Raw genomic sequence first — 72,089 nt, 5'->3', positions numbered from 1 at the left:
TAGCACGCATTCAGGATCAAAGATGCAACTAAACGTTATTAACAATCAAGTCACATAATAATTAGGGTCGACAACTTAGGTCGCACCCTCTATTTACCTTACTGACTCCGGCCCGCTTAAACTGAGCTCAGTGCATAATAAGTTGTCCTCGGCTACCAGTGGCCGAGCCGTGCCTTGTGCGCTAGTGTAACCTTGGCGCTCTTAGGCCATTGGTTTACAGTTTACATGGCATAATACCATCCTTTCAAACCATACATATTAGGGAACCCTTAGTCCCTTTAAAACTACACAACCGGGTGCAGTTTTCTTACCTTTAGTTTCCACGTTCACTGACTACAAACGACGTCCCACGAGCACGATCCATTTCCCGAGCCCTAGCTTAACACCTAGTCGCAACCAAGGTAATGGATTCCATTAATATTCAAATAAAGGTTTTGGGGACAATGCTAGCTTCCGGGACATCGAATTCCACCAAACACGGTGGTGAAATCGATCCCGAGCACCCAGGTTAGGTTCCCGCGCTTAAAATCCCCAAAAGATCAAAGATGCACCTAAGGGTTGCGGCTCCTGAAGCCTAGCCACGGCTCACCCTTGAAACAGAAACCAATCCCCTCAGAGGGCAGACACACGCCGCGGCTCTGCCCTGTGGCGCCGCGGCACTCCCCTTCGGCCGAGCCTCCCTGGCTCCTTTGCTTCGTAGGGTTGCAGCACTCTAGAACAGATTCGCGGCCCAACCTTTCGTGCCCAGAAAAACCTCCATTTTTGGCTCTCAAACCTCACTCAAACTCCTCCAAAACTACCCCAACTCCACAACTCAATTACCCAAAGACTTCCCACACAATTCCAGCAACACAACCCAGCTGAAACCTAGATTGGAAACCCATCAAAAACCTATTTCAATCTCTGAAACTTACTAACTTAAGAACACAAAAACCAGCCATGGAAACACCAAAATCCAGCCATTAAACAATAAATTCGAGCTTACCTTAACTGCAGAATCAATCCTCCAAAAGATTTATGGGCTAACCTTCAAGGTTCTAGCTCCAATTTAATCTTCAAATCCAAAACCCAAAAACCACTTAGAACACAACCAAAATCACATAATCTCAACAATAGAGAGTGGGAATCAATCCTTACCTTAGACCCTGATTGAATCCTCAATTAACCCTTGAGCTAATCCTCTAAATCCCAGCTTTAATCCTCAGAATTCCAACAACAATTTCTAGGTTATGTGTTTTTCCTTTGAGAGAAAAAGAGAGGAAGAGGAAAGTATGGGTCTAATATGTTCTACTGTTTTCTAAAGCTTCTTAAGTCTATCCTTAAGTGATTAAGCTAATCCCAAGGCTCGGGGTACCGAAAACATCCCTGAGGGAAAAATGGTAAAATTCCCCAAAATTCCCGCCTAAGCTTCCTAACCTCAAATATATCTCCATATATTTATTTCCATAACCCGAAAGTCTAAATAACCACCCGATACCTGAAAATACCTCTGACTTGTCCAAAGTCAAATATTAAGCCTTGTTGTGACTTTCCCGCTATCTAGCTCCCTAGGATCGCCTCAAGTCGCACGCTGCAGATCTATCCACATATTAATGTGGTTCTCACAGATATAACATTTAACCACACTTACATTCATATAATCACACAAGCATGCTTATCATATAATCATGCATTATATCAATAAACTCACACATAAACCAATTATGCCCTCCCGACACACTAATCAGGGCCCTTAAGCCATAACAATAATTTTGGGTCGTTACATCACCAATATCAAAGGCAACATCCATTTTGAGTGTTTTTGGAGTAGAAAACCATGGGTAATAAGATTGTTCATTTTATATGTTGGGTATTATTTGTTTACATTTTTTAGGTTATTTTGAACAGATCTGAGCCTATATTGGTGTGTTTTTTGGGTTTTTTTAGTGAGATTTCGTGATCTGCATTTTTCTGGGTTTTCTGCAACTTCTTTTCTCAATAGGAGCTCGATAACGGTTTGATAGGAGCTCGATGGTATGTAGAAGAAGGTTCTTTTATGAGCTCGATGCTGCTTGATATAGTTCAATTATAGCTCGATAGTTTTAGGTTTTGTTGCTCGATTTTTCTCGATGACAACTCGATAGGGGTTCAATTGGACCCTAGAATATTTAGGGTAGTTGTTTTCTTGATATGTGCTCGATAGGAGCTTCATAGGGTTCGATGAAGGATTTGGTTAGGTTTTATGTTCGGTTTAAGAAATGGTAGCTCGATACTAACTCGATAAGAACTCGATTATGGGCTCGATGGTAACTCGATAGCGTTCGATTATAGCTCGATACAACTCGATAATGTTCTTTTTTCATGAATTTATGAAAAATTGACAGTTTTATTAACAATTTCAATTTTTTTTTTCCAACATAGGTTCCATTGTCTACGTTTTTGTATCCTACATTGGTGTTTGGGAATTACAAGGGAATAAGTGGATTTTTAAGGACCCTAAATGCAAGGTGATATCGATGGAGGATACTGTAACGTACTTGCAACTTCTTGACATATTGCACAAGAAACTTAAAGTTGATAAACAGATGTATGGGTTGAAATTTGAGGTTCCTTACACATGCGGTGACCAACCGTTTACATCCGTTAATGTTGAAAGTGATCTTGGTGTCCGTGCATTCTTAGGAGTAACACATAAATAAAGGTTGGCCTTGTGTGTCACTCCTGTTAAAAAGATTGTCATTACAGATCCATATTCCACTCCCGGACCTGAGGGAGCAGCTAGTACTTTAAGATGTTCTATTGGTGACCTGAGGGACAACCAATATGAGTACAACCCCTATGTGAATGACGATCCAGTAGCTGAACATTTGCAAGTAGAACAAGCACAAGAACAGCCAATACGTCCTATTGCACAGGCGAACCCACCAAGTCAAGGACGTCGAACACCTAGCACCAGCTTTAGTCGTCCTGGTGGAACAAAATATAACTATACAGGGAATGCTACAATATGTTCAACAGAAGATCATAGAAAATGGAGTGCACCCATGTTTACAAAAGAAGATATCATGGCTTCTAGTCATTCTGAATCGCCTTATCTGGTGTACCATTGGGAGAATTACACCTTGGGAAGACTTCTGAGAACAAGATGAAATTGAAAACCAAAGTGGCTCTCTTCGCAATGAAGAATAATTTTGAGTTTATGGTTAAGAAGTCTGGTACTGATGTGTTGTATATCACCTGCAAGGATCCTAATTGTGGTTGGAGAATAAGAAGGAAAAGTAGTGCGATCGGAGATGTTTGAGATCACTGTTTATAATAGTGTACATACTTTCTCACTAGAATTGTGACAAAAAGTCCATCGTCAAGCAGCACCTTCGGTCATTGGGCACCTTATCAAGAACAAATATGCTACTGATGGCACTAGCTACCCAGCAAACAACATAAAGGAGGATATGAAGAATAATTTTGGGATCGATATGAGTTATATGAAGGCTTGGAGAAGCAAATGAAAAGGCACTCAGTTATGTTAGGGGGACACCTGAAGAATCGTACTCCAAGTTACCTTCTTACTTGTACATGCTGCAGCAAAAGAATCCAGGCACAATAACTGATTTTGTCACAGATGACAGTTGCTTTCTTTACTGTTTCTTCCCACTTGGAGTTTGTAGAAGGGGATTTACATCATGCCGTTCTGTTATATGTGTGGACAGCACTTTCTTGAAGTCAAGGTACGGTGGCCACATGTTGTGTGCTGTCGCATTGGATGCGAATAACCACATTTATCCAATTGCGTTCGCGATTGTTGACAGTGAAAATCATGCTTCTTGGAAGTATTTCATGATGAAATTGAAGGAAACAATTGGAGTTGTTGATAATTTGTCTTTTGTATCAGATAGGAATGCTAGCATTATTCATGCTCTTGAGTTGGTCTTCCCTGATGCCTACCACGACGCATGCTACCATCACTTAAGTATGAATGTAATCGCTAAGTTCAAGACTGATCACTGTCACAAGGAGATGTGGAATGCGGCATATGCATTTCGGAAGTCAAAATTTCACAGGTTCTTCAACAATATAAAGCAAATGGATCCTGCCATAGCTCAATATCTCGAGGGTATTGGCTTCGATAAGTGGACTCGTGCTTGCTTTCCTAGGAATCAATACAATGTAATGACAAGTAACTACACTAAAAGTTTCAACAACAAAACCAGAGACACAAGAACCTTCCCAGTCACTAATTTTGTGGAATTCATTCGTTTCACAATTCAGTCATGGTTTGTTGCGCGTCGTGAGGAGGTAGAGAAGTGCACATCCAAATTAGCAACAATATATGAGAAAGATGTCTCAGGCATTGCGGATGATGTAAGGTACTTGAAAGTCCATCCTCTTGGATAGTTCGAATTTCATGTGGTAGACCCAGAAGGTGATGGTGAGGTGAATTTGATGACCAAATCATGCTCCTGTAGCCAGTTTCAAATAATGGGTTACCCTTGTGTTCATGTTGTGGCTGCGGCCATCCTGCGCAGTGTCAACATTTATTCACTGTGTTCCCGAAATGTGGAGGGAGTCTTACAAAGAAATAATTTACCCAACTGGCAACAAGGATGATGGGGAAGTTCTCGAGAACATAGAGAAAATGCAAGTTGGAGTTCCCGTTGAAAAACAACCAGTTGGTCGACCGAAGAAGAATAAGGTGGAAAAAAGGAAGATAAACTACTATCCATCGAGTGGCAAAATCATTCACAAAGAGCACAAGTGTAGCATGTGTGGTGGTCTTGGCCATAACAGGGCTACATGCAAAGCTAGGCTATAAACTCTTTTATCCCATTTGGACTTGTTGTATTAATAACCTAGCTTGTTTTCCCTTCTTTTTTATTTGATTTTTCTTAAAAGTTATGTTAAGCTCGATGTAAACTCGATGAGCTCGATTTTAGCTCGACGTGAGCTCGATGGGGCTCAATATAAACTCGATAATATGTATGTTAGCTTCTAAACTGACTTCAAATTGTAGCTCGATATAACTCGATATTAGTTCGATAACAACTATAATGGATATGAAAGTGATATTGCTCGATAACAGTTCGATATAACTCGATAGTAGTTTGATAATGGTTCGATTTGGCTCGATATTAGTTCGATAACAGCTATATAATGGATATGAAAATGATATTGCTCGATTGAAGCTCGATAACAGTTCGATATAGCTTGATATTAGTTCAATAATGTTCGATATAGCTCGATAACAGCCTATGAAAGTTATAAAAAAATGCGAACAAAAAAATTTACATGTAAAGACCCTGTATATATACAATCATCAAGGAAACAAATTTTGATACCACAAGTCTGTGGTCCACTTGTTCCTAAACACCTCTATATTTTCATCGCAGATGGTTTCCAATGGAAGGTTGGCCATGAGATGCTCAATATGCTTGACAACATACACACCACAATCCCCACTGTAAAAAAAATGTAAAAATTAAGTGTACAATACTATAATTTTAGTTAGAAACAAATATAGTATGAAGATGATGTTTGTTACCTTCTCTTTGACTGAGTGAGCTCGTGTTTTTGTTTGCAGCGCCATGTGAACTGATGCGGCCTCTTTCGTACTGTAGGAATCTTCAACATCAAGCTATCAGTGAACAATTTACTCTGCATCAACAGAGAAGGAAGCAAAAAGCACCATGGATTCATAATTTCCTCCAGCATTGCGTCACTAATCACCGAGTTGTCTGAATCATAAACAACGAGAGTCCAACTAGAAATAGAAGCCTCAATGGCAAACCAATGTTGCTGTTCATAGTTCTGGCACCAATATTGTAATGCCCTGGATAGCCAAGACCGTTACATTGTATGTTTACAAATGTGCAAGACTTGCTAATCAAGTCATTTAGTTAAAAACGTGTTATAGAAACTACAGTTGAACTAGGGTTAAAAGATTTCGGTCTCAAAAGTTTCATTTCTTATAATCAAACATTTTTACATGGGATCCCAAAAGTAGTAACGTTAAAAGACTTTTGACAGGATTTCGGGATAAAAGTATAGTTACTAGCCACTCTAAGGGCAAAATAGACAATTAGGCTTTTCTCGTCCTGTACCCCTCCTCGGTCATGGCGGCCGATTAGCTGACTATGTACATTCAGCCCCAAAGCTCTCCATCTCAGGACTGGTCCACTTTGCCCTTGCCTTTACCTGCACTACGTAGCACCCATGAGCCAAGGCCCAGCAAGAAACCAGATAACAAAGCCTAATCATTAAGCAATCAATTTGCAAATCAGCAATCAAGCAACTCATAATGCATAGCCATATACTCCACAATCCATAGTGTTCATATAAATAGATATTCAGCATACCAAACTCATCGCTAAACATTTATAACCAATTCACATAATAAACAGGGTCGACGCCCTTAGGTTGCACCCCCTATTCACCCCACTGACTCTGGCCCACTTAAACCGATCTCAGTGAATATTAAGCTATCCTCAGCTACCAGTGGCTGAGCCACGCCCTATGTGCAAATATTGATTCTGACACCCTTAGGTCGTTTATCACATGTCCCATGGCATAATACCATCTATGACACAATTCATGTATAGGGAGCTCTTAGTCCCATCATTAATACATAACCGGGTGCAGATTCTTACCTTTAGATTTCGATAGTTTTGTTCAATTCAACCCTTAAGCACGATCCTGTCCGAACCCTAGCGTACAACGAGTCACGATCACAAGTTAGAACCATAACAAACTTCAAATCCAAAACCTAGCCTCGGGACTAGTCCCGAGTCTCTGGGAAGCCCTAATTCCACCAAACGGGGTGGTGGAATCAAACCCCGAGCCCCCGGGCAAAAACCCTAAGAAATAACCCAAAAATTCCCTTATGGAAACAGGGTAGCGCTACAGTGCCATAAAGAGGGCGCTATAGCTCTACAAACAGAGCCAACAGGCGCCCAGACCACAAGGCCTAACACTGTAGCACCCAAAGGCTAGCGCTACAGTGCTAGTCACAGCACAGCCAACCCTGTTTTTTCTTCCTTCGATTTTCCCCGACCCAAACCTTTCCAAAATTCTTCCAAACTTAAACCAAACATCAAAACAAGCCTGCCAACATCTCCACCTCACACCAAATGACCTAACCATATGAAATTCAATCACATGCACCCCAAAATAAAGAAATCACCATGGCTGAGCTTAGAGCTCAAAAACTCAATAGAAAACAACAAAACCTCAGGACTTTAGAGCTAGAATTTTGTAATGCCCTGGCTACCCCAGAACAGTTACGGTGAACGGTGGACTGGAAATTTGACTTGTTACCTGAGTCCTTTGGTAAAAAATGTGCTCTAAGTGTAATTAACAGGTTAAGGTATAAAACCATTAAAAAGGAAATGGAGATTTTATTACAAACTGCTCTGCAGAGCTAAGCAAAACATTTACAAGTGGTTCTCAGTACAAAATGGTCACTATAGTTGTAAAGTTACAGTCCCGCCGACCTAAGCGGCAAAAATAGGGTAAATTCCCTAGTTCCTCTGAGAACACCTTGGCCGTGGTGGTCAAGCGGCCGCATATGTACACATCACCACTTCAGCTCTCCACTCAAGGCTAGGTGAGCTTTTCTTTCCCTTTACCTGCACCACATAGCACCCATGAGCCATAGCCCAGCAAGAAAACATAATACTTTTCATAAACATTATCAAGTGATTATCATTATAATCACACTGAACATAAAGCTTCAAACAAGCAAATGAACAACACATAATTTTAGCGGGAGAGTGGCTGCTAGGTATGCCACTAGCCTCCAAGCTCTTCTTTCTAGCGGGAGAGTCGCTGCTAGGTAAGCCACTAGCCTCCAAGCTCTCTTTTTAGCGGGAGAGTGGCTGCTAGGTATACCACTAGCCTCCAAGCTCTGTTTATTCATCGATCCTCAGGGTCGGTCAGGCATTAATGCTCCTTGAGTCATTCAATGCTAGTAGTCGATTAGATCTAATCTCTGTTGGCTTGTGTGATTCATGCTAAGGCCTTTCTGACAAATAAATCAGCGCTACCTGACCTGTGTCCAGTATCACTGCCGAACCTGACAAATAAGTCACAGCTTCACAGCTGATACTAACACTTTTGTCGATTCTGTATTCAATCCATGTCCATATTTATACAATCAACATGCTTCACAAATATCCATGCATGTCAAACTTTGGGTGCAGTTTTCTTACCTTTGATTCGAGCTAGAATGAGCAAAAGAACAACCTTTGAGAACGGTTTAGCTTTTAGTCCTTTAGCGGTTACCTAATCACAACACATATGGGATACCATCAATAATCAAGATAATCAAGGGTTCTCAAACCATTATCTAGCCTCCAAGAGATCAATCCAAACTAATCCAAGTAGTAAGGTCACTCCCAAGGCCTAAAACTAGGTTCCCGGGGTCAAAACGAGCAAACGGGGTGAAAACAGGGCAAGGGCTGCGGCCCTAGCACCTTGGGCCGCGGCCCCCAGGGTTCTCTAAGGCTAGGGCCGCGGCCTAGGCCGCGGCGCCCAGCAAGGCCAAATTCCTGACACTTGCTTCTTCGAACTAGGGCCGCGGCGCTCAAGAACAGGGTCGCGGCCCCCAACCCTGGGCCATTCCCAAATGTGTTTTAGGCACTCCAAATCCTCCAAAACACATACCAAAACATTCCCCAATCATCAAAACAAAGTTCCCAAGCTTCCCCATGCATCAAAACCCTCAAAACCCAAGGCTCGAACGAACCGAAAACTCAACAATTCACAAAATCAATTCAAAGCTTAGAAACTCGGAAAAACTCAAAACTTAAACTTCGATTACCTTCAATTGGGTTGTTTTCCGTCGAAACCTTCGGTTAAGAAGCTTCTAATCTTCCCTAGGATCGCTATGCCTTGATCCTCACTCGATTCGGACTCCTAGAACTCAAGATTTCGTCAAATATGCTCCGGGTGGCGAAAATGAACTAACGAAGGGAAACGAGAGGTTTTCTATCGTATGTTCTATCTGATAAGCTACTTCAACCTTAAGTAACCTCAAATAAAACCTAATACTCGGGGTCCCAAAAACACCCCCGGGGACATTATAGTCAAAACCTCCAAAATTTCACCCTGATCTCAAATATTCCCAATCTATCATCAAATGAACATTTCTATTACCCCAAAATTGACCCCGTTATGGTAAAACCGCTAATCCACTAAAAATAACCGTCCCATGTTGCTTAGCTCGAATATATCTCCATAATAATATAATCCCATTCACAAATCATATCATGCACCCAAATACACAAATTACCCTCAACGGGCCAAATTATCATCACACCCCTATAATTGTAAATATGGACTCATATGCATGCATTTCACATCATATCATAATATAATCAACATATACATGCATTTAATCAATTAATAACATAATTAAGCAAGTATGGCCCTCCCGGCCTACTGTTCACGCCGTTAAACACAACGGAGAATTCGGGGCATTACAAATTTCATACCTTCAATGGAGATTCTCAACCTAGATTATCCCTAGTGTCCTTTCAGCCTCAAGCCCTTCACTTCCTCAAGCTTATCCCCCTTATTTCCATCCAAAACTCAAGTTAGAAAATCATCTCAGCCAAAACCAGAAACACAAGAACAGAACCTAGAAACCTACCTCAGTTGGATGCCTAATCCCTGCTGTACTCTCAAGCTTGATCAAGGTCTCAAGTGCATAGCCTTAGCCAAGAGCTCCTCTGAATTTTAGTTCCAAAAGACCCCAAGAATTGTAAAAGGAACCCCAAACCGTGAGAGAGAGACTTCTATTTCTTTTTCCTTCTTTCCTTTCTTTTCTTTAGACTTCTACTACTTTCTACACATCCCACTAAGGCATAAAGCAGCATGACCCTTATCTCTGATTTTAAACACCAAAAGACCAAATTGCCCTCCCATTTAAAACTAAGCTTTTAAACCTCCTAAGGGCATTTTAGTCATTACACCCAATTATTTACTGCTTACTTCCCGACACCTAACTAATCACTAATTATATTCCTAAATATCAAATAATCTCCGATATATTTCCTAAACTCCCAGAAATACCCCAGGCTCGCCCCGAGCCAGGTATAAATCCCCGCCGTGACTTTTTCGATAAACCGCTCACTAGGATCGCCTCGAGTCACAAGCTACAAATATATCCACATAATAATGTGGTCTCAACAATTTATCATAGATATTTATAGTTATGCCCTCAATGGGCTAAAATTACGAATATGCCCTTCTAACCTAATCAGGGCTTACATGCATACTAATACACATAGTCATGCATCACAGATATCCAAATAATCATATATCATGCTTTTAATCATTTAAATCACATATAATCAAGTTATGCCCTCCCGACACACTAATCAAGGCCCTTAAGCCTTATTAGTAAATTTGGGTTGTTACAAATATACATCCTCAACTCTTCCCCAAGATGCCAGAAACTGCTGCTTGATGCCATTCAACATGGACATATCGTGAAAATCCCACGTGAACTTTGCTTTGTCGGCAATTTTCTTGTACTGATCATATCGGGAAGGTATCACTTGTGAGAAATAAATGTTTATCACAACTGCATTCTGTTGATATGTATTGGGAAAATACTTGCGACGCATACGAAGCATGTGTTCTGCTACATCAATATGCTACAAAGAGAGTACGATATGAAAAGTTAGCAAAGACCATCATAAATGGCTAAAAAATGATGCATAAACGAATAAATTAAGTTCTCATCGAGGAATATCGGGCTTATATCGAACTAAACATCGAGCTCATCGAGTCTATATCGAGCCCCATCGAGCTCATATTGAGCTATTCTCAAACGGTAAACAACACCTTTATCGATCTACTATCGAGCTCCATCATGCTCACATCGAGATAATCTCAAATAGTAAACAACAACCCTAGTTCAACACCCTTATCGATCTACTATCGAGCTCACATCAAGCTAGTCTCAAGCAGTAAACAACAAAACTTGTGTAGCCTATCGTGCTCATATCGAGCTAATCTCAAATAGTAAACAATAGCCCTAGTTCAACACCCCTATCGATCTACTATCGAGCTACATCAAACTCACATCGAGCTAGTCTCAAACAGTAAACAACATAACTTGTGTAGCCTATCGAGCTCATATCGAGCTAATCTCAAACAATAAACAACAGCCTTAGTTCAACACTCTTATCGATCTATAATCAAGCTCCATCGAGCTCACATCGAGCTAATCTCAAACAGTAAACCATAAAACTTATGTAGCCTATCGAGCTCCTATCGAGCTCTCATCGAGCTCATATCGATCTAGGAAACCCCCCATCGAGCTTCTATCGAGTCAATAAAATAGAACTTGTAAAATTGAAAACAAAACATAATTTCTACCAATATCGAGTCATTAGGTATAAATGGCTTACCCCATCATTGAGCCATGGCTGGGGTGTCTTCCATGTTAGAAACCATGTTGGACCATGATTCTTAATCTTTACATCCCTCGCGGTCTTGTTGGGGATGTCTCCAAGCAACCACTTGGACACTGTCCTGTACTGTTTGCGATCTGGCTTCTTGAGAGGGTACAACACCTATGTAGCCTCCTCTTCTGGTGCAGCTGCATCAGTGTGAGGTCTTTCCCTCGTGGGATCGGTGTAGTCCTCAAACCAATCTGGCTTGCGTCTTTGGCGTCTAGTCCTCTGAAACCGAACCTCAGCAACATCCTCAGGGTTGACAATAACGACTCCCGAAGTTGTAGCATCAGATGTCACAATGATGGTAGGAGGCATGATTAGATCATCAACATAGTCCAGAGGAATATCCAGTGACTCTGAGTCTGAATCTTCCTTGGAGCCCCTTGGTTTCTCCTTAATAAACGTCAGGATCTGATTGACTGATTCTTCAGTAGGGTCTCCTGTCGACCCTCGACTCTCTCCAACCGCTCAATCAAGTCGGTGAGCTCAGGGGCTGAGGCTGGGGCTGGGGTTGGGGTTGGGGTTGGGGTTGAGGCTGAGGCTGGTGTTGGGGCTGAGGCTGGTGTTGGGGCATAGGCTGAGGTTTGGGCAACAGGAGGGGTCAGACCTGCAACCTCCTCCTCCGGGGCAACATCATCAAATATCTTGGCTACCTCGACTGCCTGAGAAACTATCTATGCGATTTTCTCAAAAGTTGCATCCTCCTCCTCATCAGCCTCCAAGGGATCCTGGCCAAGCCTAGGATAAAGGGGAAGATCTCCCTCTGTCAACGACAAATAATAGTCTTTTTTTGCTGGTTGAGGCTTCAACATCGAAAGGACGATCAACTGCAAACAACATAAAACATTTGGTTAACTGAAATAATCATAAAAGATAAGCATATAGATAAAAAATAATTGTTGAATGTCAATCAAATATAACTTACATTCTTCTTCGATAACATCAATGAGATGACGGACTTGGTGAAATCCTTGTTCCTCCGATGTGACCAACTAAGCATCCTCGGGACCATGTTTCCCAAGCTCACAACAAACTCCATCGCAAGCTGCTCGATAGCCTCATATGCCTAGTAGTGTAAGGTCGGGGCATGACCATACATACTGTACTTGGACTCTTGCTGCACCTTAACATCCTTCTTGTTGTCATAGTTGGCCTTTTGCTTTACCATGTCCTTCTTACAAGACTGCAATAGCCTCCTATAAGAGTACTTCCCCCATGGATAGATGAAGAAGTACTCTACGTTCTCAACAATTTTTAGAATATCTCACCATATGTGCAACTTTCCCTTTATGGCATTCAAAACCCCCTCAACCAACAAACATAGATCAAGCTTGTACACATCTTCCACAACAGTACAAGTCTTAAAAGCATGGTCCACCTGTGAGAGCTTTACTTTCTCAGCATCGTTGAAATACTCCTTTATGAACTAGTCGCTAAGATTACGCTCTTCCAACTCTTCTAGTGACGGAAAGGTACTGAAATTCAACCTTGTCACCAGGGCAAACTCTCCCATGCCGAATCTACAAGACTTTGACCCCAAAAAGAAATGCACCTCATCTTCGTTGTTGCTGGCAATTTTCCTCAACAGCTATTGATGCACCAAGACTCCGGAGAAATTAAACTTTGAAGCCAAAAGAACTGCTTGAAAGGGGATTCCTTAGCCCTTTCAAGCAACCCAAGCTCCACAAATTTTTTCTTAATATCCTTGAAAGTGCTACCACCCCTATATGTGACTCGACCAGGAAAATGATCTTCAAACGGAACAAGCAACCTCGGCATTTGCATCGACACATGAAAACAATTGGTAAGAAAACATAATGTTAAACAGAATTGGACAAAAATTCAAAAGAAAACTGAAGTAAACACTGTCATTGAGATGCTATCGAGCCATATCAAGTCTAATCGAGCTCTATATCGAGCTTCTATAGAACTGCCATCGAGACACTATTATAACTAATCTTTTTAGGTCACCATTGATTTGCTATCGAGCCATTATCGAGCATATCAAGCCTAACTAGATCAACCCTATCGAGAATTCATCATTGACTCATATCAAGCTATCGAGCCTAACTATATCAACGCCATCGAGAATTCATCAATAACTACTATCGAGCTCATATCGAGCTATCGAGCTAACGTCTAGTTAGGTAACCATCGAGCTTAGATTGAGCTATCGAGCCAAACTATATAAACCCATCGAGAATTGACTCCTATCGAGTTCATCTCGAGCTTCTATCGAACTCCATCGAGTTTAGTTGATTGAGCCCTATCGAGCGGTATCATCTCGAGCCCTATCGAGGGCTATCGAGCTCTATCGATCTCTAATTGAACTGAATGTGAGCCTAAAATGTATATCTAATCGAGCTTACATCAAACCCATCGAGAAAAATCGACAAAACCAGAGAAAAACCCAGACCTTCGAATCTTCATACCTATTCCACAGATCTCGAATACACATGATTTTAACTACAAAAATGGACGAGGGTTCATGCTTTTACCTTAAAATCAAATGTGAGGTGGTTCAATGGAGGCTCTTTGTTTGATTCAACGCAGTGGGTCTCGGTTTTCCCACTCGACAGAGGAGCTTTGCAAGTGGGTTGACGGGGAGATAGGAGAAATGAGTCGACGGGGGTTGGGCTTGACAAGGGTGGGGGCTCGATGGATTTTGGGGTTTTTTTGTGAGAGAGTGAGAGAGAGAGAGAGAAATCGAGAGTGTAGACAGAGAAGTGAGATGTTCAATTTTTTGGGTGTGGAAAAATGAAAGGGGTATTTTGGGTAGATGGGGAATGTTTAGCAGAGTAAATAGTTGTGGTATTTTTTTGTAACTAGAGAGATTATTATGTATAAAAAGTGAAATTTCCCCTATCAAATTAAATATAAAAGGCCTATGGAAAAGGGAAATTTTAGTTTTTATGCTTAATGAAGGGTTATAAATCAAAAAAATGCTAGGCATTTAAATCATTTAAAAAAAATGCTAATTCTTTTAACAATACCCAAAACACCCCTCTCATAATTTTTTTTCATCATTTCCCATTCTCTCTTCCCTCTCTCTCCCTCAACCCATTCCTCTCAACTCCCTCTCTAAAAAAAAATTCATGGGTAAGGTAAAATATCATAGAAATCAATGTAACGATAAATATTCCTCACTTAGGACACTAAAATACTACATTTCGAACAGATATGGGCATGATTTTTGGGTTTTTATTGCGACTTTTTTTTATATCTAAAACTTTGAAATCTGCAAAAAATTGACGTGGTTCGATGGTGCTCGATGCCAGCTCGATGGGGCCTTCAAAATCAAGATTTTCATGAAAAAATTGATGTTACTCGATGGTGTTCGATGTAATTCTTGCAAGATACGTAATTTTTCACTCGGGTGTCCGTTTGGGGTGATTTTTTTTTTTGGGTATTTTTTCAAGATCTACACGTTTGAGATGTGTATATACACATTTGAGAAATGTAAATCTTGAAAAAAATGACAAATGAAAAATATACCTCATGTTCAAGATATGTTTTGGTATGTTTTCAAGTTCTAAACTTTGAAAATGTGTATGTGAATATCTAAAACATGTAGATCTAAAAAACATACCCAAAAAAAAAAAATCATCCCAAACGGACACCCGAGTGAAAAATTATGTCTCTTACAATAATTGCATCGAACCACCATCGAGCAACCATCGAACCACCATCGAGCAATGTCGATTTTTTCATGAAAATATTGATTTTGAAGGCCCCATCGAGCTGGTATCAAGCAACAATCGAGTAAAGTCAATTTTCTACATATTTCAGAGTTTCAAATCTGAAAAATAACTCAAAAATCATGCCTAACTCTATGGTTGCTCGATGGTGTTCAATGCTGCCTCGATGGGGCCTTCAAAATCAATATTTTCATGAAAAAATCGACGTTGCTCGATGGTGGTTCGATGGTTGTTCGATGGTGGTTCAATGCAATTCTTGTAAGAGACATAATTTTTCACTCGGGTGTTCGTTTGGGATGATTTTTTTTTATTTTGGGTATTTTTTTGAGATCTACATGTTTTAGATGTTCACATACACATTTTCAAAGTTTAGAACTTGAAAACATACCAAAACATATCTTGAACATGAGGTATGTTTTGCATTTGTCATTTATTTTCAAGATTTATATTTCCCAAACGTGTATATACACATCTCAAACGTGTAGATCTTGAAAAAATACCCAAAATCAAAAAAAAAAAAAATCACCCCAAACGGACACCCGAGTGAAAAATTACGTATCTTGCAAGAATCGCATCGAACACCATCGAGCAACATCAATTTTTTCATGAAAATCTTGATTTTGAAGGCCCCATTGAGCTGGCATCGAGCACCATCGAACTACTATCGAACCACGTCGATTTTCTGCAGATTTTAAAGTTTCAGATCTGAAAAAAATCGTAAGAAAAACTCAGAAAGCATGCCCAGATATGTTCAGAATGCAGTATTTTAGTGTCCTAAGTAAGAAATACTTGCTATTACATTGAGTTGGGTTGAGGGAGAGAGAGGGAAGAGAGAAGAGAAAGTGCATGGAAAAATTATGGGAGGAGTATTTTGGGTATTGTTAAAAGTAGGAGTGCACACGAGTCGGATTTTCGGGTTTCGGGTTCATCAGGTTCTGGTTTTGCGGGTTTCGGGTTAAGAAAAATGGTATCGAAACCGATCCAAAATTTTCGGGTTTTTTCGGGTTCGGGTTCGAGTTCGGGTGTAATTTCGGGTTTGCTGGGCCAAATTTTACAAATTTTACAAAACATATATACAGAAAGAACATATATACTAACAAAACATATTTTACAAAACATAAATACAAATTTTACAAAACATATATACTAACAAATTTACAGAAAGAAAAAAAAATATACATATATACTAAAGGTGGCCTGGCCGTGCTTACCGGACCGCTGCTGGCGAGGCGAGGCGACGCGAGGCAAGGTGGCGTGCCGCTGATGGCCGTGCGATCTAGTGGTGCCGCCGCGTGAGAGCTGAGGGTGAGGGAGGCTCCTGGCTCTCGTCGGGATGGGTCGGCAGGCAGTGGCACTCGGCTGGGCTGCTACTCTCTTCTCTCTTGCCGCCGTGCTGATCTGCCACGTGAGAGCTAAGGTGAGGGAGGCTGCCGCGTGAGAGCTGAGGTGAGGGAGGCTCCTGGCTGAAACGAAAGAGAAGACTAAAAAAGGGGTCGGGTCAGATGTAAACTTTAGTTTAGGGCTGAGTTTTTTTCTTCAGATTTTTTCAGATTTCGGTCGGGTTTCGGGTTACACCCGAACCCAACGACACATGTTTTATAAACCCAAACCCAACTCGATTTTTTTGGGTTCGGGTCGGGTTAGACCCGATTTTGTCAGTTTTTTTCGAAAAAATGGGTTCTCTGGGTTTGGGTCGGGCGGGTTTTGCGGGTCCCGTGTGCACCCCTAGTTAAAAGATTTGACATTTTTTTGAAATGATTAGAATGCTTTTTTTTTTTTTTTTTTGATATAGTATAAAACCTCAAATTTCCCATGGAAAAAGAAGCATACATAGCCATAGGGGTATGAGATTAATTAAAGGGAAATTTTAATATGTATGCTTGATAAAAGTTATAATTACAAAAAAATACTAGGCATATTAAAATTTACAAAATAATGCTAATTTTTTGCACATTACCCAAAATGCCCTTTTCACTTCTTCCTCATTCTCATTTCTCTCTTCTCTCTTCTCTCTTCCCTCTCTCTCTCTCTCTCACCTCACAACACCACCACCACACTAAATATTATATTTCGAACATATTTTGACATGATTTTTAGGTTTTTTTTGCGATTTTTTTCAGATCTGAAACTCTGAAATCTGCAAAAAATCGACATTGCTCGATGGTGGTTCGATGGTGCTCGATGCCAGCTTGATGAGACCTTCAAAATCATGATTTTTCATGAAAAAATGACTTTGCTCGATGGTGGTTCGATAGTAGTTCGATAGTGGCTCGATGGTGCTCGATGCCAGCTCAATGAGACCTTCAAAATCATGATTTTTCATGAAAAAATGACTTAGCTCGATGGTGGTTCGATGGTAGCTCGATAGTGGTTCGATAGTGCTCGATGGTGCTCAATGCAATTCTTGTAAGAGACATAATTTTTCACTCGGGTGTCCGTTTGGGGTGATTTTTTTTTAATTTTGGGTATTTTTTCAAGATCTACACGTTTGACATGTTAATATGCACATTTGGGAAGTGTAACACTTGTAAAAAATAGAAAAGTGCAAACATACCTCATGTTTAAGACATCTTTTGGTATATTTTTAAGTTTTAAACTTCCCAAATGTGCATATTAACATGTTAAACGTGTAGATCTTGAAAAAATACCCAAAATCAAAAAAAAAATCACCCCAAACGGACACCCGAGTGAAAAATTATGTCTCTTACAAAAATTGCATTGAGCACCATCGAGCCATTATCGAGCTACCATCGAACCACCATCGAGCTAAGTCATTTTTTCATGAAAATCTTGATCTTGAAGGCCCCAGCGAATGGTGGCTCGATGCCAGCTCGATGAGACCTTCAAAATCATGATTTTTCATGAAAAAATGACTTAGCTCGATGATGGTTCGATGGTAGCTCGATAGTGGTTCGATAGTGCTCGATGGTGCTCGATGCAATTCTTGTAAGAGACATAATTTTTCACTCGGGTGTCCTTTTGGGGTGATTTTTTTTTATTTTAGGTATTTTTTCAAGATCTACACGTTTGACATGTTAATATGCACATTTAGGAAGTTTAAAACTTAAAAATATACCAAAAAATACCAAAATCAAAAAAAAAATCACCCCAAACGGACACCCGAGTGAAAAATTATGTCTCTTACAAGAATTGCATCGAGCACCATCGAGCACTATCGAACCACTATCGAGCTACCATCGAACCATCATCGAGCTAAGTCATTTTTTCATGAAAAATCATGATTTTAAAGGTCTCATCGAGCTGGCATCGAGCACCATCGAGCCACTATCGAACTACTATCGAACCACCATCAAGCAAAGTCATTTTTTCATGAAAAATCATGATTTTGAAGGTCTCATCGAGCTGGCATCGAGCACCATCGAACCACCATCGAGCAATGTCGATTTTTTGCAGATTTCAGAGTTTCAGATCTGAAAAAAATCGCAAAAAAAACCCAAAAATCATGTCAAAATCTGTTCGAAATATAATATTTAGTGTGGTGGTGGTGTTGTGAGGTGAGAGAGAGTGAAATAAGAAAGAAGAGAGAAGAGAGAAATGAGAATGAGAATGAGGAAGAAGTAAAAAGGGCATTTTGGATAATGTGTAAAAAATTAGCATTATTTTGTAAATTTTAATATGCCTAATATTTTTTTTGTAATTATAACTCTTATCAAGCATGCATATTAAAATTTCCCTTAATTAAAAACAAAGACAATGGACATGAAAGAAGTCAGGTAGCCTCATCTATCCGCAGATACTAGTCTAGTCTATCGCTAAAACCCATTGTTGGTTTTGCGTTTAACACAGCCAAAAAGGAAAAAAATGATAATCCAAACGGCATTCTCTGCTCCATCCCTTTGGTCCTCCTGCTCTGCCTACAGGTTCAATCTCAACCCTCTTCTCTTCTCCAAAACCCGTCGTCGCGCTCCTTGGCATTTGACTCTTCTCAGTTCCCGCCTCTTTGCTGGTATTTCTTTTCCTCGCTTTCACTTCGTTTGGTTTTCCCAGATATTTTCTCAAGAAAATATAATGAAATTATCTTAACTATACTGGCCCCATTGAGTTTTCTTTTCTTACATTTTGTCTTTTGAATGAATTCTGTTTGGTTAAGTGCAGTTGTTTGATGTTTCATACTAAATTAGACATTTTAATAGTTTAGTGTGTTTCTAAGGAATTTCAGAGGATAAGGTCGAGCAATACAAAAGCTTATAGTTTATGTTTTACTTTCCTCTGTATTCGAAAGTCCAGAGGAGAAACTTCTATGAGCAGTGAGATAAAACATTATTGTTTGGTTGCGTGATTGATGAACTAATTGAAATACTTGGATTGGTAGGATCAAACTAATGTAAATGACATCATTTTAGATTGGCAGCGTTTGTATTTTAAAAAAAATGGTAGTTTTAAGTGTATACCAAAAAATTTCTTCCATTTTTCAACACCCAAGTTGAGCATTTGGTTCACTTTAACTCTTCTAATTTTCTTCTCTACTTTTTAATATAATATTTATTTGGTAGGTAGGCTGAGATCAAATTCTTTTTTTGTTTTTCCTTCTTTACTAAGGCATTTCTTGTTGTATTTCAGTTGCTGCATCTGCAAATGGCACGTTTACTTCCCCAGAGATAGCAAAGTCATTCGATTTTGCATCAGAGGAGCGCATTTACAATTGGTATTTTGTCATGGACATAATCCTTTACTTATAATGATTCTTGCATTTTTTGAATTTTCTGGTTGGTAGTTTTTCTTTTTTCTTGGTTGTATTAGAATGAAATTCTTGTTGGTTTTCTAGTCACTGCAAGTTTTGTTTATACTATCATGTGGTTTTCGGAATCTCTGTACATATTAAGGTAGAAAGAATTTTTTGCCTTCTCAAGTTGTGGAAATGTCAGCGTCAATAACAATTGTTGTGGTTTAATTTAGGAAGAGTTTTTAGGAGGTTGGAAGATACATAAGGTGGGTTCATATTCTAGTCTAAACAATACAAATACATAACAAAAATCCAAAATGAACCATACAAGTTTCATATCGATTCTTCCTTTCTTTCTCTGTTGGTCTGTAACTGTGTGCCATGCACAGTTTAAGTGGAGTGAGCGTAGCAGAATGCATTGTGGTGGACATGTTTGCTATGACATTTAGTCCCATAAACATGGAGTGGTTATCAAATTTCTTCCTGTGTACATTCTTTGTGATTTGGTCATATCAGCTCATTGTGTCAGTTTATGGTAATTTTGTTTTTATTTTTTGGTAATTGATTGGTTGGTATATTTATTTATTTATTTTTCAGGTGGGATTCTCAAGGATATTTTAAACCAAACTTTGACCGTGGCGGTGATCCATTTGTGATTTCAATGCCTCCTCCTAATGTTACCGGTTCACTGCATATGGGGCATGCAATGTTTGTAACTCTTGAGGTTGGGAAAATAATTATTTGTATTCAAGTTTTGTTTAAATACATTTGATCATAATGGTTAATAACTTTTAGACTCGAGGGAGAAGACTCAAAATATACACAGTTAGTAAGAAGTGCTTATGTTTGATATTGATTACTTTTCTAGGATATAATGGTAAGATATAATCGAATGAAGGGAAGACCTACACTCTGGATTCCAGGGACTGATCATGCTGGTATTGCAACTCAGGTACATTAATGATTTTTATTCTAAAAGATTTGTAGTCAGCAAACTACTTATTTTCTCAACAACTTAATTAAGTTACAAATAGTTGAAGCCTCTTTATTTCAATTGCATGACTATAACTCAATTAAGTCTATATGGGTTTTATGGTTACACTTACATGATGTAAAATAATTTGATAGTGTCTCTTTATTCTGCTTTGGTGGAAGGATGTCATTTTTGGTTTTTCTCTAAATAGATTTTATTGCACATCCACCTATTACTTGTCTTATTGTTTCCATTATATAGTACAATTTTTGTTTCTTATGGATGATATGTTACATCTTGTTTTCTCCCAGCTGGTTGTGGAAAGAATGCTTGCATCTGAAGGAATAAAAAGGGTCGAATTGAGTCGAGATGACTTCACAAAAAGAGTTTGGGAGTGGAAAGAGAAGTAAATGCTCATGTTGAACTTCCATTTTGTTTTCTTCCATCCTTCTGCTATGTTTGTTTCTCTGTCCTGCTTGATAGTCTGCAAGTTAGATATCTTTTTGGTGGTATTTCCTATCTAAGGAGGACATTTAATTAAGTCCATGAAAGCTTGTGTAACCTTTATAAGCTAGTGTTGAGGATATCCCACAGATTATGGCTTTTTTCACTTTATATTTTAATATAATGATACCTTCTTAAGAGTTTAATAAAAAAGAACTACACAACAATGAACTTAACCAAGTGTGAGACTAGTGCATGTGTTTGATTTGGTGTCTAGGGAGTTGTGTGTATTTGAGACTCGGTTTGGGTTGCTGCCATGTAAAGCACTATTGTCTTGCTCGTCAGAAATGCCTAATTGTCATTGGATATGGCTCACTTGCTTTTGTTTCCCCTGAATTATGGCCATTTTAATAAATGGGTGTGTGAACCTATGCTTTTTTTTTTCCTTTTCTCTTCTCTCAGCCTAATTTATAAATATTAGAAGGCTTTTTAATTTGCATGCTTGTTCAGGTATGGTGGGACAATCACAAATCAAATTAAAAGACTTGGTGCTTCTTGTGATTGGAGTAGAGAGCACTTTACCCTTGATGAGCAGCTAAGTCGTAAGATATTTTTCTATGCAGTAGAAGTAATAGAGTCTATGTATAGTGTATCAGATAGTCAACAATGAAGTTGGATTAGGGTGCTTTAAAATGTGATAGGCATCAACATTTTTAATCCTTTTTTTCTTTTACTAACAATCTTTCTCCTTTTCACTAGTCTTGAAAAAATAACTTAAAAGAAAGAAATTAACAGAATCTACCTAGAGCGACAATCACATTGCTGGAGAATCCACATAGCTTGTGTAGGCATTGCACTGTACATCAAATACTTTTAAATAATACTTTGTTTTCTTTTGACTTCTTGCAGGAGCTGTAATTGAGGCATTTGTCAGGCTTCATGATAAAGGTCTAATTTATCAAGGTATATTTATAAGCTCTGTGAACTTCATTGTTGCCTATCCTTTGTGGTGCTCTAGTGGCTGGGTGTCACTGACTCAAGCTTCTTACGCTTTTTGCTTGAAAAAGAGTACTAAATGAAATAAAGGTCATAGCTGTATTCTTATGATTCTTTTGCTCCAGATTATCATCATAGAAGTTGCTGTGTTTACTTAGCAAATGTTTTACGTGTTAAGAAAAAGAGTGATGGCTCTTTTTGAGTACTGGAATGTTTTCAATCTTAATATGGTAAAGGAAGAGAATAAGTTTGATTGTATACAAATAAGTTGATTGGATTTTTTGTTAAATGTTTTTTGTTGGAAGAATTTTAGAATAGCTTCCTTATAATCGTATTAGGAAATTATCTTCAAGGATGATGCTGTAGCCTTTCAGGAAATACCTAAAGGAAAAAGATATATGATATAATGCTCCTTAAAATTTTTACAATTCAGTTTATAATATTTAAAGTTTTGTTTCTTAGCACCCTCTCTCCACTCCCCCCCTAAAAAAAAGAATCCATTTTCTCTAACTTTTGTTGATGACAGAATTAGAACCAATTTTAGAACCTTAAACATAGAAATTTTCCATTAACTTCTATGCAATTTCATTTTATTTTGAAGCAATTATCACCCTGGAACTTTTGGATTCACCTCAGTCCTTAAACTGGGATGACTCAAAATTTGGGTCAATTTGGGAAGGAGTTTGAGTCCTCACCTAGGTGCTTTAATGGTAAGAAGATATGATTGATACCAGGTGAAGCAATCTTGTAAATGTATATATTTTTTATCACAGGATCATACATGGTGAACTGGTCTCCTAGTCTACAAACTGCTGTTTCTGACTTGGTGAGTTTTTCAAGTTTTGGATAGGCAAAATCATTCTTCTCTTAATTCTTCAGTTATAAATAATTATTTTTACACTATCCCTTACGACCTGTGCCCAGGAAGTGGAATATCATGAAGAAACAGGTACTCTCTATTACATGAAGTATCGTGTGGCTGGAGGTTCAAGGTAGTCATCAGTACTTGCAAGATAATTATTTTTCATTCACTTTTTGTATTAAAATGTGATATCATGAAGAAATTTAGAATCGTTCTATATATATATATATATATATTTGAAAAATTATTGGATAGTGATTGTTTTTAATCACCACCCATAAATACTTTCAGTATGTTTGGTACATAGATAAGTTGCAATTCCATTTTTTTACATGACGGTGTATAATGTAGTTACAGAGGACCTCACACAAATTTTCAAGAAATTCCAAATAATTTAGGATGTCGAATTCAATATTCAAACAGGCATGCGTGCTTGTTTCAATACTTATACGTGCATGAAATAGTTTGTTTGAATCCTCATAAATTATTCAGAATTTTCTGAAAATTTATGGGAGGTCCCCTGTAACTACATTATACACCGTCATATAAAAAAAATAAAGACAACTTATCCATCCACCAAAATACTAAAAGTAGATTAAAAATAATCACCTTATATATATATAGGTAGGGACATCATTTTTGCCCCTAACATAGGGGCTGAAAAATTATAACCTAATTTTTTTTTGCATGATGGTGTACATTATAATTATAATCGGCATCCCGCCAATTTTTCGAAAAATTTCGAATAATTTATGGTACCGAAATCAGAGTTCAAATAGTTGCACGCGTGCCTGATTTTTTTTATACGCCTGAAAAATAGACTATTTACTCTGATTTCGGCATTGTAAATTATATAGAATTTTTAAAAAATTGTCGAGATGCCTACTATAACTATCATATACACTGTCATACAAAAAGATTGGGTTATAATTTCTCCAAATACCAAAAATAAAAAATGCCCTTACCTAAGAAGCTCTCTCTCTCTCTTTATATCTATCTATGTATATACATATATACATTTTTTGAACTAGTATGAAGAAAACAGATTATATATAGTTCACAGATGCATTAAATTGAGCATCTTTTTGCATGCCTTGTTTAATCCTGATATGTTTGCCTGGGTTTCGATCATTTGCATACTGAATGATATTTTGGTATTTCTCGTACTAAAATCCTTAGCAGTAGAAAAACACATATATGTACACATTTTCATTTATTTGTGCATGTGCAAGTGTTCCAAAGGCTTTACATGTGTTCAATTGTATTAATATTAGTTGCCACAAAAAAAAATTATATTAATATTACTTTATATCTTAACTCTCTTTAGTAGTGATTACCTGACAATAGCAACAACACGGCCAGAGACTTTATTCGGTGATGTGGCTGTTGCAGTGCATCCTAAGGTAGGGTTACCTTGTGACTGATGGACCTAATTCTTGACTCTCTTGGTTGGGGTATCAATTAATTTGGTTTGTCACCTTGTTCTGGTGAAAATTGATTTCTTTTTTCTAATTTCATTATGTAGGATGGTCGATATTCAAAGTACATTGGTAAAATGGCTATTGTACCAATGACATATGGTCGACATGTTCCTATAATTGCTGACAAGGTAAACCTACCCTATGCTCGTACAACGAAGCAAATCTTTTCATTACCAATTTTGTTTCACTGTCTTTAAGGGCCAGTGCTTCTTATTGTTATTGCTGCTGTGAAAACGCATCAATGATGGTAGGAATTCTAGAATTAGGGTTGTTCATGTGTTTCAGTGGTAGCTGTTGGCTTGAAAAGAGCACATCAGGTGCGCAAATAGAGGTTTTAAAAATTTATTTTTCATCGATAGTAAGTCAGGATCAAATATATATATATATACATTAAATCTAAATACATAAAAGATATATACATTAAATCTAAATACATAAAAGATAGATCTAATACCTCTTGTAGCCCAAGTGTTCTCGCTCTCTTTTAATATAAAATAACGAGCATCCAATCCTTGCTTGTTGAATTTGAGATTCAAATTAAGATCTTCCAAGCCACTCCTCAACACACTAGGACGTGTGCGGGCACGTGGAACATTTAGAACAACTCTAAATGTAGTAACACATGAGATCAAGAGACTTGGAGAAGGATTTGTTTTTCTGCGAGGATAGAAAAGTATAGATATTTTTTAGCTTATGAAAACTTATGTTAGACTACCTAGAAAATTACTATATATATATAGTCTAGGTTTAATCTAATTAGGATTTGGTTTTATTTATTTAATTAATATTTTAATTAAATTAAAATACCAATTAAATAATAAATTAATAATTCAAATTGTAACTGATACTCTTGAACCATTCAAAACTGGTCCCACCCTAGGGTTGCGCCTACCACTTTTCGCATTTATTTATTTCATTTAACAAGATAACATATTTATCTATTTAAAATATGCATAAATATCAATTAATTAAAAATTAACTTTATCTTTGTTAAAAAAAAAAACTTATAAAACTTAATTTAATTATTATAATATCATTCTCTCATTATTAATTAATTCAGAACCAATTAATATTTTGATCAACTAAAATAGAGTTTGCAAATAAAACACATTAGTTAATTTAATTAAGTAATTACATATTATATACCAATAATTATATCTTTGTGAAGTGACTTAGAGATCATGGACCTGTAATTATAAGCTCAAATAAATTAGATTATTAATTAATCTCTTTAATTAAAGGGTAAATACCATTTTGGACCTTATGTTTTGCAAAAGTTATCGATCGGATCTTGTGTTTTGTTAAATGACAATTTGGACCCTGCGTTTTGCAAAATGGAACAAAAGAGTAGCTTGGACTTGATTTTGGTCAAACTTTTATTAAATATGACCAAAATACCCTCAAATTTAATTTTATTTGAATTTTCTAAATCATTAATGTGTTTTCTTTATTCATAATAAATAAAAACAATTTAAAAAATAATTTCAGAAAAACAAAATAAAATAGTTAAAAGTTGAATCAAATAAAAATACTATAATCTCTCATTCATCTTTCTCTCTCTCTCTCCCCTCTTTCTTTCTCCCAATAATTTTCACAGATCTTCATCTCTCTATCTCTTTCCTTCTCATGTTCATCTCTCTCTTCCCTCTTCTGCACGGAGTAGAGCATATCTTGTTGGAGGCGAAAGATCTTCATCGTCTTCATGTTCTTCTTCATCTAGGTCGTCGGAGGCGGATCTCGTTGGCCATGGAAGCTCTCGTGTCTGGGCTCTAGATTTGACGGGGACGGACTCGTGTCGCAACCTCGCCGACACCGTGAGCGTGACCTTTGTTCTAAGCTCCACCACGACCCAGATTCGAGGAAGAGGAATCCCCGCCGCGACCTAGCCCCATCACCGTTTGAATTCCACATCTGAGATGGAGGGAGGAGGAAGCCCCACCGTGGTCGAAGAAGGAACATAATGATATGAACAACCTGCATAAATGGTAAGAATAGAGGCAAGAACCCAGAAAAAGAAATAGAATGAAAATAGTCACTGTATTATGGAAATAATAGGATTTCGAGAGCCTATTTCTCTCCAAGAGTTGCAACTCACACCAATATTCTTCACACCCTCAAATGACTAACATTCCTCTAGATAACTAATTCCCACGGTACAACACAGCCTCCTACACCTCACCTTACTCAAGTCACTCTCCTCTAACTAACTTTTACCATATTCCTATCGGGTGCTGACTTGTCACTCTTCTTCCCCTTCTCTCTCCTAGTGTAAACATAGGTGATTGGAGGTCTATCAATATCCCCTGCCCAAAGTTTCACCTTGTCCTCAAGGTGGAAGTGAGGATATTGCTCTTGAATGACCTTGAAATCTTCCCAAGTAACCTCAAAGGCAGGCAAGTTTGTCCATTTGATTAGAGCCTGTGGGGGAGTCTTTTGGGTGCCAGGTCGCACATCCAGGAGGTGTTCGGGCTCAAGTGTCCATTCCAACTTTGCAGACAAATCTAGTGGCAAGGTGGCAGCTTGTTGATGAGGACCTAAAGCAGTTCTCAGCACTAAAACATGAAATACTAGATGAAGCAAAGACCCTGGTGGTAACTGAAGTTTATAAGTAGTTGCTCCAATTCGTTTGAGGACTGGGAATGGCCCAAAAAATCTGGGGGACAACTTCTCATTTCGACGTTTAGCGCTGGCGGTAAGGGTGTAGCTTGACATACACCAAATCACCCTCTTGGAATTGGACATCTCTTCGTTTTTTATCTGCTTGCATCTTCATCTTTTGTTGAGCACGATGCAGGTTCATCTTCAAAATCTCCAATATATCATCGCGGGCCTTCAAGTTCTCTTCTACAGCCGAGACGGAAGTACCAGAGTGTTCACAACGAACCAATGGAGGGGGTTCTCTATGGTAGACAACCACAAAAGGTGTCATTCCAGCTGAGGAGTGAAATGAAGTATTGTACCAATACTCTGCCCACGGTAACCATTTAGCCCATTTGCCCTGTTGGGAGCTCACAAAGCAGCGGAGATATGTTTCCAAACATCTGTTCACTACCTCTGTTTGACCATCCGATTGAGGATGGTAAGCCGAGCTGTGTTTGAGTGTAGTGCCCTGCAAGCGAAACAACTCAAAAATATTTTGTCACGATCCGACACAATGGAGCGAGGAATGCCATGGAGTTTGACAATTTCCCTCACGAATACTGCTGCCACTGTAAGGGCTGAGAAAGGATGACGGAGTGGAATGAAATGGCCATATTTACTCAATCGATCAACTACCACCAAGATTGAGTCAAAGCCATGAGAAAGAGGCAGCCCCTCTACGAAATCCATGGACATATCCTTCCAAATCTGCTCTGGAATAGGAAGGGGTTGCAACAATCCCGCTAGTGACTGCGCCAAGTACTTATTTTGTTGGCAAATAGCACATTCTGCCATGTATTTCTGCACATCCTTGTGCATATTCTGCCAGTAAAAATCAGCTACTAGCTGCTGAAAAGTCTTAAAAACCCCCGAATGGCCCCCAATGTTGCTGCCATGATACTCCTGCAAAAGGATTGGAATAAATGGAGAAGAGGAGGGCAATTCCTGGCGTCCTTGGAACTTGCTGCAGCGAATAACCCCCAGCCTCCTTACCCAAACTCAAATCATGCAAAATCTTGGACAAATGAGGATCCGTGGCAATATGGGCTCTCAAATCCGGAATGGACAGCAAGCTTGGAACTGACACAACAGCTAAAAATGCATCCTGATGAACGCGAGACAAGGCATCTGCCGCTTTGTTTTCCAATCTGGGTTTGTACTGGATGTTGAAATCATAACCAAGGATCTTGGTGAGCCATTGTTGATGCTCAATAACCACCAGCCGCTGCTCTAACAAATACTTCAAACTCCTTTGATCTGTTCTCACTAAAAACTTTCTGCCCAACAAGTATGACCTCGATTTCTGAATAGCCAACACAATGGCCATCAATTTGCGCTCATAGACTGATTTGGTGCAGGCTCAGGATGACGAAACTTGACTAAAAATAGCAATAGGACACTTCTCTTGGATAAGTGCAGCCCCCAAACCCGAGCCTGAAGCATCGGCCTCAACAATGAACGGTAGAGCAAAGTTGGGCAAAGCCAACACGGGCACTGAGCACATAGCGTGTTTGAGGCGGTCAAAGTCTTTTTGAGCCTCAAGAGACACTGGAAGGCATCTTTTCGCAGCTGATCTGTGAGAGGTTTTGCTATAATCCCATAGCCTTGAACAAACTTTCGATAATACCCCGTAAGGCCTAGAAATCCTCTCAATTGTCTAATTGTTGTCGACATAGGCCACTCCTTCATGGCTGATAGTTTGGAAGGATCAACTTCCACTCCTTCTGCTTCCAAGTGGTGCGCATGAGCTTTCAGTGATGAGCTATAAACCAAGATATCGTCAAAAAATACCAACACAAATTTTCACAAAAAATCTCGAAATACCTCATTCATGAGAGCTTGAAATGTTGCTGGTGCATTAGTAAGGCCAAAGGGCATAACAAGGAACTCATAATGCCCTTCATGCGTCCTAAACGCTATCTTCTCCACATCACCTGCTGCTATACGAATCTGGTGGTATCCCGACTTCAAAAAAACCTTTGCTCCATGAAGTTCATCCAACAACTCATCAATGACTGGTATAGGAAACTTATCAGCCACCGTCTCGCGATTTAGAGCCCTATAATCCACACAAAAACGCCAACTCCTGTCTTTCTTCTTAACCAACAACTCCTGACTCGAAAAAAGGCTTGTGCTTGGTTGAACTATACCAGCCTGTAGCATATCCGCCATCAAACGCTCAATCTCATCCTTTTGCACGTGAGCATGCCGATAAGGTCTCATTGAAATTGGCCCAACACCATCGCGCAACGTGATTGCGTGTTCTCTAGCTCGTGGTGGGGGCAACCCTGAAGGCATGTGGAAAACTTCATCGAATCGTTGCAACATCAAAGTAATTACTGGTGAAATTGGAGGTTCCCCGATCCTCTTGTCTACTGCCAAAGCCCCTAGCTGAACCCAAAAACCTTGGCCTTCATGCTGTACCGTATAAATGAGAGCTTTCAAAGAGATTTGGGATTTGCAAAGGCTGGGATCACCTTGTAGAGTCACCCAAGTGCCCCCCATCTCAAATTTCATCACCAAGGATTTCTAATTGACTTGCATATTGCCGAGAGTCTCCAGCCACTTAATGCCTAGTATGATATCCGCTCCGCCTAACTCCAATGACAAGAAATCAGTGACCACTCGGAGCACTCCCAAATCCAACTCCACCTGACTGCAAATTCCTTTCGTGCGAACCTTGCTCTCGGTACCCAATAGCACACCATAGCAAGATGTCGCTGCAATGGGTATGTTTGCTCCTGAAACAATGGTCGTGGAGATAAAATTGTGAGTCGCCCCCGCTATAAATCAAGACAGTGACCGACTGATGTCCAATGTGACCCGCCAATTTCATAGTGTGAGCTGAAGTTATTCCGACTAGGGAATTTAACGAAAGTGTGGCTAAGGTTTCCTCGGAAATGCTCTCGTTTGAAGAATCCGGTGTGGGTGGTGGAGAGTCCATCGGACATTGTTGCTCTTCCTCATCAATCATCAACAAGATTTGCAATGTTTTCTGCTCACACTCGTGGCTCCGAAAGAATTTTTTATCGCACTTGAAACACACACCAAGGGCTTTCTTATCTTGATATTCAGCTTCAGTCAATCGCTTGAATGGTGGGTTCTTATATGTCGTAGCTGATCCTGGATTGACTGTAAATGGTGCTGAGGAAGAAGACATCGTGGTCGGCTTAGGTGTAGGTAACGTGAATGAAGGCTTGGGTGGGTGAGTAGGGCTTAGGTTGGACTTGAGGCCTGCAAAACGAGTTGGCTGGCCTGGCCCGTTGAGGCAAGCTGGTGGCTCTCTTCAATTCTTTGAGCTGTTTCCATAATGTTGGCCAGGCCCACAGGTTGTAGAATATGTAAAGCCCCTTTAATCTCCTCTTTGAGCCCTTTGACAAAGCTGCCCTCCAATATGTGCTTTGGCACCCCTGGTACCCGAGAAGCTAGTGCTTCTCACTTGACCCGATATTCCTTCACCGTTGCCTCCTGATGAACCGATAACAATTCTTCTGAGAGAGACCCCACTGGTACAACCCGAAATTTGAGTAATATGAGATTCTTGAGGGTAGCCCAAGAAGAAATAGGTCTCCCCTGATGTTCCCATTGAAACAAGGTTAGGGTGTCACCTTCAAGGCCAATAATGGTTGCCTCCAACGTATGCTCCTCGGAAAGACGGTTCAACAAAAAGTAACGTTCAGCTCGAAAGATCCAGCCGTCTGGATTGTCGCCTGAAAACAGTGGCAAATCCATGCATGGAGCTTTGTAATCTCATCCAAAATGGTGCCCAGAACCAAACGTATCTGTTGTGGTAGGTTGCGGAGGTGGTGAGTGTTCCTGTGAAGAAGTCGCCAGCGTCGAAGGTTTTGTTCCGTCCACCGCACGTCTGTGCCGATCGTTGCTGGCAGTGGTGACATCGGGAGTTGATCGACCAGTCACCTGAAGCAATTGGGCAAAATGACAAATCATGAAATCGATCTTCTTCTCCAAAGATGGTATTCGCTGCACATCAGATCTTAACACCTCCAGCTTCTTCGAAAACTGCTGCAGATCCGATCGGACCTCCGTCACTTCCCAGCGCAGCTCGGACTGAAGAGCCTCAAACTTCTCTTCCCACAACTTTGCCGATACCTCTTTTCTTGGTCCCATGGAAGAATGTGCTGGCTACTGGTACCAATTGATATGAACAACCTGCATAGATGGTAAGAACAGAGGCAAGAACCCAGAAATAGAAATAGAATGAAAATAGTCACTGTATTATGGAAATAATAGGATTTTGAGAACCTATTTCTCTCCAAGAGTTACAACTCACACCGATATTCTTCACACCCTCAAATGACTAACATTCCTCTAGATAACTAATTCCCACGGTACAACACAACCTCCTACACCTCACCTTACTCAAGTCACTCTCCTCTAACTAACTTTTACCATATTCCCATCGGGTGCTGACTTGTCACTCTTCTTCCCCTTCTCTCTCCTAATGTAAACATAGGTGATTGGAGGCCTATCACATAACTCAGAACAGAAAAAAAGGCACAGATCCGTGCGACAGAGCTTCAGTTCTCGTGGTGGCTGGGACTTCCAATCTGATGGGAACAGACAGGGACGGATTGATGACCATGGAAGCCAAAAACCACTATGATTTGGGTATTTTGAGATTTTTTTTGGTACTTTCAGATTGATAATTTTGAGTTTTTTATGTAATTTCTGATGATGATGATGAACAAATAAAGAAGAGAAAATGTTTCATTTTGTATGGATGATTTTTGGTTTTGATGGTGATCAAGAATAAGAGATTAACATAAACAAATAAAAGTTTAAATGATTTTGTATTTTTATTTAGGGTGGATATTGATTTTAAATTAGATTTTGTTTAAGTATTAATTTTTTTTACTTAAATGTTGTTTAAATCTTTTTTTATTTAACTGAGAAGAAGAATAGGAAGAAAGAAAGAAAAAATTGTTTAATTTAGTTTAGTCTAGATTTAGGGTTTCAATGATTTTAATTAGATATGTTAATTTTTTATTATTTAAAATATATTTTTTAATTATTTTTATTCATTGACAATTTTAAAATAAAATTTCCATTTTCTATTTAATTCATTAATTAATAAAACTTGGGGTATTTTGGTCATATTTAAAAAAAGTTTGACCAAAATCTGGTCGAGGGTATTCTTTTGTTCCATTTTGCAAAACAAAGAGTCCAAATTGTCATTTAAGAAAACACATGGTCTGATCAGTAACTTTTGCAAAAGGTGCAAAATGGTATTTACCCTTAATTAAATAATCTTATTTATTAATTCTATTATTACTCCACTATAAATATGACATTGCTCTCTTAGTAAATATAGAATTATAATTATTGAATTCTCGTGTAGTCTATTGATATAATCACTTAATGTAGTTCTGACATCCAATTATTGGTTTGTAATTAGAGTTGTTCAATATTACCGTTTTACCCTTGTTCCTTAAATACCATTAATTTACTAGTGAATAGTTTATTTATATTTAAGCTCAATAATTATTTGATTTTAAAATTAACCCTTAAAGGAACCAATATACGATCTGGTAGGAAAATTTAGATTCCAAATCTTGTAAGAACATGTTCCTTGCCACCTAAGTCATTGAATTTCCAAAACAAAAGTCATTTGGGTGATATACAAACAAAACTTAACGAGTGAATCAAAATACCCAATAAATATGAATAGGAGTTAATGACTTCTCAGGATTCAAACTAATCTACATATGATCATGTTGATATGATTTAAATATATATGACAAACGATAAGTTTATAAAGAAATGAATTTACATCGGCCCAACCATATATAATCTAATTATATAAAATAACTTTACTAAGATGTCTATTTACATCAACAATTCGTAACTAGATCACATGTATTAAAATATGCTTAGGAAACCACACTAGCAACCATTGATTATAGATTCCATACTTTAATGTGTCGACATATATTGTAACAACCATGACTTAGTCATTAGCAAATTTTTAGGAAGATTCCGTGGGTTATTTTTGAATTTGAATTTTGTATTTAAATGATCCTATTTTGTAGGATTTAGTTAGGGTGAACAAATAAACGTTTAGTGCTGCTGCCTACATATCCTATGATGTATTTTTTATTTCGATATATGAAAAAACAGATAGTTTTCTTCCCAAACAAACATGGTATCAGAGCAGCCAGCAATTCTTCTCTTCAAATTACTATTCTTGGTTTGAATGGTAAGTTTTATCTAGAATGGGCACAAACTCTCAAACTAGTAGTGGACGGACATGGAAAGCTTAGGTATTTAACAGGTGAAACGATACATCCTAAGGTAACTGATCTGAATTTAAACTAGGGAGATCTGAAAACTCCTTAGTTATGACATGGCTCCTCAACTCTATGGAAAGGAATTATCGCATTATATGAAGAGGTCGGAGAAGAAGGATGGTTGCAGTGCTGATTTTTGTGTTTCAATGGAGGGGCAGGAGAGTTATTGGAATCTTCAATTAATCAGGAATTTAAACAATAGAGAGGTACTGGAACATATTGAGTTAATTGTGGAATCAAGTTCTGTGCCCAGTGTTGGGGTTAGAAGGATCTAGTTGGGAGATTCTTCATAAGTGAGCTCTTGTAAATCAGCATTCAATATGCTGGTAGGTGATGTTTCTAATAGTTTGTTCACATGGACACACAAGGTGTAGAAAGGCCTTATGCCTTCTAAGGTTGTTTGGCAGCTCTGTTTTGGACCGTCTGTGTTCATGAGGTTCTGCAAAGAAGGAATCCTTATATGATGCTCTCCCCCGACTGGTGCTTGATGTGCAAGAAGAATGGGGAAGACTGCTCATTTATTCATACACTGTCCTTTCAAAGTATGGTATAAATTTATAAATTAGTTTGGTTTTCAGTGGTTTATGCCAAAAACTGCTACTGGGCTATTTATACATTTTGCTACTGGAAATAAAGCAAAAAAGTTGTGGAGAACGGGTGGCAGCTATTTGGTGGGCTATTTGGCTGGAAAGAAACAAAAGGATATTTCATGATGTTAAAGATTGTTTGGAGTCCCTTTGGGAAAAAGGTTAGGCATCGGGTGGGTAGGCATTTGGCTGTTTAATGTAAAGGAGTTTAAGGACGTGCCTTTCTCGGATTTATGTAGAGATTAGCATTATTGTTTGTAATGATTTGTATAAATTGTTTTTTCTGGTTTTTTCTCATTAGGTTTTCCTAATGTTTACTTGTACTAATTTATATGTACAGTTTGAGGTTTAATTTCAAAAAAGAAAAGAAAAGAAAAAGGGAGACACTGGGTAGCCATTTCACTTTTTGGAGAAAAGAGTTTGAAAATGTGCCTTTCTCTGATCTATGTAGAGACTGGCAGCTTCTAATATTAATAATTTATATTATATTCTTTATTATTAATACTAGCGTTGCTTTGTTTCCAAAAAAAAAAAAAAGTTCTATTAAATAATTTGTATTTTGACCTAAATATGTGTTTTCCGGGATTTAGACATTGACATGTCAACTAAACATTTTGGTCATCAACAACTCTTTTATAGGATAGAGATGACGAGATGATGCAAAATAATTCAAGGGCTTTTCGGTGGTAGATTTAGTTAGAGATTGGAGTTCGTTAATGTATTGCTGAAATGTATTTCTGTGTATTCGTATGAATTCATTCACACTAGCTGTTTTCTCATTCGTACTAGCTTTGTTTCTTCAGAGATGAAGAAGAATTCATGCCATGGATCCCCTAAAGTACTTTTTTTTTTTTATTTTCTCTTCTCCTCTCTTCCCCTTACTCTTGGAAAATGACATATGTCACCCAATTATACATTTTTTTATTTTAATTTTAAGCTTAATTGAGTTTGAGACAACTTTACTGATTATTGCTGTTTGGCAGCTTGTTGATAAAGATTTTGGGACTGGTGTGTTGAAGATTAGCCCTGGACACGATCACAATGATTATAATCTTGCTAAAAAGCTTGGTTTGCCAATACTTAATGTGATGAACAAGGATGGAACACTTAACAATGTTGCCGGACTGTACTGGTATGCTTTTTTGTTTGCTGGGTTTGTCATGCTTTACAACACCTTTTATCTTCTGTTGTCTTTATTTTTGGAATGATATGTCTGTCTGATATCATTAGTGGGCTTGATCGGTTCGAGGCTCGGAATCAGCTTTGGTTAGATCTGGAAGACACAGGTCTAGCTGTGAAAAAGGAGCCACATACTTTACGAGTGCCCAGATCCCAACGTGGTGGAGAAGTGAGTTTCTTTTGTTATGAATCCTAGTCTGGATATTGTTTAATGAAATACATTGGCCATGTGCAATCTTCTTACTGCTCTTACTAACATTGTTTTCTTTATTTTTTGTGCTTTTATTTTAGGTAATTGAGCCACTTGTAAGCAAGCAATGGTTTGTAACCATGGAGCCGTTAGCAGATAAAGCCCTTCAAGCTGTAGAAAAAGGAGATATAAAAATCATTCCTGAAAGATTTGAGAAGGTTTGTGAAATTATGTATTTTGCTGCCACTAACTCCTGCATATACCAAAATGGGATGGAAGGAGGAAAAAAGAAAGAGAAAGCAGCATAAAAGAAAGAGATATTTGAACCTAGACAAATCCTGGGCACAGCTAATACAATTAATCTATTTAATGGATTCTGCTAATTTAATTAAACCAGAGAACCAGAGAATAGGAGAGAAAAACTAAACACTGCAGAGAAGAAAATGAATAATCATTTTATATATAGATAAAGAATACAATTAAAAACCCTAGAGGACAAGGTCAACATAATCTGAAAAGATTCCTAAATATGAATAAGGAAACTAAAAATTAATCGCAATATCTTGCTGATAGTGTAAATATTCTGAACTAAAGGCTATTCAACAGCTGTAATAATCCAAGATTTTCCTATGATTTCTAATGGTCTTCCTCAAGCTGAGTGGTAGATGTCAAACATTCTCAGCTTGTCACTTATCTTTTCAAACACCAGTCGCTAGCCCTTTTGTAAGAATATCAGCAACATGTTTGGCGGATGTCATATTCATAGATAGCCCCAAATACTTCTTAGGCCACTGTCCTACTTCACACCCAATGGCCCAAGCATTAGCTTCCACTAAGCTATCATCTAAATTCAGCCCTAGCAACTGGGTTCTGTGCATATTTACTTTCAGCCCAGATACAGCACAAAAGACTTGTAAAATATCAAGAAAAATTCAGATAGAGCTATCGTCATTCACAAAGAACACTGTATCATCTGCAAATTGAAGATGCCTCACTGTAATATTTTCTTTTTCCACAGAAAATCCCTTGAAAAGAGGAGAAGAATTGATAGCTTTGTCCACCATTCACCCAAGCATGTCTACCACAATAAGAATGTCTACTACAATAGTAAACAAGAAAGGAGATAAGGGATCTCCTTGTCTTAGCCCTTTATTGTCATTAAACTTCCCTCTAGGCCTTCCATTGATGAATATATTATAGGACACCTAAAAGCATTCAATCCAGGAAGAAATTAATTACACTGCTGAACAACTTAAATTTTTTATTAATCATATCTTTTTTATTACAATGTATACGTATAGATATAGATATCTCTCAACAGAATAAAAATAACAAATTCCTATTTTCTAGGAATAAAATATTCTAACTAATGCTGACTTATTCCTTTTGAATAATTCAACACTCCCCCTCAAGCTAGATGATATATACTATACAATCCAAGCTTGTCTATCAACTTGTCAAACAAAGGCACATGCAATGCCTTTGTGAAAATGTCAGCGACCTGTTGAGTAGTATGAATGTAGGAAACTTTAAGAACCCCTTCATCAATCTTCTCTTTAATGAAATGACGATCAATTTCAACATGTTTTGTACGATCATGATGAACTGGATTATGAGAGATGGAGATAGCAGCTTTATTATCACACCAAATAGTCATAGGACTTTGCATAGGAACCTCTAGTTCTCCTAATAACCTCTTTATCCATAGTGCTTCACAAACACCAAGTGCAGTAGAACGTAATTCAGCTTCAGCAGTACTACTTGAGACAACCCTTTGCTTTTTACTACGCCAAGTAACAAGATTTCCAAATACTTAAGAACAGTAACCAGAAGTCAACTCTTGCCAAAGTTTGGTTAAAGAGTTAAAATAGTGAGTAACATTACCAGCATCTTGTTTCAAGTTATGTGATCGTGTACGAAGATCAAACATTTGATAAGAGTCTTCGAGATCTGAATAAGCCAATGCAACAGCATCCCAAATAGATTTTGTAGTTGGGTAGAGAAGATAGATTTCAGCAATACTATCTTGCATGGAATTGATGAGCCATGCCATCACCATGGAATTTTGAATATCCCAATCAGCAAAGGAGGAATCGGTGGACAAGGGTTGTTTAACGGAGCCATCAATGAGACCATATTTACCCTTGCCACGAATGACAAGTTGAACAGAACAAGACCATTGGAGATAATTTGGCCAGACAGTTTAAAGCTAGTAATTTGAAGGGAAAGGTTGTTTTCAATAGTAGCAGTGGGAACGATTTTAGAGGGAGACATGCATCATGAGAAGCATCAGAGTCTACACCTCTGCTCGAACCATTGGGACCTATGGTCATACCATCAGTGGGAAGATCCATTGAATTTCTTCAACTGAAAAAAATGCTTCTAATATTCTGATACCATAAAAGCATTCAATCCAGGAAGAAATTAAATACACTGCTGAAAGTCTTTAATTTTTTATTAATCGTATCTTTTTTATTACAATGTATACGTATAGATATAGATATCTCTCAACAGAATAAAAATAACAAATGCCTATTTTCTAGGAATAAAATATTCTAACTAAGGCTGACTTATTCCTTTTGAACAATTCAACAATACCAAAGAGAGATCACTTCATCTGTCTCCTCCACTTCGGCCCAAACCACTTTTATTTGGCACTAAATCCAGAAAATCCCACTCCACAGTCATATGCCTTCTCAAAATCTGTTGTGGGTTGCTATATGGCTAAAGAGTGTCAAACTTTTTGCCCTGTTTTCCTTTTCTCACTTGTTAAGAGATTGGGGTTGCTTGATGTAATTTTATTTTAAGTTTTTAAATGTTATGTTAGTTTTGTGGGGTTTTAGTTTAGCTGTAGGTGCTTGGTTTCACCTGATCTCTCTTCTTTGTAATTATTCCTTTTATGTAATAATTAAAAAGATTGAAAGAATAGCTACATCAGAACAACAAACAACTAATTATGGATGTGCAATCGCAGTATTAAATTAAATCCTTGCCAAACACATATCATTCTTTAGCTTAGGATATTGACATATGTAGTTAAATACATGGAACAAATATACCCTTACAACAACCCTACCCATTTCTTCATGTTGCAGGTGGTTCATATTTTTTAATCACTTTTAGTATCTTCAATTTTTTTAAGAATTCTTTTATTTTGGTTGTTCTCTGAAACCTTCTATGATTCACAGATTTATAACCACTGGCTATCAAATATTAAAGATTGGTGCATAAGTAGGCAATTGTGGTGGGGACACCGCATTCCAGTTTGGTACATTGAGGGAAAAGACAATGAAGAAGAATATATAGTTGCTAGAAGTGTTGATGAAGCTCTTAAGAAAGCACATGAGAAATATGGGAAAGCTGTAAAGATTTATCAAGATCCAGATGTACTAGACACTTGGTTTTCAAGGTTGGTTATTTCATTAAATACTAGCAATTTGAATGTTTGTTTTCGCATAAACTGTTTTTAAGAATTTCAAAGAATCAAAAAGTTGGGTTCATTTAGTTGTCTTCACAAAAATATGGTACAAAATGTTATAGTAATATGAATATAGAGTCGAAATTTAATGGTACAATTAGTGCAACTTTCGTGGGCTTCTTTTTGCTGCTAAAGAAAAAAATTAATGGTATACTTACTTTTAACTCCATCTACTATCTATGTGATCATTTTGTATATTTTGAAATTTTTTAATCTTTATAAAAAGTCTTATTTATGATCATTCATTTATCAGCTTAATCAAGAAACAACCTGTGAAATATTTTATTTCGTAAGAGCTATGCCATTTAAATAGACATTGTACAACCTATAAATAGATTTGGTATTGAATACCCATATATTCTAGGATAATTACAATAAACCTAAAATCACCTAAATAAGGAAACAAAATATTCTATACAGCTTGGTTTCCCATTCTAGAAGATACTGAAATAATAAAGAATAATAACAGAAAATAAAACAATAGTTTCTATACCCTCCCTCAAGCTGGTGCATAGAGATTCCACATGCCCAACTTGCACTCTTTCGATAAGCCTTTAGTCAGAATATCAGCCTTTTGTTGTTTGCTAGGAACATATACAACACAACACTTTTTCTTTGATCTTTTCTTTAATGAAGTGTCTATCCACTTCCACATGCTTCGTTCTATCATGGTGAATGGGGTTATGAGCAATGTTGATTGCAGACTTGGTGTCACTGTATAACTTTAGAGGCTCCATTCTTTGAAGTTTCAACTCTTCAAATATTCGTTTAATCCAGATTAACTCGCATACTCCTTGAGCAAGAGCTCTAAGTTCTGCTTCAGTGCTACTTCGAGCTACTACTGGCTGTTTCTTACTTCTCCAAGTAACTAAGTTTCCCCACACTTTGGTACAATAGCCAGTGGTTGATCTTCTATCCTCAATTGATCCTGCCCAATCAGCATCTGTGAACGCTTCTACACCCCATTCTTCATTTTTCTTGAACAATAATCCAAGTCCAGGTGTTTTCTTTAGATAGCGTAGGATTGTGTACACAGCTTCTAAATGTTCCTCTAGAGGATTGTGCATGTATTGACTAACCAAGTTGACGGCGAAGACAATGTCTGGTCTTGTATGAGACAAGTAGATCAGTTTTCCTACTAACCGTTGATACATTCCTTCGTCAACCGTCTTCTCCTTCATATTCTTTTTGTACTTGCCTTTTGGTTTGATTGGAGTTGCTACAGGTTTACAACCACTCATTCCTGTTTCTTTGAGGAGATCCAAAATGTATTTTCTCTAAGGTACTAATCCCCTTTTTGGTTCTTGCCACCTCCATGCCAGGAAAGTATTTCATAGGTCCAAGATCTTTTACTTCAAATTCCTGTGCTAGCATACCTTTAAGTTTTTCTTGCTCTCCATACTCATCATCTGTTATTATCATGTCATCGACATAAACAATGAGGATAGTCACCTTACCCTCGTGTGAGTGTTTGAAAAGTAGGGTATGATCTGATTGAGCTTGTATGTATCCATGTCTTTTTATCACTTGATTAAGTCTTTCAAACCACGCTCTTGGAGACTGTTTTAGGCTTCGAATCCTGGAGGAATTTTCATAAAATCTTCCTCTAAATGTCCATTAAGAAAAACATTTTTGATGTCTAGCTACTGTAAGGGCCAATCTAGGTTGGCAGCAATAGATAATAGGACTCTCACAGTGTTTAACTTTGCAACAGGAGCGAATGTCTCATTGTAATCCACGCCATATGTCTGAGTGAACCCTTTCGCAACTAATCTTGCTTTGTACCGGTCTACTGTTCCATCAGCTTTGTGTTTAACTGTAAACACCCATTTACACCCCACCATGTTTACCTCTAGGCCGATTGACTACTGTCCATGTGGTGTTGGATAATAAGGCTCCAATTTCCTTATACACTGCTTGCTTTCACTCTTTCTGTGCAAGTGCCTCAGTAACATCCTTAGGACTTGCCACTTGCTCAACTTTTGATAGAAAATCTTTGTAATGAGGAGTGAGTTTACTATAACAGACATATTTGGACATTGGGTGTTGAGTACAGCTTCAAATTCCCTTTCTTTTGGTAATAGGTAACTCAAACTCAGGTTCAATCATACTGGAAGACTCAACATTAGGAATATTATCAGGTAAAATAGGATCAAGAGAAGGATTACTTACATCAGGAGTAGTTTGTGGATCAGATTCATGAGATGTTGGAGCATTAGTTGACTGTATTACTTGATGGTTGTTTTGTCGCCGAGAGTAGACTAAGAGTTCCTTAGTCTTAGGTGGCTGAGATTGTTGCTGCTCAGAAGAGTTTTGAAACTCTGAAATTTCAGGAATAGCTTTTGGAAGACAAGTATCCTAACTAGAAACTTCACTCACTGTCCCTCCCTGAAGTGAATAGTTGGGATAAAAGGGTTGTCCTTCATGGAATGTAACGTCTATTGAAAAATACATACGATGAGTAGGAGGATGATAACACTTGTATCCTTTTTTAGTAGAAGAGTAACCCAAAAAATTCACATTTAAGGGCTCTAGGATCAAACATAGATCGGTTTGGGCTAAGAACATGAACTAAAAAGACAACCAAACGTTTTCAAGGGGAGATTAGACACCAGCTGTGTATTTGGATACACTTTGAGAAGTATAGATAGAGGAGTGAAATTTCAATACTCCAGAGGGCATTTTATTGATAAGATAGACAGCCGTAAGAACAACTTCTCCCCATGTGTTTCGGAACTAAGGTTGTGAACATAATTGCTCTAGCGATTTCTAATAGGTGTCTATTTTTGCATTCAGCAACCCCATTTTGTTGGGGTGTGCCTGCACATGAACTTTTATGAGCGATGCCATGAGAAAGAAGATAATCACCTAATATTGAGTTGAAATATTGAGTGCCATTGGTTGTGTGCAAGACTTGGAGATTTGCATTGAATTGATTTTTGATCATAGAGTGAAAACTTTTAAAATTCATGGCAGCATGAAATTTAGATTTAAGCAAAAATACCCCACTAACACGTGTGTGATCATCAATAAAAGTGATAAACTATTTTGTATTTGTAGTATTTGTTATTGTAGATGGTCCTCATATATCAGTACGAATGAGATTTAAAGGCTGAGTTGATTTGTAAGGTATAGAACGAGAAACAACACGTGTATGTTTTGCCAATTGACAAATGTCACAATGAAATAAGCTCAAGTCTTTATTCCGAAATAACTTAGGAAATAAATGTTTCAGATATGAAAAACTAGGGTAGCCTATAATGCCACTGGATAATATTGTTAGAATATATGAGCTATAAATTAGCTAGAAATTAGGGTCAATTGTAATTATTTAATTTCCTAATTTCTCTCCTACTTTCCTAGTTTAGTTTCTCTAATATTGTATAAATATATGTTATTTACATGAATAAAAGATACAATTCATTCATCATTTTCTATATGGTATCAGAGCAATTTTAGATTAGGGATTCGAAATTTGGGCTGTTCACAAAATTTGGGTTTGTTCTTCTCTTTTCTTAAGGGGTTCTTTTTTGGAAAACCTCTTTGGAGTGATCTGTAGCTCTCACCGCCGGCATAGGAGGATTGCCCAGGTGCTGATCTTCAAACCCGAAGTTCAATGTTCAGACTCCCTGTGCGTGGTCCACACGCGCTGTTGTATCTCTCTGCCTGCTTCCACACGCCCCGGTGCGTGCGCGCACGTGGACCATTTTCTGGTGGTCGTTTACATTCCGATTGTTCATCTCTGAGTTCCTGACCGATCGGTGCTTCGTTTTTGGTCACCTCTTGTCCGTACCTGTGATTATCAAGGTTTGGTCTAGGTTCTTTGTTGTGATCCTACCTTGGTTTTAGTTTGTTGCTGCTTTGTTTATTTGTTAAGGCGTTATGGCTGGGCATAAATCAGAGGGAAAATCAGCGGTTGTATTTGATGTGGTTCCTGTGATGTCTAAAATCACAGACCATAAATTGACTGGTTTGAATTATTTAGAATGGAGTAAGATGATTCAGTTTTATCTAAGAAGTATTAACAAAGATGATCATTTGAGTGATGATCCTTCAATAGAAAAAGATGATTCGAGAAAGATGTGGCTACAGGAGGATGCTCGTTTGTTTCTCTAAATTCGGAATTCTATTGACAATGAGGTAATTAGCTTGATTAATCACTGTGAATAAGTTAAAGAACAAATGTATTACTTGGAGTTTTTGTATTCTGGAAAAGACAATCTGTCTCGTATTTATGATGTTTGCAAAGCCTTTTACCGTGCGGAGAAACAATATCAGTCTCTTATGAATTACTTTATGGCATTTAAGAAAACGTACGAAGAGCTTAATGTGTTGCTGCCATTTAGTCCTGATGTGAAGGTTCAACAGCGCCAACGAGATTAGATGGTTGTTATGAACTTTCTAGCAAGACTCTCATTTGAATTTGACTCTGCGAAGTCACAAGTTTTTTCTGGTTCTGATGTTTCCTCTTTACAAGATGTGTTTACCCGTGTTTTTCGCACAGAAACTACTTCTGTTTCTCTTAATAATGCTTTGGTGAGTTGTAATAATTATGCACCATGGTAAACCTCTACTCCAAGTGGATACAAAGGAGGCAATTCACAAGGACTTGACAATCGAACACTGGATTCCAGAAGCATTATGTGCGACTATTGTAAGAAACCAGGCCACACCATGTTTGAGTGTAGGAAGTTACCGTTCAAGAATCAGCATAAAACATTGCTAATATTGCAAGCACTAGTGATGCATCTGAAAAATCGGTCCTTATTCCTACTGATGAATTTGCCAAGTTCTCAAGGTACCAAGAATCACTTGAGTCATCATCTCCTTCTGTCATTGCGTTTGCTGATTCAGGTAATTCTAATGCATGTCTTCTTTCCACATCCTCAAAATAGGTCATTGATTATGCTGTGTCATAGATCACATGACAGGTAATTCCAGTCTCTTTTTCACTTTTCAGTCTCATTGTCCCACCTCTACTGTTACCTTAGCTGATGGATCACCATCATTTGTTCTTGGATCTGGCACTATTGCTCCTACACCTTTGCTTACTTTGTCAACAGTCTTACACTTACCTAATTTATCCTTTAATTTGATTTCTGTTAGTTAACTCACTCGTAATCTAAATTGTTGCATCTCATTCTTTCCCGATAATTGTTTATTTGAGGATCTTGTGACGAAGAAGATTATTGGTAAAGGACATGAATCTGGTGGGCTGTATTTTCTTGATCCACTACCACCAACCTCTATTGCTTGTTCGAGTGTCGCTTCCGCTTTGGAGGCTCATTGTCATTTGGGCCATCCATCCCTTCCTTTGCTCAAGAAACTTTGTCCTCAATATAGTAAGGTGTCTTCATTAGATTGTGAGTCATGTCAGATTGCCAAACATCATCGTCTTAGTTCGAGTCCTTGAGTCAATAAACGTGCTAGTGTTCCTTTTGAATTAGTTCATTTTGATGTTTGGGGTCATCCTATTTTGTCTAAACTTGGATTCATGTATTTTGTTACTTTTGTAGATGATTATTCTTGTGTAACTTGGTTATATTTAATAAAAAATCGTTCTGAGTTGTTTTCTATATTGTGCTTTTTGTGCTGAAATTAAAAATCAATTTAATGTTTCTGTTCGTACTTTGCAAAGTGATAATGCCAAGGAATATACATCTGCTCAATTTCAATCTTATATGATCTCTAGTGGCATGCTTCATGAAACTTCTTGTGTTGATATTGCATCCCAAAATGGTGTAGCAGAATGTAAAAATAGGCACCTTGAAACTGCACGAGCCCTCTTGTTCCAAATGCATGTTCCTAAACATTTTTGGGCCAATGCTGTTTCCACAACATGTTTTCTTATCAATCGCATGCCATCCTCTGTTCTTAATGGTAAGATCCCCTATAAATTTTTTTTTCCTGGTAAGTCATTATTTCTAGTTGCTCCTCCGATACTTGGCAGTGTTTGCTTTGCTCGGGATGTTCATCCACATATCACAAAATTAGATCCTAAGTCATTAAAGTTTGTCTTTCTTGGTTATTCTCGTCTTCAGAAAGGGTATAGGTGTTATTGTCCTGATCTTAACAAATATCTTGTTTCTATTAATGTTACTTTCGTGGAAAACACACCCTATTTTCCGTCTTCATCTACTCGTACTCAGGGGGAGGATGATAATTTGTTGGTGTATTCTATCACATCTTCTGCCCCTGGCACATGTTCTGACGGGTCTCCTGATCCTCCACCTGCCTTGGTCACAGATCCTGACATGCGTCCGCCACCTATTAAAGTGTACTCGAGGCGTCCACCTCCAGTTTCATGTCCAGAACCTGCTTCTTTGTCATCAAATCCGGACCCAAGCAATGATGATCTTCCCATTGTACTTCGTAAAGGTAAATGCTAGTGCACTTATCCTATTTCTTCTTTTGTTTCTTATAATCATTTGTCTTCTTCTTGCTCCTTTCTTGCTTCTCTTGATTCTATCTTGATTCCTAAAAATGTTCGTGAAGCCATATCTCATCCTGGTTGGCATGATGCAATGATAGAAGAGATGAATGCCTTAGATGCGAATGGTAATTAGGACTTGGTTGATTTACCTTAAGGAAAACGGGCTATAGGGTGCAAATGGGTATTCATGGTTAAGGTTAATCTAGATAGATCAATTGCTCGTTTGAAGGCCTGTCTTGTTGCTAAGGGTTATGCTCCAACCTATGGAGTGGACTATTGTGATACTTTTTCTCTTGTTGCTAAACTGACATCTGTTCGGCTGTTTATTTCCATGGCAGCTACTCATTATTGGCCGTTGCATCAACTTGATATCAAAAATGTTTTTTTTCATGGAGATCTTCAGGTAGAGGTGTATATGGAACAACCTCCTGGGTTTGTTGCTTAGGGGGAGTCAGAGCAAGTCTGTCGCTTTCGCAAATCTTTATATGGCTTGAAACAAAGTCCTCGTGCTTGGTTTAGTAAATTTAGATAGACTGTTGAGAAATTTGGTATGTTGAAAAGTAAATCAGACCATTCTGTGCTCTATAAAAAATCAGCTGTCGGTATTATTCTGTTAGTTGTGTATGTGAATGGCATTGTTAGTACTCGAAATGATACTAGAGGCATCTCATCCCTTAAATCTTTCATTCATACCCAGTTTCACACGAAGGATTTGGGGGTGTTCAAGTATTTCTTGGAAGTTGAAGTCACTCGGAGTAAACAAAGTATTTTTTTATATCAAAGGAAATATGTACTTGATTTCTTAACTGAGACGAAAAAATTGGGAGTAAAACCTTGTAGTACTCCAATGAATCCTGCTGTGCACCTTACGAGTAATGAGGAGCCATTTGAAGACCCTGAGAAATATCGTAGATTGGTTGATAAATTGAATTATCTTACTATGACTCGTCCAGACATTGCATTCTCAGCTAGTGTTGTCAGTCAGTTTATGTCATCTCCAACATTCATCATTGGGCGGCATTAAAGCAAATTTTGTGCTACTTAAAAGGAGCACCAGGACGAGGTATTGTTTACACGGATCATGGGCACACTCAGATTGAGTGTTTCTCAGATGCAGATTGGGCAGGTTCCAAGGTAGACAGAAGATCCACTTTGGGTTATTGTGTATTTGTTGGGGGCAATTTGGTCTCTTGGAAAAGTAAGAAGCAAAATATTGTGTCTAGATCAATTGCAGAATTAAAATATAGGGCTATGGCACAGTCTGTATGTGAGATAATATGGATACATCAGCTTTTGACTGAAATAGGATTTAAGACTTCAGTACCAGCAAAATTGTGGTGTGATAATCAAGCTGCTCTTCATATTGCCTCAAATCCTGTGTTTCATGAGCGAACTAAGCACATTGAGATTGATTGCCATTTTGTTCGTGAGAAAATTCAACAAGGCTTGATCCCCACAAAATATATGAAGACTGGAGAACGATTAGGGGACATTTTCACAAAGGCCTTGAATAGGGTGCGGGTTGATTATCTTTGTAACAAGCTGGACATGATTAACATTTATGTTCCAACTTGAGGGGGAGTGTTAGAATATATGAGTTGTAAATTAGCTAGAAATTAGGGTCAATTGTAATTATTTAGTTTCCTAATTTCTCTCCTACTTTCCTAGTTTAGTTTATCTAATATTGTATAAATATATGTGATAATCAAGCTGCTCTTTATATTGTTTCAAATCCTGTGTTCCATGAGCGAACTAAACACATTGAGATTGATTGTCATTTTGTTCGTGAGAAAATTCAACAAGGCTTGATCTCCACAGAATATATGAAGATTGGAGAACAATTAGGGGACATTTTCACAAATGCCTTGAATGGGGTGTGGGTTGATTATCTTTGTATCAAGCTGGGCATGATTAACATTTATGCTCCAGCTTGAGGGGGAGTGTTAAAATATATGAGCTGTAAATTAACTAGAAATTAGGGTCAATTGTAATTATTTAGTTTCCTAATTTCTCTCCTACTTTCCTAGTCTAGTTTCTCTAATATTGTATACATATATGTTATTTACTTGAATAAAAGGTACAATTCATTTATCATTTTCTACAAATATCATTATTATGTGAGGAAATACAACCAGAAATAAAAGTCGTATCAACTTCAGCAGGAGGAGACAGATCAAAGTAATACAGTCCGCTACATGCACCGACACTTTAGCTACCTTCATTACCTCTTCACAATTATACGCTGACATTGTACTCTTTGAACCCAACATTCAATTCTTTAATCTTGCATTGGTGACCCAATGAAAACTTCTCATCGCACCTAAAACACATTCTTTTATTTTTCTTTTCTTGATACTCTGCTGTGGCTAATCTTTTATATCACTCTTTCTTGGATTGTACCGAACTTGCTTGCTTTAAATTGGTCACCTCTTGTAATGGCAACAATTCCTTATTCAAATTTATCAACATATTTGAATATGTCGATATATATGAAGAAGACTCTTCTCGATATGACCCATGCAAGAAATCTGATAGGCCACCACTCACTTACGTGTACACAAAAAAAAGGAATGGGAATGACAAGTCAGCATGAGAGCAAGACCCAATAGGGGATTGTTAGACGGCTCGGCTAGGAGCAGGAATTGTGTAAAGAATGCGTAAGAGGTTTTGGGGCACTTATTGTGCTACTAAGTGAGGGAAATAAATACCAAGGGAAGGGTCATTTGTAAGATGTGAAGAATTTGGCGTGGTTGTATTCCTCTGGGAGAGACCGGGCTCTCGAATTCCTGGCTATTTTCAATACAAACTGAATTGAATCTTTCATTCTCCTTTGTCTTGTTTGCTTGTTCTAACCATTTGTGAGAGGCAGTTTCTATCAATTGATAGCAGAGACCAGTGACCTATGATGGGTCCAAAGAAGGATACTCAACTAGAGTTTTTGGATGAGAGGGTGGAGTTGTTGAAGTCCGATTATTAGCGTGACTTGTCGGGGATGAGGTCGGAAATTCAGCAGGAGTTGGATCTGCTCAAAACAGATGTGCAACGTCTCCTTGAGATTAAGAAAATGAAGTTCATCGTTCAGCTGTTGCAAGTGTCGGGGAGGCCGACGGCTACTGTGACGGCGGCGAGTGACGATCGCCAACGACGAGCAATGGATGGAGCTGCTTTGGCAGGACCGACTCCACTCTCAGTTGATAATCGATCGGTTCCGGAGCCAACGAAGTTCAATTCAGATGTGTGCCCACCATGTGGAAGGGATTATCGACTGCCTCCGATGGAGCTACCCTTGTTTTTTGGGGACAATCCCGATGGGTGGGTATTTCGGGCCGAATGATATTTTTTGTTGAACCAGTTGACTGAGGCACACATGTTAGAGGCTGCCATTATTTGATTAGAGGGGGATGTGCTTACATGGTTCCAATGGGAGAACCAACGCTGACCGATTACGTCGTGGGCTACGTTGACACATCTTCGATTCCGGGCGGTACTGGTTGGATCAATGTCCGAAGATCTCTTGTCCATATAGTAGGATTCAACAGTCAAAGATTACCACGTGCGCTAGGAAACTTTGGCTTCTCGGGTACCCGATATGCCCGAACACATATTGGAAGGGAGTTTCGTCAAAGGCTTGAAGGAAGAGATCAAAGGGCCTCTCCATATTCTCCAGCCCGTGGGCCTGGCCCAAATCATGGAGACTGCCCAAAGGAATTGGGCTATATATGGACCTTATCTCTTAACTTGCTGGTGGGGATGACGTTAGCACATACGATGAAGTTGGTGGGGCATATTGGGCAGCAACCAGTAACAATCCTCATCGACAGGGAGCGGCCCACAATTTCATTTCGATGGATATAGTCAAAGCTACAGGCATGCCAATTACGTCTTCTAAGTGCTATGGGATCTTATTAGGAACAGGCGGCAAGGTGCGCACGAGGGGCTTTGCCACCAAGTTGAGTTGGATTTGGGTGCTCTAAGGGTCGTCACTGATTTTCTACCGCTGGAGCTAGGTGGTGTGAATGTCATATTGGGTATTAAATCACTGAAAACTCTGGGAAATATGCAGGTGAATTGGTGCACGATGGTCATGAATTTTGAGGTGGGTGGTTAGTGGGTAACCTTGCAAGGTGACCCGAGCTTATGCAAATCGCAGATATCGTGCAAGGCAATGATACACAGTGCAGCAAGAAGGATAGGGTTTTTGGGTTGAGTTGGGCACTCTTTGCTGAGGTTTAAGCTAAGGATGAGACCGAGACAACACAGGTATCGGGTTTACTGTAGAAGTATGACGCAATCTTCCATATGCCAGCGGGTGTGCCTCCACACAGGGCTTAGGAGCATGCCATTTGTCTGCGGGACGGGGTTGGCCCCATTAGTGTTCGTCCTTATCGCTATGCCCAAGTTCAAAAGGATGAAATAGAATGATTGATGGCTGAAATGCTACAAGGGGGTATTGTACAGCCTAGTACTAGCCCTTTCTCTAGCCCCGTTTTGTTGGTCAAGAAGAAAGATGGGAGTTGGAGATTTTGTGTGGATTATAGGGCTTTAAATCGGGACACAGTGGCTGACAAATTTCCAATTTCGGTGATCGATGAGTTATATGGGGCAACAATTTTTTCTAAGTTGGATCTTAAGTCGGGTTATCATCAAATCCGAGTGTGTGCTAGGGATGTGGAGAAGACTGCATTTCGGACACATGAAGAACATTATGAGTTCTTGGTGATGCCCTTCGGCCTCACCAACGCACCAACCACTTGATGAACAAGGTATTCCGCGATTTCCTGCGTAAGTTTGTGTTGGTCTTCTTCGATGATATTCTGATTTATAGTCCCACAACAGAAGTGCTTTTGCACCACTTGGAGATGGTTTTGGCTCGGTTACAGGAGCATTAGCTATACGCTAACCGCAAAAATGTTTGTTTGCACAAGGTCGATTGGAGTACTTGGGACATATTATATCCGCGGAAGGTGTGTCGGCCGACCCGGCTAAGTTGGCTACTATGGAAGAGTGGCCCGTTCCAAGGTCGTTGAGGGAACTCTGAGGATTTTTGGGCTTAATAGGATATTACAGGAAGTCTGTTAAAGGATATGGTCAGATTGCTCGGCCACTTACAAATCAATTGAAGAAAGATGCTTTGGAATGGTCCCCAAAAGTTCAAGAGGCCTTCATCAACCTTAAATTGTGTTGGAGGCTAATGCATCGGGGTCGGGTTTATGGGCGGCGTTGATGCAAAACCAGCGCCCCATCACATATTTTAGTTCAGTTTTATCCCCACGGGCACGCTCCAAGTCAGTGTACGAAAGAGAGTTGATGGCAATTGTTTTGGCTATCCAGAAGTCGCACCCTTATTTTTTGGGTAGGAAGTTTTTGGTTCTAACATACCAACGCAGCCTGAAGTATTTGTTGGAGTAGCAACTGGTGGCTACAGAGCATCAAAAATGGCTCACTAAGTTACTCTGCTATGATTTTGAGATTCAGTATCGCCCTGGCTTGGAGAACAGGGCAACGGATGCACTGTCACGTGTGTATCAGGATATTTCACTGGCTACCATTTTAGTTCCTTCCCTCATCTCTCTTTCGGATCTCCAAGCTCATGTTACGACTGACCCCACATTGTCCAAGCTGATTCAGGAGTTGCAGAGGGGTACTCGATTGTTTAAGGATGTTTGAAGTACAAAGGTCGTTTAGTTATACCAACTTCTTTGCCTTTCATTCCGCTTTTATTACAGGAGTATCATGGCAGCTCAGTGGGGGGTCATTCGGGGGAGTTCAAGACATTCCAAAGCTTAGCAACAGATTTATTTTGGGTGGGAATGCGGAAAGACGTTTGGAAGTTCGTCGCTGAGGGTGTTGTGTGCCAGCAGCATAAATACCTTGCTCAGTCACCCGCAGGTCTATTGCAACCTCTCCCTATACCTGAGCAGATTTGGGAGGATATTTCTATGGATTTCATCAAGGGGCTGCCACTCTCCAATGGTTTTGATTCGATCCTTGTGGTAATGGATAGTTTAAGTAAGTATGGACATTTCACTCCACTTAGACATCCTTATTCTACAGTAAACGTGGCTATGGTATTTGTCCGCGACATTGTCAAACTCCATGGCATTCCGCGTTCCATAGTATCCAACCGTGACAAGATCTTTCTGAGTTTTTTTTGGAAAGAGCTGTTTCGCCTCCAAGGAACGATGTTGAAGCATAGTACATCGTATCATCTGCAATTCGATGGACAAATAGAGGTTGTCAATCGCTGCATGGAGACATACCTTCGTTGTTTTGTGAGTTCAAAGCCCAAACAGTGGGCACATTGGCTACCTTGGGCTGAGTTTTGGTACAACACCTCGTACCATACCGCTGTCGGGATGACTCCTTTTCGGGCTGTGTATCATCGAGATCCTCCACCAGTAGTTCGTTTCACACATCTTAGTACTTCCGTTTCAGTAGTGGAGCAACAACTTCAGGCACGGGATGATGTGTTAGAGTTGCTCAAGATGAACCTGCAGCGAGCTCAGCAAAAGATGAACGCGTAGACAGATAGGAAACGAAGAGATGTCCACTTTGAAGTGGGCGATCTAGTGTACATAAAGCTTAGACCCTATCGCCAAAAGTCATTGGATAAATGCATAAATGAGAAATTAGCTCCTCGGTACTTTGGTCCTTTTCTAGTTCTATCATGTGGAGACTGCAGCTTATCGCCTTCAGCTACCCCAGGATGCAGCCATCCATCCCGTATTCCATATTCCATGTTTCATAGCTGCGGGCTGCTTTGGGACCACATCAACAAGCTTCGAATCTGCCTTCTTGGTTAACAGTGGAGATGGAGTGGTCTCTTGAACCTGAACGAGTGTTAGATATACGACCAGGGACACATAAAGTGCAGCCACAGGCCCTAATTCAGTGGACGAACCTGCCACCATTTGAAGCGACGTGGGAGGATTTCAGCACAATTCAGGACTAATTTCATCATTTTCCCCTTGAGGACAAGGTGAGACTTTGGGCAGGGGTATTGATAGGCCACCACTCACCTACGTCTACACAAGAAAAAGGAATGGGAATGACAAGTCAGCAGGAGAGCAAGATCCAATAAGGGATAATTAGTTAGAAGGCTCGACTAGGAGCAGGAATTGTGTAAGGAATGACTAAGAGGTTTTGGGGCACTTATTGTGCTACTGAGTGAGGGAAATAAATACCAAGGGAAGGGTCATTTGTAGGGTGTGAAGAATTTGGTGTGAGTTGTATTCCTCTAGAGACCCAGGCTCTCTAGAGACCCAGGCTCTCGAATTCCTGGCTATTTTCAATACAAACTGAATTGAATCTTTCATTTTCTCCTTTGTTATGTTTGCTTGTTCTAACCATTTGTGACAGGAAGTTTCTATCAAAATCTTGAATGTCTTGGAGAAGAACATTTTTTGGTTAGTCACAAAAATCTCATTCTTTTTTTCAATATTATGTGCAAATTCCATAATACTGTACAAACACACTGGATTAAAAAGTTGTAACCCTCTATTCTCTTATTTTAAACCATTAACAAACACATCTTCAAGAACTTCATCGGATATGGTATTCAAAGGTGCTGCACATACATCAAATTACCTTCGACATTCTGCTATTTATCCTCTTTTGCTTAAGAGCAAACAATCTTCGTTGCACATTCCCTTCTTTTAATGGTCGAAAATGCTGCAATATTAACATCTTAAACTCAGGCCAGCTATGCATTCCACCTTTGTGATGTAGCCAATGGAACCAAGAGAGTGTATAGCTCTCCTCTAGTTTCTCCTCACATGTAAGATGGTTTAGGGAAAAATGTTTTTCATCTCTCAAAATCCAAGACTTTTGGTCTGACCCTTCTTCAGCCGCAGCCACCTTCTGTTTTCCATGAATGGAGCTCCAAGAGCTGCAACGACCGCCGCCGTCAACCCTCTCTGTGCTAGCCCTGACCTTGAAATCACAATTGGAGTGTTCAAATTGTGCCTGCTACCTTCTTCACCTAGCACCGGCATCGCGCCACTTTTAGACTCCTTCACCGTCAGTGCTTTCCCTGTTGCCGCACCCCCTGCTGGAGCCACTGGGGCCGGAGCTGCCACCACCTTTTGCAAAATCTGGGTTAGAGTCATCTATGGTCTTTTGAGCTTCCCTGAACTACAGTATCTGGAATTTTCAGCTACTTGTCTCTCAATAACTCCATTTCCTTCTCCCAAAATACACTTCTAGCCTCTCTTTATTTTCCTGCCATTTGTTGGATCTAAGCTGAAAGTTGTGAATGAGAGGAAAAAAAAATCCTAATTTGTTCTCGACTGTAAATTGGGTTATTTTTTCAATTTCAAATTTGAGTTTACAAATGAGGAAGGAATGAGAGAAAATTTAATATAGACTTTTTTTTTTAAAAGTTCTATTTAAATTAAACGTACAAGTATTGTTGTTAGGTATTATTATTGTAAAATAAAAGAAGAGGGATATAAGTGTAACAAAGGGTAACTTTAGTAGTTTCATTGCAAATATTCAATTTATTTATTTACCATCATGCAATTGAGTAAATTGGAAATATCATAAAAAGAGGGAAATGAAAAAGAAAAAGAAAAAAATAGAAATCTGATAAAGATGTGACCTTTTTTTATCTTCTGGTGTGTGGAGCTTTGTTGGTTTTACAAATGTTTGTAATAAATGCAATATTCAATATTAACGCAATGTATTTTTGTGCTTTTGTCTTCAGTGCGTTATGGCCCTTTAGTACTCTTGGTTGGCCAGATGTGTCATCAGAAGATTTTAAGCAGTTTTATCCTACAACAATGCTTGAAACTGGGTATGTAGTCCCTTGTTAGCCTTCTGTTTTCTTGTCAGTTAAATGGCTTATGCAGTAACTGCAATGTAATGATGTTTCCATAGGTGAGCCTTTATTTTTACTTTAGCATCAGTGTTAATTATGCAATTTGCAAAGAATTGTCTTAAAATTATTGGCCAACAAATGATCTAGGACACTGCAAACTGATTTACACACCATTAAATCATCTAAAAAAGGGCAACATGAGTTACCTGCCATTAGTTCATATTCTGTCTAGGTGTTTCCGAGTCATCTGCATGCTTGAAATCATCTAATGCAAGAGCTTCTTTCTTCTTTTCCCCCTTCAGATTATAAAAAAAAAATGGACTTCTTGATATATTTTGCTTGTTTGCAATACTGTACAAGTGTACTGCTTGTTCCTGTGCAGACATGACATATTGTTCTTTTGGGTTGCGAGGATGGTCATGATGGGAATTGAGTTCACTGGAAGAGTTCCATTTTCATATGTTTACCTACATGGTCTTATTCGAGATTCACAAGTGAGTGAAACTGTATAATGCATTAATATATTGAATTTCTGTTCAATTATGATTTTAGTCCATTTGATTCTATCTAAGAGTTTTCACTCTCCTCTCATTATTTTTATTTAATTGTTTAGAGGGGATTTAATTCTCCCTTCAAAAGTTCTAACTATTCTGACATTTTGTTTTATTCCTTTTACTGAATTCCTAAGAGAAAGTCTCAATAAATGGGTCTGGTTTAAATTTTGTCTGCACTAAAACATTTTAACCATGCTTATTTGATGGCATTGCAATCGACCACATTTGGTATCCCTCCTTTTTTATGCTTCTTATACTTTTGATCAAATTACTCTTCTACGTTTATTTATTTGTACTGTTATTCCTAGATTTTGAGGCATGACTGGGCAAGTTGTGTGCTATGTTCTTTCAGGGGAGAAAAATGTCCAAAACATTGGGGAATGTAATAGATCCATTGGATACAATAAAGGAATTTGGCACAGATGCTTTACGATTCACACTTGCTTTGGGAACTGCTGGTCAGGTTTGTTTTCCTGTCAATGTGTTAGTGTCGATGCTACAAGTCAGAATTTGTAAAAGAGGAAACATATAATAGTGCTCTTTTACTCGTGGGTAGATCTTTAGTTAATACAAGTATTTATCTCAATTCACTGTCAATCAATCCGATTTCCTTCTTCCAGGACCTCAATTTATCCACTGAGAGGTTAACCTCCAACAAGGCATTTACAAACAAATTATGGAATGCTGGAAAATTCATATTACAGAATTTGCCTAGTCAAGATGAGGCATCTGTTTGGGAAAATATACATTCTTTCCAGGTTTAATCTCTCTCTGTTCTAGGCTTTTTCTTCTTTCTGAGGGCTAGATCTACTTTAACAAGGAGTTCCTGTTTGGGTCAATGGACTTTTGTCCTTGGGAATAAACCATGTGGATTTTGCATGCATGTGCCTACTCCAACATTCCTTAAATTTCCTTGACAAGGCATTACATTCAACAAAATAATGGGCAAGGCTGCTACATTCTATTACATTGAAGAGGAACGTAATGATTTTCCACTTTCTTCAATTTCTCTCTGCTAGAAAAACACTTTGTTTGGTTGTGATTACTTCCTAGTTTTATTTTTGTTCTTTTTGGATCTCTTGAGGTTACTTACCTTTCTCTTTATAACTCTTCTGTCATTAGTCATTAAATAATGTTTTTTTTATAATTAATATATGTGTATATATATTATGGGGAATACCAGTACTTTCATTCATGACGGGTATACTTTCTAATGTTACATACATCTAACCTGTATTTTCTTACTCAAAAAAATATATGCTTCTAGTTTGACACAGAGGAGTCTCTTCTCGTGCTACCTTTGTCAGAAAGTTGGGTGGTAAGTTATTTGTTTCCCTATGTCTTCTGTACCATGAACTTATCAATTGCTATCAATTTATTAATTAATTGTCTTTTCCTTCTTAAGATATCAAAACTTCACTTGCTTGTTGATGCGGTCACTGTAAGCTATGACAAGTTTTTCTTCGGAGATGTTGGGAGAGAGACATATGATTTCTTTTGGAGCGATTTTGCTGATTGGTATGTGTTACAAATAGATTTTCATTGTATTACGTGTGCATGTGTTTGTCATGACTTGTGACAGAATGTACCTCTAAATCTATACTAGTGATTGCATAATTTTACTGCTGAATAAAATTAAATCACAAGATTCAGGACTCTGCAAAGATATGTGTCAAAAGAATGAGGGTATCCAAAGAAGCATAACATTGTCTTTATTTTACATTTGAAGTTTGTCGAAGTTCAAATGGTCAAGTTTCTTACCCAAAAGAGGTAGGTCAAATGGTCAAGCATAACCGTCAAACTGTGGTTTGTTCCCGCAAAGGTTGAGGTTTAAATCCCTCATGAGTACTTACATAGTGATTCTATAGTCTCCTAATCCCCAAATATTATAGTATAAGACAGGGAGCAGGGATGAAAAAATGAAGATTCCAAGATATCTTAGGCAGGGAAACTTTTTCTTGCTGAATATCCATTAAATGTCGGAGAAATATCAGTACAAAATCAATAATGTGAAAGTTTTGGGATTTTTCTGTTAATGTTCTATCACCGATAATTCCAAATATCAGTTGTGTTGTTTTACATATAAAATAAAATATAATCACGTGATGTTTGAAGGTATCCGGAAAGGAAATCTCTGAAATAGCTATAACTAATAACATTCAGAAAACATGTTCAGAGAGGGAGAGGGAGTTAATCCCTTTCCCCTCAACCTCACGAAACCAAACTCCAGTTGGCACACATACCTCCTATCCAAGGATGAAAATATCAGTACTATAATTTTATGGAAATATCAGAGATGTTTTCGATATTGATGGAAATTTCAAGAAAATTCATGAATATCACATATATTTGTCTAAAAAGATAAAAATTCTTGATAAAACTTGTAGTAAGTCAGCTTGTTGTTGCTTGCTAGGAATAATATATAACACATAGTTCATTTCCATCAATTTTTTCTTTAATGAAGTGTCTGTCAACGTCAACATGCTTGGTTCTGTCGTGATGGACTGGGTTGTGTGCTATGTTGATTGCTGACTTGCTGTCACTATACAACTTTAAAGGCTCGGTCCTTTGAACTTTTAAATTCTTCAAGTATGTGTTTGATCCAAATTAATTTGCATATTCCTTGAGTAAGAGCTCCGAGTTCTGCTTCGACACTACTTTGGGCTACCAATGGTTGCATCTTACTCCTCCAAGTAACCAAGTTCCCCCTTACTTTAGTACAATATCTAGTTGTTGATCTTCTATCTTCAACTGATCTTGCCCAATTTACATCTCTGAAGACCTCAACACCTCTTTCTTTCCTCATTCTTTTTTAATAATAATCAATTTCCTGGTGTTTTTATTAGATAGCATAAAATTTTGTACACAACTTCCAAGTGTTCTTCGAATGGATTGTGCATGTATTGGCTAACTAAGCTTACATCAAATGCAATATCGGGCCTTTTGTGGGATAGGTAGATCAATTTTCCCACTAACCGCTTGTACATTCCCTTGTCAATTGGTTTCTCTTTTGTTGGTTTATACTTGCCTTTTTGTTCAACTGGTGTTGTCACAAGTTTACAACCACTCATTCCTGTTTACTTGAGTAGATCTAGGACATATTTCCTTTGAGACACAACAATTCCTTGTTTTGTTCTTGCTATCTCCATTCCTAGAAAATACTTCGTTGGTTCAAGATCTTTTACCTTGAATTCTTGGGCTAGTAAGCCTTTAAGTCTTTCTTGCTCTCCATAATCATCATCGGTGAATATCATGTCATCAACATAGACAATGAGACTAGTTACCTTACCCTCTTGTGAGTGTTTGAAGAACAAGGTGTGATCCGATTGAGCCTGTTTATACCCATACTGTTTTACCACCCGATTAAATCTTTCAAACCATGCCCATGGAGATTGTTTTAAGCCGTAGAGATATTTATTCAGGTGACAGACATTCTCTTTTTCATATCTTTCCTCAAACCCTGGAAGGATTCTCATGAAAACTTTCTCTTCCAAATGTCTATTGGGGAAGACATTTTTGATGTCTAGTTTTTGTAGGGGCCAATCAAGATTTGCAACAACTGATAGCAGAACCCTGACTGTGTATAACTTGGCAATGGGTGCAAACGTCTCGTTGTATTCCACTCCATATGTTTGGGTGAATCCTTTTGCAACTAGTCTCGCTTTGTATTGGTCTATCGCTCCTTCAGCCTTGTGTTTAACCGTAAATACCCACTTACATCCAACCACATGTTTATCTCTAGGTCGATTGACTATTGTCGACGTTGTGTTTGTTTCTAGTGCCCCAATTTCCTCGTAGACTGCTTTCTTTCATTCTTTCTGTGAGAGAGTCTTAGTTATGTCCTTAGGAACTACCACTTGCTCGACTTCTGCTAGGGAAATTTGATATTATGTAGAGTACAACTTCAGACTCCCTTCCTCTTGGCAATAGATAACTCAGACTCGGGTTCCACCATACGAGAAGGCTCAACATTAGGAATATCATTAGGCCAAATGTGATTGAGACATTAGGAACAGTCTGTGGGTCAGATTCATGAGATGTTGGAGTAGTAGTTGGTTGTATTACCTGATGGTCCTTTGGTCGCTGAGAGTAAACTAAAAGTTTTTAGTTTGAGGACTGAGATTGTTGCTCAAATGTTCCTTTGTTAGCTAGAGAAGGAGATGAATGATTGATGTGAATAATTTGATCAATTTCTAGGATAGTTTTAGGTACGCAAGTATCTCAACTAGAAACTTCACTCACTGTCCCTCCCTGAAGTGAAATGTTGGGATAAAAAGATCGTTCTTCATTGAATGTGACGTCTAAGGAGACATACATTCATCGAGTAGAAGGATTATAGCATTTATACCCCTTTTTGGTAGACGAGTAGCCCAAAAAAACACACCTAAGAGCACGTGGATCAAATTTGGATTGGTTTGGACCTAGAACATGGACATAAGAATTACAACTAAACATTTTTAAGGGGAGATTAGAAACAAGATGAGTATGTGGATATGTTTTAAGAAGGATAGAGAGTAGAGTGTGAAAGTTCAACACTCGAGACGACATACGATTAATAAGGTAAACAGCGGTAAGGATAGCCTCACCCCAAAAATGCTTAGGGACAGATATGGTAAACATTAAGGCCCTAGCATTTCTATTTGTGCGTTTAACAATCCCATTTTGCTTAGGTATGCCTACACATGAACTCTTATGAATGATGCCATGAGATAGAAGATAATCATCCAAGATGGAATTAAAATATTCAGAGCCATTATCTGTGTTCGTTACTTGAAGATTAACATTGAATTGATTTTTGACCATAGAATGAAAGTTTCTAAATGTCCTCTGATACCATATGGAAAATTAGCCTTTGATAATCTTTATTGATAGAGAATAATGCTTTTAAATAGGCAATGTACAGGCATAACCAAATTTGGTATTTAATTCCAAATATTCTAGAGTAATTACAGATATTTTAGGGTAAATCAATTAGCTTAAAAATATATAATATAATTATAGTAATTTTCTAATAATTCAGCTTGGTTTCTTTATTGAAAAGATACTTAGTAAATGCTTAATATACAATATTTTCTACATAAAGCAAAGTTGATATTCTAAGTCAAATATTCAATTTTCTTCACATTAATTTTTGTTTCTTTTAATTTATAATTTACTGTTAAAAGTAAGTAATTTCTATTCTTATTATTAATTTATTTTAATTAAATATTACTCTAGTCCAGTCATATGCCAAACAGCAAATAACTTATCCATTTGCTAATCCAACTGTGTACAAAGACAAATCATAACTATCTCATTTACAATCCTCCAATCTTGAGCAATGATCCAATTTAGTGACTGGAACTGTTTTCTGTGAACAATTTAGTGTATTTTTGTTTATCTGCACATGCTTTTTCGTGTGCTATTGTTGTTTTTGGTTTTTGGCCTGTCTATTATAGCCAGGTTCCCTTTGGTGTATTATCCTATCATAATTAATACAGAGTTTTGTTTCTGTTAAAAAAAAGTAATGATCCAATTTAATCATGCACATCAATCCTACTCTAACAGCTATAATTATACCATGGGTTTTGTTTGTATAAAGAATGATTAGTGAACTTGTTTCCTCATAGCCTAAGCTCTAAGAATAATGAATAACTCGGTGTTAAATTTCGGTTTATGTCTTTTTTGTTTTTTTTCTTTAATGATAATAAAAAGGTAAAATATCTATTCTAATGTAACGTGGCTTTAAGGTTGTGAAGGATTTCATTGTAATTAAGATTTGGGAAATTAATTATTTTTTAGATGTTATAGGGGGTTCTGTATTACAAGACAGATGTCCGAAAATCTTGGGAGCACTCAGAATTATTTTGGTACTATTGTAAATTTTTATCTTAATAAATGATGAATATATGCATGGATAATATATTTGAAAGCATGTGCTATGGTTTGTGGTTAGGTTCAAATTTGGTGCACGAACTCACAACTCTAGATTTATTCAAAGTAATTGTTATAACTTTTTTTGACTCGTTACTGACATTTTGTTTTACAAATGTATACATATATATATGTGTAATAACATAATATTCAAATCTCCACAATACATTTACATTCTGGGGGTGGAGATGGTGATGTGACTTATTTCTTTCTTTATTTATTTTTTAATTTGTAATTTCCATAAATTCACCTTATTCTGACTTCCAGGTATATTGAGGCCAGTAAAGCTCGTCTTTACAACTCTAGTGGTGATTCTGAAGCTTGTGTAGCACAGGCAGTTCTATTGTACGTTTTTCAGAACATACTTAAAATATTACATCCTTTCATGCCATTCGTGACTGAGGAGCTCTGGCAGGTAAATCGGTTTTTATATTTCATTTTCATGTGGAATTTTTCCTCTATAGATGTAAGATAATGTTTCTTTTATATATAAAAATATTTTTATATACATATATTTTTTTTTCCCTGAAGAATTTGATGGAATTGTTTTCTCTGTGTAACAATTCTTTACAGTCGTGTCAGCCATTTGACTTTTGGTCAAAATTCCATGTTTACTAACCAGCATATTCCACCCAGTAATGTCATAGAACAGCTGATGCCACTTGTAAGATAAACGCAATATTGAGATAAAGGAAAAAAAAAAAAAATTTCTGCTATATTCAATCATGAAGCCCTACTATATATATATATATAAATATATATATATCTATACACTCTAGGGATTTACTTGATTCCTAGATATTTACAAGAAGAATCATAACACACCTAACACATAGGAACATTTAACTTCAAATGCTTCTAGTCCTATTTAATCTTCTAACTAACATTTAAATTCAAACTTAATTCATTCTAACTGGCTCAATATCTTTTCACCATAGGACCAATGAATGATAGTTATCCATGTTTACTTCGTGGGATTTTGGAAATCTTCTTCATAAATGATTGGTTTTTGGAAGTTTCTTTTCTGTGGACAAATATCTAGCTGCTGTAAAAAATGGCGATGATTCAATTTTAAGAAGTAAGCTGCAAGTAAATATGTAAATGGAAAAATTTCAACCGTAAATAGTAATAATAAAAAAAATAGTGATCAGTCTATTTTTAGAAGCGAAGTGTTTAACTTTCTACTCGTACTGATTCTCATTAACTGATTGATTGTTGAAGTTCAATGATTGGCCACATATTATTAATTCTTGATGTCTTTCAAATTCTATGTGTACAGGCACTCCCCAACAGAAAAGAAGCACTCATGGTGTCTTCTTGGCCACAGGCTTCACTTCCTAGGGACAGCAACTCAATTAAAAAGTTTGAAAATTTACAAGCACTGGTGAGAATCAATGAATTTAAGCTCTTCTACTTCCTGGTCAACATCTTCGCTAGCACCCTGCCCTTGGTTATATTTTTTCTCTTTTACTTGTAGCATCTGGAGTTCACCACTTTAATTTTGCTTCTTTTATAAATCTCAGACTAGATCTATTCGGAATGCTCGAGCAGAATATTCTGTTGAGCCAGCGAAGCGTATATCAGGATCCATAGTTGCAAATGAAGAAGTCATCCAATATATATCTGTAAGTACAGTGTCATTTATATTCTGAATTCTGACTGGTTAGCACCTTTAGTAAATCTTAGTCATGCTTTTGATGTCATTGCCAGCCCATACAACTGTCGGTCAAGAAATTGAAAAGAAAAAACGGAGAATAGATGATAATGTTACAAAGATATTCTATTCAACATCTTTTTTTTCTTTCTATTCCAGATATATCTACCTTAGTCTCCATCAAAGTCACTAAAACCAGTTTTTTTTTTTCTATGGAAAACTCAATTCCAGCCAAAACATGTGTCCTTATTAGGCTGCCATATCACTAACTCTATATAGAACATGAATATAAATAGAGAATGTTGCTTAATGTTTTGGGATATATTCGAACTTTTTAAATTTGTTATCATATTATTATATGTATAATTTCAAATAAACATTTGTCTGACATTTTGTTTTGATGCAGCAAGAAAAGGTGGTGCTAGCTCTTCTATCCCGATTAGATTTACAAAACGTGCATTTTACAAATTCTCCTCCAGGTATGTCTTCCATAAATTAGCACATTTGGTCTTTTGACTATTTAAGTTGTGACGTTGTGTAGTCTGATTTTTTTTTAATGTTGGTATATTGGTCATTTCAATGATTTGGTTCCTCAAGCATGTTAATTGTCATTGATTTAGTCACTTTGGTTAGGATGTACCAAATTTAAATATCAAATAGTCCAAACTTAATTAGTCAAGGGACCATATCATCGCAACTTAAATAACCAAAGAACTAAACATGCCAAAATTGTAAAATCAGGACCAAATTGTCAAACTTAAATAGTTAGGGACCAAATGTTTTAATTACCCTAATTTTGGTACAGGAGAACAAGGTTCAATAATTTTTTTTTTTTTTAAATAACAAAGGGGAGCCATTTGTTGGTGAATTCAATATCTTCAGGGAATGCGGAACAATCTGTCCACCTAGTAGCTGGTGAAGGGCTAGAGGCTTATCTCCCACTGGCTGATATGGTTGATGTAACTGCTGAAGTTGACCGCCTTACTAAGCGTCTTTCCAAGATGCAAACAGAGTATGAGGGATTTTCTACTCGCCTCAGTTCTCAGAATGTATGACCTACTTATATTCAAGCATGCCTCATTTTGATGTATAAAGTACATACTTGTGCAGTTACACTTTTACAATCTTTAAGCAATATATGGTTTACAAGCAAACAATTTTTGGGTAAGAAAATTTATGAAATTTCTGTATGTTTTACAAACATTTTTTTGAACTTGAAGGTTGCTCTGCCAATGCGTGTTGTATGATCTTAAGAACTGGTGGTGCAAACCCATTTCACTCTGAAGTTGAGATTAGATGACTCATAATGTTTACACATAATTAATGATGTTTTTTTTATTGTCTTAAGTTTAATGTATAAATTAGTCTTCCCTTTCCTTCTCATCCTGCAAGTTGATCTAATCTGAACTACCTTCTTAATCTTCCAACATCTACCATTTATTTATGCAGTTTGTGGAGAAAGCTCCTAAAGATGTTGTCAATGGTGTACGGGAAAAAGCTGCTGAAGTAGAAGAGAAGATTAATCTTACCAAAAACCGTCTAGCTTTCCTCAAATCAACTGTTCTTGTTTCAGAATAGACTACCTGTAGTTACCATTTTTCTGATACTAACATCACTTTGGCTCTTTATTTTGCTGGGTAGATCTCATTCCTAGACCAGTTGCCTATCTTTCAAGGATTGAACTAAGTGGCATTTGCTTCTTTGGCATTATAGAGGACTTGCAACTAACTCATCATGTCTGGCAGCTACTGTTTACTACCACCTAAGGGATGAATTGTGAGGTGACTGCCCTCGGTGGAGAAGCTTTTCCTTAAGAGTGAAGAGCAATAAGTAGGCTGCTGGCCCTGACTGGTAAGCAACACTTTATTATTTGTTCTGGTACCAAATAATCCACTCGTTACGCTGGATGGATGCTCATGTAGTTTTCCACTTCAACAACTCATAATAATATAATTTTTTGCTAGTTTCTCTACGTTTCCCATTCTTAACCGTTGATAAAGAGAAATTTAGATATAAGCCTCTTCCATTGTAGACTATTTCATGTGCAAAGTCGGTATAGGGTGAGGCTTCTGTCCAACTGTTATCGTTTGTTAGACATATACGTGCCAAATTTTTATGGCAATAATATATTTTAGCACAATAGAAAAAAGAAAAAAACATTCCTATATGCCAAATTTGGCACAACTATATAAGCTATATTTTTAATAAATATTCAATGAAGTTTACCAATTAAATTCATTACATTACATTTATTTTATTTGATTGTTTAAACTCTAATTTTAATAAAATTTATTAGGCACTTACTGAATAATTTTTTTAATTTTATAGTTTTTACCTCCAAATATCATTGGACATAGTATATTTTATTTTAAATTTGGCATCTACATTTGCATTGAAGACGGTGAGTTGTTTTGTCCTCTGACATCTGTTATGCTTTTTTTTTATTTTTAAATAACATAATAAATAAGGAAAATACGTAATTCTAATTTGTTTTTTGTACTTTGAACTCACGCATCGGCTCACTATTGATATTGTCAATAATTCTCCATTGATAAAAGTAGATGTATGGAATGAGTGTTTAGGAAAAATGATAATTTTAAAGAGTGTCATCATTGCACAAGATGTAGAAATGGTAGCACTGCTATAGTAACTTTCGTCAAGGCCTTTAAAAGGGTGTTGAAAGCTGAGTTAATGGAAGAACAAATTTGGAAAGAGTGCTACTAAAATAGAGGCCAAATAGACAATCAGCCAAAGTGGAGATAATAAATGGAAACTCCACGACAATCATAGTGGGAGACCTCATCATAAAGAAAACCGCAGGAAAGGTTGCATAACCACAACAATACTTAGGGGGGGAAGAAAGAAGTGCCTACTTGCTCTAAATGTAACCACAAGCACTAAGGTGATTGTAAGACACAAACTCGTGCCTGTTTTGAGTGTGGCCAAGGGGGCCACATGAAACCATATTATCCTCAAGCAAAAGCAAAACCAAAGAAAGATGAACAAAAGAAGAATGATACGTGTGTTCCAACACAAGTATTCGCCTTGACCCAAAATGAAGTTGAAGCTAGTCCTTTGGTAGTAATAGGTTAGATTTCTATCGTTGGACTTAATTGTAATGTGCTTATCGATTCGGGTACAATGACCTCCTAGATGGACAAAATAGGTAGGCCTTGCAATGTCTTCATGAAAGGGTTCAGTATGGTATCACCATCAGGAGAGGTAGTGATGTTAACTAGATGGCTTCAAGAAGTTCCAATGGTGGTAGGCGAAAGGGAATTGTATGTGGATTTAATTGAGTTGGAGATGCACAACACGATGTCATAATTGGCATGGATTGGCTTACAAATTACAGTGCTACAATTGAAAGTCAGAGAAGAAGGGTAGGTCTTCAGAAGAAGAGCAGTTTGCCTTCATGGGGGTGACAACGTGACCCCAAATACCAATGATATCAACTTTGAATGCTCGGAAGTTAATCAACAAAGGGTGTATTGCATTTCTGACCAGAGTGGATACAGAAAAAGCACCACAATAAGGGCCGAAAAATGTACATGTGGTGTGTGAATTTCTAGAAGTATTTATGGAAAATCTACCTAGACTTCCTTCTGACATGGATGTAAAGTTCATCATCAAATTAGCTTCAAAGATAGCACAGATCTTGAAGGCTCCATATCGAATGACACTGGCTGAATTAAGAGTTAAAAAAGCAACTATAAGAATTATGGTGCACAAGTGTAGAGATTCATCCAACCAAGTTATTTTCTATTGGGTGCATAAGTGTTGCTCGTTAAAAAGGACATGACAATGCATATGTGCATTGTTGATTATAGGGAGTTGAACAGTGTCCCTATCAAGAACAAATATCCATCACCATAAATTGACGATTTATTTGACCAACCCTAGAGGACCACCGTCTGATCTTCGGTTGGGTTATTACAAACTGAAGACATTATGCCCTCATTTATGGGCATTACGACTTCTTAGTGATGTCATTTGGATTGACAAATGCATCAGTTGCATTCATGGACTTAATGAACCAGGTATTTAAAGAATACTTGGACAAATTTGTAATTATCTTCATCGAAGATATCTAGTATGCTCCAAGTCTGAGGCTGAGCACAAAGAACACTTACGGCTAACACTACTGAGATTGAAGGAGCATCAACTTTATGCCAAGTTCAAGAAATATGAATTTTGGCTTGAAAAGGTAGTCTTTCTAGGCCATAATGTGTCCAAGGATGGGATAGTTGTCGACCTAGCTAAATAGAAGCGGTGAAAGATTGGCCAAGACCCAAGAGTACGACAGATATAAGAAGTTTCCTAGGTCTGGTAGGATACTATAGAAGGTTTGTAGAATGATTTTCAAAGTTAGCCACACCCTAGACTAACTTGACGCGTAAGTAGCAAAAGTTCATTTGGACGAACAAAGGCGAATAAATTTTTCAAGAGTTGATATAAAGATTTATCACTACACCCATTTTGTGTGTTCCCAGAAAAAGAAAAAATTGTGTTGTACTATGACACTCCAAGTAAGGATTCAGATGTGTTTTGATGCAAGTCAACAAAGTAGTGTCTTATATCTAGACAGTTGAAGGAGTACAGACTGAGATATCCAACTAATGACCTTGAGTTAGCAGCAACGATTTTCTCTCTAAAGATATGGAGGCATTATGATAAATGTGAAATTTATATCGACCATAAGAGCTTGAGTACTTCTTTTCGCATAAGGAATTGAATATGAGGCAATAGAGATGGCTAAAACTAGTAAAAGACCACGACTACGAGATTTTGTATCACATGTACTACCAGATTTGTTGAGTCAACGAACTCATGGAAGTCTGTCCACCGTAAGTATGATAGAGGTAACACTGCAAAGAGAGATCATACAAGTTGGAATAGAGCTAGTAATTGGACAATTGAAAAGTTTAACTTTACAATCGTCATTGTTAGAACAAATCAGAAATAAGCAGAAGGAGGACTGCACATTACTTAAGCAAGAGGTGTTGCTACAAGGGAAAGATAATGGAGATTTTATGATCTCAGAAGGAGGATTGCAAAAGTACAAAATCTGCATGTGTGCTTAACGTGAGTGGATAAAAGCAGAGATAATGAGAGTCCGAGGAGATTGACGACACCATTTCAGACCAAGAGTCTGAGGATGGTAGTGAAGAAACAATGGAATTAGACTCCAGAGAAGTACAAAAAAATGTGGAAGTATCTTTCCAATCTGTGGTTGGTTTGTCTAACAATTCCACCATGAAGCTTAAGGGACACCTTGACTTAAATGAAGTTGTAATTCTTATAGACTCGGGGGCCACTCGCAGCTTCGTTACTAAGGCGTTAGTAGCTAAAATGAACATTCCAATCACCAAGACAAATGAATATGCGGTGACGATGGGAAATGGAGACTCGTTGAAATGTGAAGGAGTTTGAAAAAACTTGAATATCCACATCCAAGGTGTGGATGTTTGGGATGATTTTTGCCTCTATAATTGGGAAGTGTCGATGTTATCCTGGGATTATGGTGGCTTATTACACTTGGCATGACCAAAACCAACTGAAAGTTGCAAACCATGGAATTTTAGCTTGGTAAAAGGAATGTAACAATTAAAGGGGATCCATCTCTTGACCAATCTTTGGTGTCTTTAAAAACCATGGTAAAAACTCTCCAAGCTGAGAAACAAGGCATCATTTTGGAGCTGAATTATGTCAGCAAGGAGGACAACCTTTCGGCCCCTACTATACTAGACTTTTTGGCACCTATTCTCGATCAAAATGCTACTGTTTTTGACATGCCTGAAGGCCTTCCTCCAACACGAACACGTGAGCATGCCATTACTCTTCAGCCCGGTTCTACGCCCACAGCGTTCGACTGTATCGATACGCTTATTCACAGAAGGCCAAAATAGAGAAATTAATCTCAGAAATGCTTTCAGCTGGAATAATATAGTTGAGCACCAGCCCCTTCTCAAGTTCAGTTCTTCTTGTCAAGAAGAAAGATGGCTCATGGGGATTTTGCGTTGTCTACCGCGCCTTGAATAGATTAACCATACCACATAAGTATCCAATATCTATTATAGATGAGCTCCTAGATGAACTAAATGCTGCTGTAATCTTTTTTTATATTGGATTTAAAATCAGGTTACCACAAAATCTGAGTGCGAAAGGAGGATGTGCACAAAACAACATTTCAGACGCATGATGGCCACTATGAATTCCTAGTCACGCCATTTAGATTAACCAATGCTCCAGCCACCTTTCAGTCTCATGAATGATGTGTTGCGACCTTATTTGCACCACTTTGTACTAGTATTCTTTGATGATATACTAGTGTACAACAAGACACAAGAACTACATTAGTAGCACTTGGAACAATTTCTGGCTCTCTTGTGCAAACACCAGCTCTTTGCCAACTGAAAAAATGTACTTTCCGACAAACAAAAGTGGAGTATCTCGGCCACATTATTTCATAACAAGGGGTAGCGACTGATCCTGAAAAAATTAAGGCAATGCTGGAATGGCCAATACCCAAGACCATCAAAGCTCCTTGAGGATTCTTTGGCCTTACGGGTTATTACAGAAAATTTGTGGCTAACTATGCTCGCATCGCTCAACCCTTGACTGATCAGCTTAAAAAGGACCAATTCTCATGGTAACGAGGTTGAACAAGCATTCCACAAGCTCCAAGAAGTAATGACTAAGGCCCCGGTGTTGACATTGCGTGATTTTTCTTAGCCATTTGTCATAGAAACTGATGCTTTGGGTCACGGCCTAGGGGCTGTTTTGTTACAAAATCATAAACCAATTGCCTTTTATAGTCAGGTTCTGGGCACTCAAGCTTGAAGAAAATCTATCTATGAAAAGGAATTGATGGCCATAGTATATGCAATAGCTAAATGGTGTCCTTACTTGCTAGATCACAAGTTTATAACGAGGATCGACCAACAGAGCTTGAAATTTTTGTTGGGACAGCAAGTCATAGGCTCGAAGTATCAGAAATAGGTTTCTAAGCTCACGGGAATGGATTTCAAGATTGAATGTAAACTCGGTGCTCACAACAAAGTAGCTGATGCTTTGTCTTGACAAGTTGATGTAGCCACACTTGACACTATGGTCACCTCAAAATGGAATCTTTGGCCAGAATTAGCAACTGAAATAGCGGTTGATCCGATGTTGAAACAATTGGTTGATGATGTTAAATGGGCAGCAAGATACATCATATTTTTCAAGTACACAATGACCTTCTCCACTATATGAACCGCTTGGTTATCCCGAAGAAATCCACGCTAATCCCTCGAATATTGGACGAATTCCACAATACCCCATTTAGTGGACACTCGGGTGAACTTAAGACTTACAAACGAGTGGCTGCCGAGCTCTTTTGGGAAGGTCTTCGAGAGGATGTTGTTGTGTAAGATAATTAGCAATATAAATGTGCAAGTGTACACAGTCAACAAATAATAAAGCTATAAGAATAAGTATCGTCTCCACAGAGATTGAAATAACAAATAATTGTGCAAAAATCAATACTAAACAACTTGGAACAAAACAAGTAATAACGATTTGATTAAACCTAAAAACTACACAAGAAAGTAAATAAAATAAACAAATGAAAGAGAGAGCAAGACAATGATGATGAGTTACAATAATTAATTCCTCCTAAAATGTAAATATGATCCTAATGCTGTAGTAATGCTGTGGCAAATTGGGAATAATTAATCTCAAATTCCAATTTAGTTCATAGGCTTTCATCAAAGTTACTATGATATCAATTCTCTAATTAAACTAACATATGTCTATGCCAATCTAACTTCAAGAATATTTATCAAGCACCAATTCCACAAATATTATGCAATGCATTATCATATGTCTATACTAACACAAATTAAATTCAAAGAACTTAATCTTGCACCATTCAAGTTGTATGTCCATTAATTAAAACCTTTTTAGAATTATTAATGAACTCATTTACTCACAATTGAGGCCAAACAAAAGCAAATAAATAACATTAAAACCACTTGAATGAATAAAACCCAATTTCACATTAACACTACTAACAAAGTTCCAAAATCACACATTAGGGTCCCTTAACAATTCTAGCTATGAAAAGTTTTCCTCATAATTAAAATGTAAAAAATGCAAACATTGTCAAGAAAAATACAAGAGAAGAAATTAAATACTAAGAGAGGGATGAGAAAATCAAGCCCCAACAGGTGTCCCCAAGTGGTTCTTTTCTCTTGTCCTCCTCTTTGAATCTCCTTCATTTTTTTTTCTTTTCTTCTTCTTCTTCTTCTTCATTCTCTTCTATCTTTCTCCCTAATGGTTGTTGTACGTCTTTTCCAAAAATTGGGGGAAAACAATATTGTTGACGCGATTTTTCGCCAACAGTGTATTAAGAAATAATAAGGTAGATTAGTGCTTAGTAATAAAAAGATGAAATGAATTCAGAAGAACTCAAATTTTTTACATGGTTCAGTGGTTAAAATCCACCTAATCCACGAGTCTATATTATTGCTGTTTCTCTCTCTATTTTGGCAGAGTTTTTGTATTACAGAATAATGGTTCCTTTTCTTGTCTAATATTCTCAGTATTTATAGAGAAATTCCATGGACAGGTTTGGGTAATCGCGTGGTCAATCACAGATTTACATATTTATTACATTTAATACAAACAATTCCCATTTATACTGGGATATGATTTGATCACAAAATAAATGGTCTCCTAATATCTGAGACATCAAATATAACAGGCTAGTCATAAATAATCGTATAAAAGTACCCGCTACCCGAGTCTTTGGGGATCCGCGGGTACGCAATATATCAGAGATACCACGAGCTGGGTTTCTCTTCTAGCTCGTACTTCGACAACTGTTTGAATATTACGAGCTCGCGCTTCACAACCTTCATGTCTGTAGCTCGGGTTAAACCCAGGACGCCTAACACCACACGTGCCCATGTGAAACTGGAGTTGCTTACGTGGATAATAAGCAGATATCATTCCCTTGGTTATTTCTCCGTATATTTATTTGCCAGCTATACCCGAACTGAGTGAATGACTCGAGCTAAAATCAGGGTACAACATTTTCCCCCAAGCTCCTACTCGTGTATGACGTCATCATTTTCTGACCTACACAGTAGGGGCTTTTAGTCTTCTGTTACACAAAACCATGCCTGCCCACTACTCGAGTACTGGACATGTGGTATATCGTAATTGGCGTCTGTTTGGGTTTCGAGGACTGTAATAATTATCTTGTCGCCGTTTTGTCTATTTAACCATGGCCCTTGGATCTTGTACTAACCAAATCGGATGACCCAAATTAATTTACGCAGTTTACGTATAAATAGGATAGACAATTTTCAGATTTCACCACCTTTCATTTGGAATTTTTCCTCTTCTGCATTTCTGAATCCCTCTTCTTTCTCAGAAATCTCCAAAAATCATTCACTGTACCCCATTACTCAAGAATATTCCAAGAACTTCCCTTGTACATGTTTTAATTGAGTTTATTTCTCGCGCAGCCATATTTGTGAGGACGGCGAAGTCCGTGGTCCTCGGGGGTTAATACGAGGCGTTGTCTGGGCTTCCACCCAGCGAGAAGGACTACCGCTAGGTCGTGAATGATGTCACGATGTTGGCGTGTCAGTTGATTGGCGAAGGCCAAACGTTGGCCTTAAGGACCCGGGATACCCTCCCGGTAATCCACAAGCTCCCATCCTCTCAAGTGGAGGCCTTGCCAGCCACTGAAGGCGAGGATGA

General features: G+C 37.9%; 1 protein-coding gene across 4 annotated transcripts; it reads left to right on the top strand.

Moving 5' to 3' along the window:
- The first annotated feature begins 18,866 nt into the window (after positions 1 to 18,866).
- LOC133818626 (valine--tRNA ligase, chloroplastic/mitochondrial 2) lies at positions 18,867 to 64,299 on the top strand. 4 transcript variants are annotated; one of them, XM_062251621.1, is made up of 28 exons: positions 18,867 to 19,106; positions 19,721 to 19,805; positions 20,421 to 20,547; positions 20,692 to 20,775; positions 21,108 to 21,202; positions 21,751 to 21,842; positions 22,150 to 22,203; positions 23,010 to 23,062; positions 23,161 to 23,228; positions 24,426 to 24,501; positions 24,624 to 24,707; positions 35,098 to 35,246; positions 35,345 to 35,462; positions 35,585 to 35,701; positions 38,672 to 38,892; positions 54,099 to 54,188; positions 54,595 to 54,706; positions 55,119 to 55,229; positions 55,387 to 55,524; positions 56,034 to 56,084; positions 56,172 to 56,284; positions 60,947 to 61,094; positions 61,959 to 62,063; positions 62,203 to 62,304; positions 62,740 to 62,812; positions 63,216 to 63,382; positions 63,554 to 63,618; positions 63,783 to 63,984. In XM_062251621.1, exons 1-27 carry the CDS (start codon positions 18,962 to 18,964, stop codon positions 63,578 to 63,580), a joined length of 2,805 nt encoding a protein of 934 aa, XP_062107605.1. In that variant the 5' UTR covers positions 18,867 to 18,961; the 3' UTR covers positions 63,581 to 63,618; positions 63,783 to 63,984. The 4 variants fall into 4 exon arrangements, 3 of the variants coding, with proteins under 3 accessions (XP_062107605.1, XP_062107604.1, XP_062107606.1); XR_009885993.1 differs by lacking the exon at positions 63,554 to 63,618 and having other exon boundaries at positions 63,182 to 63,382; positions 63,783 to 64,299; XM_062251620.1 differs by lacking the exon at positions 63,554 to 63,618 and having other exon boundaries at positions 18,869 to 19,106; positions 63,783 to 64,299.
- The last annotated feature ends 7,790 nt before the right edge of the window (positions 64,300 to 72,089 follow it).

The sequence above is a fragment of the Humulus lupulus genome, chromosome 2, assembly GCF_963169125.1.
Source record: "Humulus lupulus chromosome 2, drHumLupu1.1, whole genome shotgun sequence".
Classification (NCBI taxonomy): Eukaryota; Viridiplantae; Streptophyta; class Magnoliopsida; order Rosales; family Cannabaceae; genus Humulus; species Humulus lupulus.
Note: the sequence above shows the minus strand (reverse complement) of the source record. Positions and strands in the feature narration are given on the sequence as shown.

Excerpts from the sequence above, each read along its gene's own strand:
- LOC133818626 (XM_062251620.1), top strand. The coding sequence starts at position 18,962 with ATGATAATCCAAACGGCATTCTCTGCTCCATCCCTTTGGTCCTCCTGC. Across the intron at positions 19,806-20,420 it reads GAGGAGCGCATTTACAATTG|GTGGGATTCTCAAGGATATT; the intron begins GTATTTTGTCAT and ends TTTATTTTTCAG. Across the intron at positions 23,063-23,160 it reads AAACTGCTGTTTCTGACTTG|GAAGTGGAATATCATGAAGA; the intron begins GTGAGTTTTTCA and ends ACCTGTGCCCAG.